Genomic DNA, 72,089 nt, shown 5'->3' with positions numbered 1-72,089 from the left:
ATTAATAAGAGACAAAAAATTATTCAATTAAAATATATTAAATAATACAGCTGTTCATAATTAAATATTAACTTACACTATATATATATATATATATATATATATATGATATCTAACACCAGATGGTTTATAGAATCAAAACATCAATAGAGCATGTTAACTAATAACAATATAAACATATTCATTTCATTACTTAACTCAAATATAATTCATTGAACATAATTAGTCATAATTGTTTATTTGAATGTCATTATGTAATCATGTTTTAATCAAATTGTTTACAGAATAACTAGTTCCCTTTGTTACATAATTTCTATTCTAACTTATTATTGTTTTCTTAATGGATGAATAAAAATAATCATAATTTGTAATGAAATATCTTATGACTAGATGAATAATAGATAATGAATATATATTTTATAAGATTCATATACATTCATATGAAATATTGAAATGTAACAAATAACAAATGAAATTAGTCTCAAACCCATTGAGTTTATATAGTTCTAATCCATTTAAACAATTAAATGAATTTTTACTTGAGATCTATCTATTATTATGTAACAGAGTTTTTATTATCAATATGAGGTTGTGAAGATTATTATGATTTTAATTGAGATTATGAACCGATTAATGTTAGATTATCGTTGAAAACCTAGAAGCACTGGATGGGATTATGGATGCGCATTGCTGAGGAGGAGTCTCACAATAGGATGAAATAGCCATCCAATGTTTCCAGGTTTTTATTGGTGGTCTAACATTACTCGGTTTATGAACTCAATCAAAAGATTTTTATTATTCTATTGTTAACATTCAAGATTATGAAGTATGTTAACATATTGAACAAATACCTTGACACTGCCTACAGTAACATGTCGATTATTTATCTTGGATAATAACTAATAATAGAACCGGTAAGTTAACATTCCTTTTAACTGTAATTCATCATATGAGTATACTTGGATTTCAATGAACAATAAATGAAACAAACTTTGAATATATTTCATGTTATCACTAATGTAAACTATCCATATATCAATAGATCTAACAATCTTTCATTTTGTATTGAAATCTATTTCTACTATTTAATTGATAAGTTTTTGGCATTCATTTTATATGAAAATTGAATGAGAATACTGTTGTAATGTTGTATATGAAATTTTATTTAATTACTAAGCGGTGAAAATCAAAGTATTTCATGTTTATTTAGTAGTCATGATGTCTTGATTCTAGTTCCAGGATAAAATCATAGGAAATGATTATTATTTTTAAAAGAAAATCTACAATCGACATTGTTCAGAAGACTCAATAACTGTTTTGCTAAAACATTAATATTTTTAATAGAAAAGAAAAATTAAAACACAATTGTATGAACGAACAATATTCTTTTCAATAATTTCTCATTAGGTTCTACAATTATAACAGATTGGCCAGATTTAAGGCAGAGTACATCATTTGGAAATTGTAATATATGAATTGAAAATTGTTGTTTGTTAGATAAAATCAGTTCAGATCGTTAATGTTGGGGCTGTTTTATATAAAATGTTAACGTTAATCAGTCTATAAGCGAAAAGAAATTGTGCGATAAATGATCAGAATAAATATGGTCAACATGGGGTAAGAGAGAGAGACAGAGAATATTGTGATTACAAATCGGAAATTACGTAATATGTAAAATAATATGAATTAGGTCAAACATAGTAAATTCAGGGGTGGATATTGAATAAATCCCTCAAAAAAGGTTATCAAGTGTAAAGATAATGATAATAATAATAATAAGTTTGGAACATAAAATGAACATTAATCAGATCACGTCACCATATTATAAAATTAATTATTAACTGAGGAGTCCCATACTAGGACGAAACGGCCGTCCAGTGCTTCCAGGTTTTCAATGGTGGTCTAGCTTCAACTGACTCATGATTTCGATCTGTGTAATTATTAACTAGTTGGCCCCAAAGTTGGCCAGATTAAAAGAAGTGGCTGAACATAATTCTTTTGGATGCAAAGCTCTAGCTTTTCGATCCGAATAGCAATTGCTTTAACCGTCTGTAGGATTCGCAATCTGACAGAATTAGGTAGACTGCTGTTAACACAATAGATTATTGCAAAAGATTGCTCTATGTTGGCTGTATGTCCTGTTTGAATTAAATGGTCTAAGATGGAGCTGTTAACAGTTTTGACTACACATTTGCTTAACTACACGGGGAGGTGCTCACGAGCTCGAATGTACAGATTCCTAGAACATCTGCCAATATAACTTGCTCCACAGGAGCAGTTGAATAGATAGATACAGAAGGAATATATATTTTTTTGAAATATTTCAACTCATTTATTTCTAGTGACCTTAATAGATAATAAAAATCTTTAGTGATTTTATTTTCTAATTAACAGTAATAAAAGATAGAAAGAATTAATTCCTATGTCAACTCAATCATACTGAATAGATAAATGAAGCATATAAACTTGCATTAAACATGAATAATCCTTGAACTTTGTCAACAAATGATTATTTTTATTCAGTTGAATAGTTTGTTTTTTTCTCGAATAAATTATGTTATTAAAACCTGTTAAAAGAATTATTAATTAGTTATCTCTATCCTTTGCTCTTGTTTCTTCTTTATATAAATATTCTATTATTTTCTGGCTTTATTGATATGATATCCAACAATGTTCTCTTTCAACTAAATAACATGATTTAACCTAAAAGATGAGTTCATTTAATAAAAAAGACTTTCATCATTAACAATCTAAGCAAAAGAATATTGTGAAAAGGCTTTTTAAAAGTCAATATATATTAATTGAATATTATCTCACTTTCTATTACACCCGTGATTTTAACCATTATTTTAATATGAGTGTTTTCTAAGTGAGACTTTAGTAATTACCAAACATATTGAAACCTTATTTAGTTAATAAAGTGTTGACATGGACTAGATAATTGAGCAACTTATTTAATTTTTTTTTAAAAATAGTTCAACTGCGCGATCAAAAACAAATTGCTTTAATAATCAAAACTAACAAGGTTTTATTGTCTATCAATTGAGAAGCTGAAATTACTTTAAAAAGATACAGTTCATTGTCAAAGACTTCTCGTATATGATGTACTAAAGTCTCTTGTTAGGTGAGATATCTAGTCAAATAATGGGCTACTGTGAGTAAACGAATTATTCATTGAGCTACCACCACTCACTACATATTCTACCTAGATCAGCTTGGTAAATTATATACAGACAAAAGCTGAGTCTCTCATTGTTCGCCTTTGGATAAAAGGCATATAAAATACCCTTCATCTTTTATTTCTTCGGTTAGAAGCTTGGATCAGTAGATGAATCAAACTATGGAATACAATTGATATCACATATGTGTTGTCCAGGATCTTATGGATTGATCTTAATATTAAGCTTAAAAACTTCTAATAATAGAACATAAACGTTACTTAAATGACTCTGAACAGTTATTTGTCAACCTCAAAATATGTCATACCACAGTGAAGTTAGACAATAACTTTAAGATTTTAAGTCTAGTTTTTACCATTCTCAACTGCAGACATGTGTTCAATCCCTAGTGTACATACCATTGAGGATATATTATAGACAAACTAGTTAATCGCTTTTACATTTTTCTAATCATATGGGAATTTATACTTTAAAAGAAAAACACAATTTCATATCTAACTAATTTCCATTTATAAATTCACATCTATCTCTAAAGAGTTTTCAAATATTTCGAAAAGTATTTCTATTATTTACTTATTGAAACAAAATATTCTGTAAGCAAAAAAAAGAGAAAAAAGAAAAAGAAAAAAAGAAAAAAATGAAGAAAATGAATTATGACTAGATTTTAAAAAAAAGATAAAGTAAAATAAAAATTGTTTATTTATATCGACTGTTTTGTCTATGCATGATTTACATAAATCTCTTGTTTGTTTGTTTGTTTCTATCTATGTCACAGTTAGTAATCAGTTAACGATGTAATCATTAGAATATCTGGGTTTTTCTTTTCTCTTTGGTCTATAATTATTTACTCTTGTCAAGTAATAAATAATAAAATGCTTATAAATCATTGATAAAGAATTTCTTTAACTCATTTTGTAATAACTTCATAAATGTAATTTATGATGATGAAATAAGATAATAAATCTCTGTTTAAAATTAATAATTCAGATAATTGTCCATTATTATTATTATTATTAATAATAATAATACCATAATTCGATACTTGAGTGTTAAGTAAACTTTTAAATGTTATAAACAGATAGCTTATAGATCAATGTAAGTAGTACATTATATTGGGAACATTTAACGACACAGATATAGTTTGTTCTTTTTTAATATAAAAAAATAATAACACGCATGGATGTATGCATAGTTGTCTGGTTTGTAAATGTCATTATCTCTTGGGTAATTGAGTCTTAGTAAAGATATAAAATGATCAAACCAAAAACAGTAAATCAGTAAGAGTAAATATTACAAGTTGTATGTCATACAAATTAACATAAATGGTAAACTTGACGTTTATAAAATTACTACTTCTAATCTCTTCGTTTACTATAGTGAAGGTAAACATGACGATCATGTTTACCTTAGAAGCATAAATTATATTTACAATGATAAACTGTACATTCAAAATGATTTAAGTAATTAATGGTTCATGTAACTTGGTGTAAAAATATTCAACTACTGTTTATAATATCTAGATATATGATGTCATTTAGTTTCTCTGTTTGTTCAGGGTTTAAAAAATTCACAAACAGATAAATTATTTCAATAGTTAAGATCATGAGTCAGTTGAAGCTAGACCACCATGGAAAACCTGGAAGCACTGGAAGGCCGTTTCGTCCTATTGTCGGACTCCTCAGCAGTGCGCATCCACGACCTCGCCCCCCTGCGAGATTCGAACACAGGACCTACTGGTTTCGCGCGCGAGCACTTAACCACTAGACCACTGAGCCGGCATCCAATGGTGTTGATGTCTAACTTCAACTAATCCACGAAATTGAGCGACACATACAAAATTGTCTTCAGTGAGTTACTATCTCACAACAGACCCGAGTGAACTCCAATGGTCACTACTTCTCATTAGAACTTCAGGATATACCTCGTGAAGCCAGTCAATAATGAGCATATGTTGATTAATATCAGATGGGTTTTTGTCGATATTATAGTAATTTCAATGGTTAAGATCATGAGTCAGTTGAAGCGGGCGTCCAGTGCTTCCAGGTTTTCCATGGTGGTCTGGCTTCAACTGACTAATGATCTTAACCATTGAAATTACTATAATATCCACAAAACCCATCTGATATTAACCAAATTTCTAAATAGTTGAAGCAATTATCTCTTCGTTGACTATGCTAAAATTGAAGAAAGAATCTTTCTTTTTTAATAGAGTTAAACTTTGTTTAGAGTTAGACTGATATCTAAATGTTTAAAAAACTACTAAATTATTCAGTAATAAATCTTATTTACTTACGAAATTTAGTTTTATCAACTTTAGAAAAGATCAAATGAACTTTTAAATGCAATTGAGCACTTACATACAATACTTAACAACAAATGAACTTGTACAAACAATGAAGGTCCTTTTACCTGATGATAATAATAATAATAATGATAGTAATAATAATGATCATAATAATAGTAATAAGAATAATAAGTTAGTGATAATAATAATAATTTAGTAATCGTGGCAATTCACTAAATGTATAGAAAAAAAGGGCTTTATTACTAGCTTAATTTATCAAATTCTTTTGTAGATGAAGATTAATTTCAACTTTTCGTGAGAACAGGTGGGGACAACCGATTTACTTGGTAAAATAGAAAAACCATACTATAATATCCAATTTGCAAAATGTTCAATAATTGTCTCGGACTTCATTGTTCTTGCATTTCTATACTAATTGCTTTCTATTCCCATTCTTCCTTTCTTGATCTTCCCAATCTTCTGCTGCCAGACATTACATTTCTGACTCGCGTTATATACTGTTTACGTCAATATAAGTAGCACGCACCACAATTCTAAGTACTTAAGAACTAACAAAGAAAAATTTTATAGATGATTAGTTTTACTTTAAATTCTCACTAAAACACTAAAAGGTTTTCTAATAATAACAAAAGGAGAACATACTTTTATGAATAATCTGAATAAACAAAAATAACACTCATTTAGATATGATTATTATTATTATGTCAACTAATTCTATTTTCAATATAATCAGATTAGTTCTTATCACTAATGTATCCTATGAAGATCACTATTGAACTAGATAAATCTAATCATGTTTAATTTAAAAAAATAATTTTTAAAATGAAGTTAATAATAAATATTTACTTTTTCTGTTATATCTCAATGAATAGAAAAATTTATATTTCTAAAGTTTCGTGACTTAATTAAAACCACTTCTTCAGAGTAAATAAAACTGAAACTATTAAGTTCAACCTTAGCATTGATATTTATAAACTTAATAAAAATTTGTTATTCTGAATTCATTTTATTACTATTATTTTTTTAATCATCATTTCAACCTAATCATCTGTAAAGTGTTTTCTTCATTCTCGAACTTTAACAAGGAAATCGTTAATAAGGGAAATGAAGAAAAGCTATTATGTTTTTTCTCCTGATAACAATCATTTATTAACTAGATATTCTCGTTCTGTTGTAATGAAAAAATAATGATAATATTAAAATCATTGAATAATCAACACTATATGAAATTCACTTAATTTTTAATTTATGCTTATAAATACTTGATTGATAACAAGAAATTATTTGAAGTACACTTCAGATTTAATACTACGTATTACAAGAATTGTTCCAAAAAAACAGTAGTGCTAACATGTTAGTTAAATGACTAAAAACAAATTGAGAGGATGGTAGCTAGCAGTGGAATCCAGAACACATGTTCCTTCCCACTTGAAAGTCGTCAGCTGAATGTATCTGTATCCCACATTTGATGTTCATTCTGGGAATCGAACATAGTATCGTTCGCTCCAAACGCCATCGCGTTATCCATTTAAAGCTACTCAGTCCACATAGTTACTAGTTTGTCAGATTATAATGCTTGTGACTGAATGCAATATCGAGGCAATCCGTACATGATGCATATATGCCGCTAAGAGCACTCGTAAGTTGTAGTCCTAAACATCCATAGGAAGATTCAACCAACCAATACAAAAATGGATTAAAAATAACGTTTAGATTTAAATTTTCTGGTGAACAATAACATTTTTACTCGTACAATGGACATTTTACGTAAATTTAAGATTTTATTTACCATTAGTTTTATGTGAATATATATGCACTGAATGTACGACATTTAATTTCCTGTATCCTCTAAAAATAATTATTTATATGTTTATGTACTTATGCTAACGTTTTCGACTTATCATCAACCAATCCGGATGAGTGACTACCAAAACTTGGAATAATAAAACCCCGAATATATGAAATAAGCATCGAAATTTAAATGATTTGTATTTTTCGTCGTTGACATTGTAACTAAATTTCGATCTATCTTAGTTGGTATATGTGTATCTTACGCGGATCGCCTAGACATAACCATTATGATACAAGTTTGCATAGAATGGATTGAATGTGGCTAGAATCGGGTGTATGTTTCATCTCGTTTGAGATTCGTTAGCCGGGTGTACTTGCATCATAGAGTTGACATCCATATACTTTACAAAAGCTTTCATCATAATAACTATATCAAGACAATCTACATACAACACACAACCCAAACAAATTCATTGAACTTTATGTTTTTTCGCTTCATTTATCAAATAAAAACTATGTACATTAAGATGAAATGATGACATTTCAGTAAAATAGTTTTTATCTGAATCATATATGAAATGATGAATGCTGTCATACTTTAACATTCATTTATGACCAACATTAGCAGCTAAGAGCCTAATTTCCAAATATATCAATAGTTTCCATGATGTAATAGTATACTGTATTTTACTATGGACAGACAAGCTAAGTTCACCAAGTGTTCGTTTTGTGACAAACTTTTAGACAGAATATTATCACTACGTCATGCTTTCTTATACGTTTATTTGTACTTACATGTAACATTCTTACTGTCAATCAAATCACTTGGATTAATTGTAATATTACCACTAAACTAAATAACTTGACGGTCGAATATACTTTTCTTGTCGATTGGCGCTTATGACTAAAACATCTTAACATTAGCTACTAATTGGCTACCGGTTAACGTTAGCACTTAAAGTATATGGGAACTGAACCTCATAGAAAATTATCTCTATGGTAACATTTTTAGCTGCAAACCTGGGGGACTATTCGAATCTCCACTGGTACATAAATTTCGTCAAGATTACAGTTGTAGATTGTTTGTAATCACAAATTTATACCACTGATGTGGGGGTTCTGTGGATACTGTTTAATTTTTAGACTGTATTCGTCATAGACTGACTTCTCTGAAAAGATAAAACATGGGATATTTGCTTCATTTTAATATGGTACTTCTCAGAAGTAAGCACTTGCCAACAACTAGAGATTGAACCAAGTAGTGCCAGGTTTCATGACGAATCCTTAACCAGTAGGTTATTGCTGAAGAGTACCTTGCTAAGACCACGGAGCTGTACAATGAAATTTGGCTTTCAGTCGTACCCGAACTGTGACAAACACCATCTATAGACTAAACCAATCATGACAGTACCTTTCATCAGTACTGTAATTCGACTCTCACTAGTAACCTAGATATAAGTGTGAGATCATTACCGGGGGAGTACGGTCATATCGACATTTAGAATGCAGTCATCATTGATATTTAATGATCATCATGTTATATAGTAAAGTCACTGAGGTTGGAAACGTACATCAACGAATTGCAACCGAAGTGTTCTGATAGTTATGTTATTACCATATAGCCTGAAGGTTCCAGGTTCAATCCCCGATGATGTCCTGAATGTCCTGAAAAATCTCATACTACATTAAAACAGCTGTTCATTCTTTACTATTTTCAATAGTACCCGAAAATGAGGTCAGCCAGCCAGACGACAGTTACCTACAAATTATTAACATCACTAGTTCACTGAATAGATCTCGTTTCTTTTGACGGTATTGAACAGAGTAAAGATAACCAGATCTGCAGAATAAAATGAATTGATTTATTTCCAGTGCTTCTTATCAGATTTACATTTAAATCTACATCAAACAATAAAATCAAAAATAAAAGGCTGGTATTCTGTAATTGCGGTAGTTACAACTGTAGTTCCGAAGATTAAAATATAAAAGTTAACCGCACGCGCTGTAGTTGAAAATAATGTTTTTCATTGTAGAAAATTTTATAGCAATATTGATGAGAAAATAGGTTAATATACCATAAAATAACATAATAGTGTGAGAATTAATTTACCTAATGGAACTTAAAAGGTAGTTGTGCAACGACAGAAAGATAAAGGTTCACCATGTTTTCTTTTCGCTAATCATAGGTCATACGGGGAAATCTTGATAACTATATCCTATGATAAACGAAAAAGATTTAATGTTACTAGTTTTTAATTGGTTTGAGGTTCTTAAATCCATTCAATTCATGTACACTATTCTTCATGTGTACTCTGAACATTATCCTAAAGTCTTTAAACCGTTTCAACTGTAAGTCTCGGAAATACACCTAAAATATTCTCTTCTAGAGTTTTGTGGCAACTTCATCAGTTAAAATAATATGAAACTTTAATTTTTAATCCTGTTATTCAGTGTAAACTTAGGCTGTTTACAAGTAGTGAGAAGTGGAATGCAATAAATTTATTTATTTCTATAAGCTCCTTTCTTTGTTGCTATGTTTAATGAAAGCTCTTCCTATCAAATCTTACTATTTGTAACACGTTTTCTAACTTCTGTTTGTTACAATAGTTCGGATTTTTCGGATGCTATTAAAAATAGCAACCAGACTCTTTCATTTAAACCTTCAGATTGAACAGGGTACTGGCCTATTTTACTAATACTAGTTGGATAATTTATAATTCTTTACATGTATCAATAAAAGACCATATTCCTGATATAAGACATCAGTATATGCCATTGAGCAAACGTAAGTTAACTTAATATTTCTTCAGAAGTTAAGTCATTATATACGATCAAATCGTCTATTAAAAATAAACCATAGATTCACGGTGTGCTCTATCCCATGGGTTTAAGTGAATCGTGAATGGTTGGAGTAAGTATTCCTTTATCTTTTTAAATTCCTTAAGTGAATTAGTCAGCAGTTTGTCTGCTTTCATATTTATATTCTTAAAGTCGTTAAGTTTATGAAATTTAGTCGGATCATTCAAAATTGAGTTCATTTTATCGATGTAATCGGCTTTTTCCATTAAAACTAGCCCTCGTCCTTTGTTCGGCTTGCCTATGATTAAAACGTTATCTTTTCTAAACATATGTAAAGCATCTAGATGCTGTTTGTTAAGTGGAGTTTTCTCAGTATTTTCACTATTTTTGTATTGTTGGCAGTTGTCCACATTTTAATCAGTATTCATGATTGGTTAGTTTGTAAATCTCTATTCTCTCTTACTCAATACATTCTAAGTAGTTGAAAGAGTTAAAATCAATATAAGTAGTAATATACTTCCAAAATTTACTCAATTAATCACTTTAATTCAATTTCAGCCCGTTTTTTAAAATAAGCAGGCATTCATAAGGATTATGAACTGAAGGTAGAGATTCTTCTACCCCCTTTCTAATAAAATTAAATTTAATGGTTTATAAAGTTTTGTTTACATTTGGAAATACAATATTTCGGGAGAAAAAACAGTATTTTGATGGATTTTGTTATCTGATCCAGGTGGTTTGGTTATGAAGCTTTCATCGTTATTTTCAACTACATCATCAGCACAAACTTTGAGTAAAAGTGAATTGTGAAGAAATTCGAACGCTTCATTTCTACCCGAAGTTTGTGCTGATGATGTCGTTCAGAATAACGATGAAAGCTCCATGACCAAATCATCCAACTCAAAGAACAAAATTCCATCATAATTATTCGCCAGAGCTACAAATCTTCTCCACCATCTCAAAAGACAATATCTTTTGATTGAGTTTAAGAAGCAATTAATTGAAAGATGCAATTTTAACAGAAAATACCATAAAGCTATAAATTAAAATGGTTCTTTTTCGAATCGATATATTTCAGCAACTAATAATCTAACTTTAAGATATCAATTTCCTGTCAAGAAAAAGCTCAATTTAGTCTGGTCATGAATTATTAGTAACAAAGTTAAACAAATTTCTTTTTTATAATAATAACGATGGAAACATTTCTTTATTAGGCCGTTTCAGATATCATTCGAACGTCTTTTTATAATGTCACTTAGACAGTGAATTTCTTATTTCAAGTGGAAAACATCTAAATGAAATATTGATAACAAAGTCATACCCTTCACTGATGAATGTATAAAGTTTATTGAAGCGTAATAGAATTTCATCTGTCCGCTTATTGATTAAGTCTAAAAACAATTCTCATCTAGACATATGAATGAAGAATAATCTTTTCAGTACCTTTACATTGAGTTGTACAATTATGAACTTAAATAATTGTTATGAAGGGGAATAGTCAAGTTTAAAGCAACTATACATTTTAAAACTTATGGTATATGATTTCAAGATTATAGACAAAATAAAATTGTCGCTGTTGAAAATGATGAGTATGTGACGTTAATTGAAGTAAGTTTTATGTCGATCGACAATGGAAAAATTATTAGTACTCAATTTTCAAAATGATGCTTTAGAGTATAAAACTTTTATGATTAGCTACCATTGTAAGAATCATCTAATAAATTTACTAACACAATTCCGTATCTTTCTTCATCTGTTGATGAATATTGAAAATACTTGAAAAATAAAGTGGAAAGTTCTTTGTAGTTGTCCAATGTAACTATTTTGTTGGAATATAGTTTTCCAAATGATAGCGGAAACATAACTTTCTACATAACTTTCTACTAGTAAACAAGTTATTTAGGATCAGTAAATAAACCATTTCTTGATAAATAAACTGTTTGGTATCATTTTTATGATCTGTGGCACATTAATAATTTTGAAACTGATGTGAATAAATTTCATTTTCTTTCGATTCTTTTGTATTACGTTCTCATATATTTGTGAACATGTACCTCAAAATGTTTGTTTCAGCTCATTAAGTAAACATCTTTTCTTCCTTCTTGAGAAAATTGTGGTTTCCAGTTGATTGGATGGACACAGATGCAACTTTCATTATCCTCTAATTAAATGCTAATGTTAGTTACTTTGTGATATTTGTATTTTTAAGAAAGAAATATTGAAAACGTTAGTCAAAGGATAATTAATTTTGTTCTTGTTTGGACTCATTAACAACGTTCGCAACAAATCCCGGATAAGGGATTTTATTGTTTCACAAGTTGACTGAGGTCAAGAAAGCAGACCTTCACACATAAATTTACGTTTATATATGTGAAGTGCTCATCACGAGACCGAAAATTAATGAAGCAAAACCCATGTCGTCAATCTTGCCTCCAAATGTTCACGAACTAACAAACCAATATTTATGGATAAACATACATTTCAATTTAATATCTTGTAGAAACATAATAACATGTGAGAGTTTAAGTCAATATTATGCCTAGCAATCTACAAATAAGTATGTGATATAAAGTATTTCATCTGTTTGTTAGCCGATGTTTGTGAACCACAGATAATTGTTCTTTCATTTACCTTTGTTTCCCGAATGATCTAGGAACTTCAACAAAAACAAACATTTTTTGTTAAGTATTTCTATGATAATGCAGCTTGCATGCAAATTTCTTCAACTTTTTTTTAGCGCATAGTAAACAGTGATCTTTTTTCAATGTTATCGAACTTCATCCCTCTAAATGTCAACCTGTTAACTTGATCCTAAGAAACATAATAAAAAAAACTTAAACACGTTGCTAAAATCGATTAATTTTAGTACTACCAGATATGATATCGTAAAACTTATGTCGAATACCAATTATCCTGATATAAATTTTACGTCTAATTTCTTTTAGTCTTTTTCTTAATATCGAAGAACGTTTCAGCTCATCTTATTCTGTAGAAAGGCTACCTGTGAATTTCGTATACTTCTTATTATCCTATATTATTCCATATTATCTCTTGCTGAATTCTAAATAAAAGATTTCAATATTTTGTGTAGAGTATTAAAAGTCATTCAAACAGTGATCGGTGAATTTTCTAATGTTATTATGACTGTGATTATGAATAGATATATCTAGGTTTGCAAATAACTGACAAATACTGTTTTATTACATAGAAACATCTGCTTTATTTACAACTTTTGTATTTATATATCTTTTAAGAAAATGAGTGACATAAGTACATTAGATTTTATACATGCGAACAAATATACAAACGTTTCATAGAACCTTATTTAACAAACAGCATATACAATAAAAATGCTTTAAGAGTTGAATTAACTAAAAACTTATCCTCCTAATTATCCAGATTATTTATCATTATAACAATTCTTCTCTTAGAAAAATTTCAACTAATTTCAGATATTGACTATGAAAAATTAGAAGACCTTGTCGAAATAATGCATGTTGATCATCCCTTATTGTACTAAACATATAATATAGAGTAAACCCATTAACTGTAAAGTAGAATGAGTTTCTTATATTGTCACTGATTCGGATGAAATTTTCTCAACTAGATTAAATCATATATAAGATAAAATTGGTATCTAAATTCAATTTAGATTTTGGTCTATGATCTACCTCAAGCTGAAATCTAGTATTTCGTAGTTGTTACTGTTAAAGTGTTGTACAGAATATACTCAACTTAAACTTAAATACTTTTTTTTCTTTTAGTCGAATTAACAGACAACCCATCTTAACACGTTCGTTACCAATAACTTAGATACACATCGTTTTTTTATTCAGCCTAATTGAGGTGGAATCGTATAAAACAGTTACATGAAAGTTTTAGACATAGTTATATAAAAATAGATTAAATGATAATCAATTAGTAGTAAGAGATAGAGCAGATGCATCCACTGTTTTTCCTACTTAAAATCTTTAGTTTTTAAATTACTTCACAAATTTTTTTGTTCCACTAATCCATATTCTTTTTTACGTTCGTATCTCCGATGCGTAGTTTTTTTTTTAACATCACTAATACTGTTACTAATCATACTTTTTTCAATTTGCCTAGAAAATTTTATCTCTCAGTGCTAATAGTGTGTGACAACTTGAAACGATCTACACGTGTATTAGATTTCAATTTATGTATGATACCAAAAAATAGTAATAAAATATATTTCTTGTAGTTAATGAAAATATAATTAACATTTGTGATTCCATCCACAACAGTCTACTACGTACAAATGTAAACATGGTTATTTACAACTAATTAATAAGTTTATACATTAAAGGAAACATTACATTAATACAATAGCAGTTTAATACTCGAATTACATACTGTGCATATGTATTCGGTATAAAAAGAATTTCATTTCATGTGTGTTTAACAGTCAAGATTAACAATAGAAATCATATTGATTTATATAATATCATAAACTTGGCTTGATATATTACGTTTCCATAAGTGGATAATGCTGTTGTTGTTTTTCTCTTTTACGGACTAAATCATTTAAGCTACATTTATATGTTATCAATTTGAAATAAAAAATTTATATCTCAAACAGATATTGGTTTGTTCGTTTTTTTTTCTTCTTGCAACATAATTGATGAAAATATTTCCTATTTTGTTTAATCAATTTAATGATAAACGGATTAGAAAATAGCTTTAGGGTAACATGTTTTTGTACCAAAGGAAATATCTGTTCCTTTTGTATTATAGTAATGAATAACTAGAATTATTCAATTTTATTTTGTTTATTTTAGGAAACTTTCAAATTACCCAAATTTCATTATATTAGTAATTGTATTTTAAAAATTCAATAACAGTATATCATTAAATGTTATAGTTATTCTAAATGACAACTTATTTGAACACCCATACACGAGTTAGCCATAAACAAATAAAAATTTATTAGTTATTTTAACACATAGATATTGGTACAAAGAGGCACCAAATACATATGCACTACACAAATCTCATTTGATATGTGTGAGGGCTGTGATACTGCCCGGGTGACAAAGCCGAAGCAGGTGGTTTTCTTAGTGGGCCACACCCGGAGCCTTCGACCTGAAGATCTGATCCACAAGGCAGTGGAGCATCGTAAAGAGATGCGGTCCCATGGTAGCCGGTGACCAATAATTGGTTCATACGTTATTTGTTCCCTCAGGATCCTCGAGCCCATGTACACCATTGGTTTGGAATCAGGGTTTTCCAACTTCCCTAGGTGGACTCTCCATGTCCATCAAACTGGGTAAAGCTCCGGACATTCGCTTTTCGTCCTCTCAATTCCGTAAACAACACTCCCGTCCCGAGAAGGCAGTGAGTAGGACTTCCCTGGAAGAGGCTATATACGCGTAGCCATGTGAGAGCATTTCGAGAGGGAGAGCGGACTCTCCCAGTCTCGGCCGTACCAGGGCATTTGGGGGCAAATAAAAATTGGAAAACCTAATTTATTCATGTTTTATAAATTTTTATTCATAATAAGATAAATCTACTCATTTAAAATTTATTAGATATATGTAATATAATAAAGGGAAAGGTATATAAAATGTGAGATATTTATAATCGATTTGTCGACTTGATCTTAATCAGTTGAAAGCTACTCACTAATTAACATATGTACACTATAAACAGGTATTACACAACAGAATAAGGGATTAACAAAATATTAATAATCTTGCATAACGAAATAAACACATATCCAAAATTATCAGTATGGGGTTGTGAAAACTGCTAAGGTTTTTGATTGAGATCATAAATCGATGAATGTCCTAGTATGAAACTCTTCACCAGTTCACATCTACGATTCCAGACGTGAGATCGCTACAATTCTATACTGATAATTATCATATGCTCACTGGTTACTGGCATCAAGAAGGATTTTATGGAGTTCTAGTAGTGAGAAATCGTTACCAGTGCAGTTCAACCGTGTCTGGTGTGAGGCAGTGACTCACTGAAGACAACAGATGACAGTCGTGCAATATCATGGATTGTTTGAAGTTAGACATTAACACCGGCGAACCCCAGTTCAGTGGTCTAGAGGTAAGCGTTTGCGCGAGAGACTGAAGGTCCTGGATTCGACTCCTACGTATGGAATTGTGGATGTGCGCTTGTGAGGAGTTTCATACTAGGACAAATCGGTCGTCCAGTGCTTCCAAGTTTTCAATGGTGGTCTAACATTCATCGATTTACGATCTCAATCAAAAACATATACAAAATATTTTGATTAATATAAGCATGATGAAAATTTATTTAGAACACTATAAATTGTTGGATATTGATATTGTATATCATCCATGAAGCTATGAAGTTACGATGCGATTTTCAGGCTTTTTTATTGCTCGTCATATAATTAATGTAGCAAAACTTTACAACATTGTGAAGTTGGATTTTTATTCTTTTTCACTGGTTGATTTTAATGGATTATATAACTGTATTTTAACTAATTAATTAACGTGGTGATTTTAATTTTGCTGAAAACATTAACCAATACAAAACAGCAACGTAACCAGCATTTTCAATAGGTTACTGAAGAAATTATCATCATGTTGAATAGCGTTTACTGATTACCAAATTATTTGCTGAATTGAAAAACTGGAAAAATGAATAGAGAAAAATAAATCAATTTCCCTTTTTATTCTTGTGAATTTCTGTTTTGAAATACAGGATAACTGCAACTATTCGTTGCTTTTTCAAGAAGTTCTCTCGAAATTTCTTTTTCATTTTCGTTCGGTTTTTACTTGATTGTTAAATAAAGATCATTTTTATGAAATTTTAAACGGTTGAGATTCAATAGTCTTAACGTTCCATTTGACAGGTTGAGTAGAATTTTTTCGGAAAAGTAATCATAATTAAAGTTATAGAAATAATATTACCATTAAGAGTGGGAAGATGATTTTATAGGTCATATCGTTTTTTTCTTAAACATTATAGTTCGGGAAGTAATGAAGTATGAGTTTGTAAATTATAAATCATTCGTAGTTGTAATATTTTCCGAATCAAAACTGTTGAAAAGTCTCATACTTGGTCGAACCAGCTATCTAGTGTTCCCTGATTTTCAGCGGTACCACAACTGAGAAAAATCTAAAATGAAAACTTTTATTCATTATCTTACTGACAATCATTTTAAATAAAATCGACAGGATCTATTGTATCTAGTTCTGTATTGTATTCTGAATAACCAGAGGAAAATCATTTGTCTATACAATTCGTTATTAAGTAACAGTTGTCAGTCTACAAAATAAAATATTTCATTTTTCTTTATCAACAAAAGTTAGTCGTATAAACTAGTTCAAGTTCACTTAGTTTCCCAATTAACGATCTATTCACTAAGAAGCACATTGTCAATTAGTTCAGAAATAGGCTTCTTACTGTATAATCATACTAAAGCAAAAAATATCATCTTAACATGATTGGACATTATCACATAATACGAAAACGTTTTAATCTTCGATGATTTCAAATGTTTTTAAATTACAGAATAAATAGTTAAAAGCTATTTCAATCCTATATCTAATGTTATCTGTCAATTCGGCTCCTTGTTTGTTATTTCTATAAGATTGTTCAATCATATCTTGACAGAGAAGTATATAGAATTTAAAATAAGTTTTTTTCTTTATCTTGATAACATTTATGCCATTTGTCATTTTTTAAAGTAACTTTTTGTCTAGATCAAATCTTGCATGATAATGTTTATTATATTCAGTAAAATTTTGACATCTATCAGTTTTTAGGTTTTATTGAAAAAACATCAATGCGTTATATATTAAAACGATCTTAATTGAATTATATTCTTTCGTTCTACATACTTATTACTGATTTTATATCTATTTCATATGTTTCTATGACAAGGTTGCGTAACTATTGTATGGTGGTTATTAAAATGAAATATGTTTGTCGGAAGGATCCCAGATAGGTAACTGATAGACTGTTATTCGTTGTTAATTGCTTCAGCTAAAAATCTGTATTTTATGCTTTAATTACACTTGAGTTGTCTATGATATGGACAACTGCTTTTTTAAATATTTCCCTTCAAAGTCTTGCATTTATTGTTGAAACGTATTTTTCATTTAATCTTAACTCGAGATTTATTTAATCTTAAGATAAACTTTAAAAAATTATTCTAACCATTTAATTGTTGTAAACGTGGATTCTGTTTTAAATGAAGTTTTGTTTGTAACAAGGAAAAAGGAGAAACTAGGTGACCATAGGTTGAGTAAACAATTTATAACTTCAACATCAGAACTAATTCCTTTAAATCTATATAAATAAATATATGCAACACATAAGATGGTGGGTAAGATTTGTAGCTCAGGTGGATGATTTTGGTGAAGCTTTGTTCCCTGAACTGGATGATTCGGTCGTAAAGCTTTCATCATCCTTCTGAACGGCAGCATCAGCACAAACTTCGGGTAGAAGTGAAGTGTTCGAATTTCTCCATATGTGTTTCACAGATTGTTTTGTGCACTGGAAACTTAAGTATATAGGAAACCAACCCATACAGATCAAATCCTTAACTACAATAGCAACAACCCAAGAGCTCACAAAATCAACTGCGTGCACACTTTGTTCAAGAGGGCGAGGACACACTGCAGCACACTGACAGCACGAAAAAATGAAGAGAAATACCTGAAAGACGTATTTCAAAAGAACGGCTACCCAATCAACTTCATCAAAAAATACCAACCGCACGCAGCATCCAAACCCAAGTCAAGCAGAGAAATCAACAAAAGGATCACCCTATCATACATACAAGGAACATCAGAAACTGCAACGAGACTGCTGAAAACCTTCGGGATAGGTGTGGCACACAAACCAACAAAATCACTACAATCAATCCTATGCAAACCAAAGGATGATATAACAAAGGAAAACAAATCGGACATCATCTACAAAATAAATTGTGCCAGCTGCGAAAAACACTACATCGGACAAAGCGGACGCCCCCTTGACCTTCGTCTACACGAATATCAATTAGCAGTCAAACGCCATGATATCTCCTCACTTATATCAATACACGTGGACAACTGCGGACACTCATTCGATTGGAAAAATGTGGAAATCTTAGACAGAGGAAATTCCAAAAACACCAGAGAATTTTTAGAAGCCTGGCACTCAGGTCAATCAGCAATCAACAAGCTCATTGAAATCAATCCAATTTACCAACCAATCAGGAAAATCATGCACAAATATGGGAACAAAAATCAAACCAATGGGAGACACAACCAAAACAAAGAAGTAAACAGTGGCAAATTTAAGGTCAATAAGAACCAACCAACATCGAGGTGCACAGAACAAGCTGTGAAACACATATGGAGAAATTCGAACATTTCAGTTCTATCTAAAGTTCAGAAGAACGATTAGAGCTCCACGACCAAACCACCCAGCTCAGAGAACAAAACTCCACCAAAATATGCAACACATACTTTACCCTTTATACCATCTGTTCTATTTTTATTCAATATGTTCCTACCCATTATCTATTACTAAATGATATAGAATTGGTTTGTATGAAATGTTAAATATTTTAGAGAAGTATAATAAATGAACTATATTCCATACACCTGTAATTTCAAAAGCACATTAATTTTAAGTATACTTGTCAAAACCTGTAATTTTATCAAATTCTCTATCTCTAATCACGATCGACGATGTAGTTTGATCATAAGAAAATAAAATTAATATTTTAATAAAAACTAAAACCGTCTAGTGCTTCCAGGTTTTCCATGGTGGTCTAGCTTCAATTGACTCATGATCTCAACCAGTGAAATTACTATGATATCCACAAAACCCCTCTGATATAAAACCAATATGACTAGATTCATATTTTTACATTGATAAATGTCAGACAAAAATCTTATATCTTTTAAATTAAACATCAAACACCACCTAAAATGTGTTACTCAAACAGTTGAGATTATGTTCATTTAGCTCAGTTAGATAAATGGTTAAAAGAATAAATATTACCATCTATTAATGTCTAAAACTTTAATTAATTAGTCTAGAAACTTGATTTTCAAGAACCACATCTGACTTCAAACTTCACTTAAACAATACTTCTTATAATTAATTGAATAAATGTTATGTCTTATGGCCCTACCAAATATCACGTGACAAAACTGCCAATCAGAACATCGATTTATATGATCTTGTCCCTGTGCTAAGCTAATGATGCGTTGACCAACATGAACAGCTTTCAGTCAACTCCGAGTCCTTTTTGGTCCTCTGTATAGTAGTTCCTCATCTAATCTAGCCCGTTCAGTCCACAACACAAATATTAGCCTCCGCTGTATGAATAGTATATTTCAGACATACTTAGTTTATAAACAATAATTATACAAGATCAATCCAAAAGTGGCTGTGAGTGTGAGATACTGTAACTAATTAATTGAGAATAACTTAAGAATAATAGATCATGTAATAATAGTCGATAGATCAAAAGGAAGCTTATAATAAAAGGAGTATGAATATACATATAATACAGTTACTTAACAGTTATCCAATAAGAATATTTGTAGTAATATGATAATTTCGAATAAATTGAGCATTGGGTAGATTGTTATAGATTAATAGTATATTTGTAGTAATAGTTCATAAATAATTCCTAGCAGTTACCATACATTTATGTTTCGTTAGGATATGGCAATAACACTTTCAGTCTTCGTCTAAATGATTTGTTTGATATTGGAATATAAAAAATTTTTGGCGATCCGACAGATTGTGTTATTTAAGAATCCTAATAGTCATCGGTCTGATAAATGTAACACTCTAACTTTGGAATCTGAAGACCTTGGGTTTGACCTTTGATGAATGCACATTGTTGAGAAATCTCAGACTAAGATGAAAAGCTTGCCGACTGATTTTTGGTTTTCAGCGATGCTCTAGCTGAAATCAGACTACGTTGAGATACTAAAGCTCGGATGAACAAAAGCTAGATGAACAAAACTGCTGTCTTATTTTACTTTCAGTTTTATACTTCCTTGATAAGATTCTCTTAAAATTTGTATCATGTAACAATATTTGAACACTGTCTCAAACTTGGAAGTTAATCATATTTTTCATCATGTCCGTACGAGATATTTAATATATTTTACTTGGTAGGTAAAACGATATAGACAGACATTAAAAAATAAGATTAACGTCACAATGTATCAGAATTTATTGTTCCGATTAGTTTTTAGACTCGATTATGGTTGTTGATAGTAATATAAATAATATGAAGAAAATTAAGAATAATAATTGTGGTAAGTTATTGGTAGAACCTCTAGGCATCATGAACTAATATCTTTGAAGTAATATCTCTTTCCGACAATGAAGGAGATCAAATATGAAACAGAATATCTATTAGTGTAAAAAAGTACATGAATACTTTATTCTTAGATAATATCTGAATGAAATTAAACATTAGTTAGTCTTTTAGCAGAAGAATAATATAATCTTACTCAATATACGTGAAGTTCTGACCTTGATTTGCTTGTATATATTACAAACATTGGGCTACATGTTACTATCCTGAGCCTGAAAATTCACCTAGTTGATAAATATTATAAAATAATCAAAAAAACATCGGAACACGGAGATACTGTATACTGTTTTATACTATCTGATACCAAAATGTCTCCCATATCAAACGAATTGTACCAAGATATTTATCTGCATTCTAAAAATATCCTATGATTCTATGTCTATGTTTGATAGCGATTGCTTCAGAAATGTAAAGTACTAGTGTCTATGTATTAAAGACTACAAATTTATAAATATTATTCTGCACTTATATATATATGTATATATTGAAAATTCTTCTGATTTCAAAATTTTGTATTTAAGTTTGGATAATTTTTTCTGGTTAGAGTTTTTTAACCAGTTGGTGTTCTGCGGGATGGAGTCGCTAAGCCCATACCCAACTCTTCTCTGGGCTTGGGACTGGCAGTAGCCCCAGAGGGGCTCCAGGCTGAGTTTTTGTATCTACGTAGTCGTGTGTTATCTGAACTGAATTTCTTGACTGCTAAGCTCTGTCTGTTGTTCTGAATTTCGTTATCATTGAATTTGAAGCTTCACAATTAAAAACATCAAATCATAATACATTGCAAAATATGTTGGTTCTCGATTTAAGTTGTCCAGTTAACTTTTCAGGTTCGCAAAATCTGTAGAAAACATTCAGATTTTCTAAGTGCATTTCCATTGTTGAATCGATAGTTACTACATGTATACTGATTAAATATCTTAATGATATTTCCAGATATACCATGTAAAACGTTCCAGTAAAGAAATTTACTCAATAAAAGAAATCGTATAAAAAAGTATTCTGTATCAAAAATGGAATTTTGAATATGGCCCCAAAGATGGTGTACCCTCTCTTGACTTCTTATAAGACCCAGAACTAAAGAACTTTTATGTGAGTTAATTCACTGCTAACTGCAAACAAACAACTAAAATCTGTAAAAATGAGGAAATTATGTCTCTTTAATTAAACAGGTATTCTTATAAGATAGAACAGTAATCAATAAGTAAGTATATATATAATGTCTAAAATGAAACTATTATTCTCTGCGAGGAGTAAATTACTGTCAACACCTTATTTATTAAAATTAATAATTTTTGAACTGTTGATATGATGAAGTATTGTAATTGATCAAATTCTATCGATATACATTTGACGAGTCTCAAAAACAATGAAATGTTGTTTTAAAGTTCTGCTCCTTGATATAATCTACCTTTATCAACATAAAAATTATTGTCATCAACAGCAATAATAAAATTGAATATAAGTAGGTTAATAAATTTTCTAGTTACAAAAAAATACAATCACATTCAAATGTGATCTGTTTACATTTACCATAATGAAATAAGATTTCTAATTTTAATAAACTTCTATTGGAGAAAACTGGGTGATAAAATTCAATCTATTCTTTAAATATAAATATAAACATATATAAATATATACTATATGTGGATAAAGAAAAATGACGTTCCATTAGATTTATATTGAATTTTCAACTTAAATAAAACTATAAGTATCAATCAATGACAAGGTTGGACTTGATAGTTTCAAATAAATTGATCATTGAATAGAAAGTTAATAATGAAAATATATAATTGGATTCACGAATTAATTGATGCTAGACCACCATGGAAAACTAGGAAGCATTGGGCAACCACCTCATCCTAGTATGGTGAGATAGTGACTTACTTAAGATAATGGTGGAAGGTAGTGCAATTTCGTGGATTGATTTGAAGTTTACACCGTTGGATGCTGGCTCAGTGGTCTAAAGGTTAAGAGTTCGCACGTGCGACTGATAAATCCTGGGTTCGAATCTCATGGAGCGGGATCGTAGATACGCATTACTGAGAAGTCCCATACTAGGATGACACCACCGTTCAGTGCTTCCAGGTTTTCCATGATGATCTAGCTTCAACTGAATCATGAATTCAATTATTAAATTACTACAATCTCCACAAAACCACTCTCTGAATATATATATATTTCTTGTTATATCCCATTAGAAAAATTGTATCTCCGACATTTCGTAACTTAATGCCAGTCATTTCTAAAATTAATAAAATATATTTATTATTAAATAAAATTCATTTTGCAATTTGAAAAATCAGAAGGGGTTTGCGGAGATTTTAGAAATTTCACAGATTGGAATCATTAGTCAATTGAAGCTAGACCACCATGGTAAACCTGGAAGCACTGGACGGTCGTTACGTTCTAGTATGGGACTCATCATCAGTGCGCATCCACGATCCCGCATCCCGCGAGATTCGAACCCGGGACCTATCAGTCTCGTGCCAGGCGCTTAACCAACTAGACCACTGAGCCAGCATCCGATGGCGTTAATGTCTGACTTCAACCAATCCACGAAGTTGTGCCACCGTACACCATTGTCTTCAGTGAGCTGATATCTCACAACAGACCTGGTTGAACTCCACTGGTAACGGCTTCTCACTAGAACTCCAGGATCGTAGATGTGCACTGCTGAGGAGTCCCATACCAGGACGAAACGGCCGTCCAGTGCTTCCAGGTTTTCCATGGTGGTCTAGCTTCAATTGACTAATGATTTCAATCTGTGAAATTCGAAAAATGTAAATTTTTCATTATTTCCGTTATAATTGAAAAGTATTACTTGACTACCTATTTACTTTTACTACTTAAATTCTATACATTTAAAATAGATATTTATACAGTTCAAAATAAATTTTAAAAAACAAAAGTAAATACCTTAAGTCAATCACATTTAAATCGTTTGGCTATTGTTTTAAAACAAGTTACCCATGAATAATCATAAATAATAACAATATCATATTTTATACAAGTATATTTAAGGTTATAATTGAACCAATAAGAATAAATCATTTATATTATTTTCTTTTTATAGATCATACCTAAACTGTTGACCGATTTCAATAAATGTTTTAATAATAAATATCACTAAAACAGAAATGTGATAGAAGATATTAAAATAATTAGTAGGTGAATAGCTTTTAACAAATTATAATGGGTTTTTACGATTTAAAATAGAAATCTTTAAAAAATATTTTTTCACAAAAAGTTAAAGACTAGAAAGTGTTTACCTTTATTACTATAGACAAAATGCACGTTCACTATTCAACTGTACCCTAAAGTTATCTTGTGATATTTCAATATTAATATGAAGTTGTCATCCACCAAGAGTATTTCAAAGGTCTCTATAGTAAAGTTCATATTAATAACGTAGAGAGTATGTGAGGACAGTTAAAAAACTAATTGCGTCGATATAATCGTTCTATTTGGAAAATAATCTTTTATCATATAGATGAATTTCTCCAACAAATCTTTTTGGTTTTAACATATAAAAACCTATTTTAAATAATTCATTAAGTAAATGAAAGTTCAATAGTTGAAATCATGAGTCATTTTAAACTAGACCACCATGGGAAAACTGGAAGCACTAGATGACTGTTTCGTGGATAACCTGAAGTTAGACATTAACACCTTTGTACACCGGCTCAGTGGTCTAATATTTAAGCGCTCCCGCACGAGACTGATAGATCCTGGGTCCGAATCTCGCGGGGGGCGGGATCGTGTACGCGCACAACCGAAGAGTCTTACACTAGGACGAAACAACCGTTCAGTGCTTCCAGGTTTTCCATGGTTGTCTAGCTTCAGTTGACTCATGATTCCAACTATTGAAATTACTAAAATCTCCACAAAACCCCTTCTGAAATGAAAGTTGTTTATATTTCCCAACTTTTTTTTAGTTTTCTGTCACAAATCATTCTCTCATAACACTTGTTTATAAATAAATAAAAATTACTTTTAATATCTCAGGTTAATTTAAAATTCGCTTAAGTTCGGTAGAACAATCTAACTAAACTTTCATGTTTGCTTACTTGTAAATAATTTCGATAGTTGAGATCATGAGTCAATTGATGCCAGAACATCATGGAAAACCTGGAAGCACTGGTTGAACCAATAAGAATAAATCATTTATATTATTTTTTTTATAGATCATACCTAAACTGTTGACCGATTTCAATAAATGTGTTAATAGTAAGTATCACTCAAACGGAAATGTAATGGATAAGTATTAGGTGGTCTAGCTTCAATTTACTCATGATCTCAACTATTGAAAATTACTACAATCTCCACAAACCCCCTTCTAATTGTAAATAATTGTCTGATCTTTCATTGTATTCTTGATAGCATGTAACATGTGATCAATCATAGATGTAACATAAGGTTGTAAAGTGCTATAACTTTCCTGGTAATAAAATTGTCATAATATGCATTACAAAATATCAAGAATTTAATTGTTTTTCAATCTATGGATTATGTACATTGATTAATGTAGAATTCACAAATGATATTACTCTCGAAACTAGAACACAAGATTTATTTAGCTTTCAAACAGTGACTTTATACTAATTGGTATATTGATTACATGGCAATGTATATTTCAAGTAAATGATAGATTTATCAAAAAGTGATGTTTATATACACAAAAATCTTTTGAAATTAAACTGCAAATCATAGAATACTAAATAAGTAATTCTGTATATTGACTTATTTGATATGACACCCTAATGAACTGACCTACATGGACTTAGTATAATTTATGATGAACAAATAATTCTTTTTGCGTGATCTGATGGATATATCATGAAATCCTACTAGTGATTGTGAATAAATTTTCAGTAGTCCATCAGTGAGTTATGACAAGTGTTATGTCGTATAGATTATATTGCTAGATGAATTCTATCTATCGAATATGTTATATAAACATAAGACTTAATGATTCATTAATATTGTGGAATTATTTTATGTTAGAGTCGAGATAATCAATAAGGAATTATGAACCTATGCACCTTGATGGTATTAAAAAAGCACATTTGAAGACTTGAAAGAACTGATTATCTTCTTTGAGATTCATTATTACTTTACCCAGTTTCATAGCCAAATATATCATCAATGGAGTTTTTATTCATTGACTAATATTCCGTAGTACAATGTTTATTTTAATCTAGAAGCACTAGTTAACTTAACAATCAACAAATACTTGGTTTGTCAACCTCAACTAGCGTATAATTAGGTTTGAAAGCACTATTGAATTCCCTCAACCAAACACATAGATATGTTAGAACAACACATGTAAGCTAACAATTGTTTTCAATTAGATCGTCATCAGGCTTTACTTTCATATACATGAATATTTATACGAAAATGTTAAACCAATCAAGGCAATATGGGTCAATAATCTCAATGAAATAGAATAAGTCACCACACATAATAGGTAAAATACATGTTGGTAGTAGGAAGACAGGTGTACTGATAGTAGTAAGAATAATAAAATACGATAACAAAAGTCTTATCAATAGTTAAGCGTTGGAAATAGAAGGTCAAACGTGGGTAAATAGACTTGGAATAGTCATCACATTGATAGATTTGTACTCAGTCACTGGTGGAAGACTAATTACACAATTTTAAGAAGTTCAGTCGGAAATGTGTAAGATAAAAAGATATGATAATTGAACATGTTGTGATAAGAAAGCATAAATGCGTAACAGATCTACTACCGCTTGCTTTTCTTGATGGAATTTGAACCCAGAACCTTCAGTCTGGGTTATGGTCCCACGTGCGTGATTGCGGATGCGCATTGCTAAGTCCCATACTAGGACGAAATGACCATCTAGTGCTTCCGGGTTTTCAATGCTGGTTTAGCTTTGATCGATTCGCGATTTCAACTGTGAAAATACTGCAACCTCCGCAAATCCCTATATTGCAAATTCTAATAGTTTATCGTATAAAGTAAATTTAGGTCAAGTTCTTGCGTCCTATTTTACTAGTACAGAAATATATATGTTTAAAGACATGATATTTTGGAGGTGTCACTGAAATATTTTGAATTTATTTGATTATGTTATTAAAGAACCTTATTAATATGAAACATTTATTAGAAAATGGTGTCTAACATTTCAGTCATCGTAGATCTCCTCTGGACTAACATGGTTTTAATTCCTTGTGTCACATACATACCGGCAGATAAAATTTTGATCTATACGAACAAAAACAACACTTATTAATATGTCTGGTCTTGAATTAATGCACTGTATCAAATTATGCGTTGTGCCCCCAAATGCCCTGGTAGGACCGAGGGTGGGGGAAGTCCGCTTTCCCTCTCTAAATGCTCTCACATAGCCACGTGCATACAATCACTGCCAGGGAAGTCCTACTCACTGCCTCCTCGCACCATGGGTGTTGTTTACGAAACTGAGAGGAAGAAAAGCGAATGTTCGGCTCTTTGACCGGGTTGGTGGACATAGTGTCCACCTAGGGAAGTTGGAAAACCCTGGTTCCAAACCAATGGTGTACATGGGCTCCAGGATCCCAAGGAAACAAATGATGTATGAACCAATTGCTGGTCACCGGCTACGATTGGATTGCATCTCCTTACGTCGCTCCACTGCCTCCTGGATTAAACCTTCAGGGTGTAGCCCCCTAAGAAAACCACCTGCTTCGGCTTTGGCACCCGGGCACTATCACAGCACTCACACAAATTTGATGTGGTGACAAATATTTCGCAAAATACTATGCCTGCTCTGATCAGAACTCAGACATTTCACTTTCTCTTGATAACATTCTTCTTTATTATTATTACTACTACTTTTTCATGTACAACATCACTTATCACTTTTTATTGTCACTTCATATATCCTCATTTTTCAAATTACACAGCAGCTAACCCATGGTGGAAACTCGGTTCTATCAAGACGATCTCGAGTCACTGCCTGGTCGAAAGTTGAATGCTTCCACCGAATAAGAATACTGAAGCAGTTTTTCTGAAATCACGTGGACCTTTCAAACTGGCTGCCTTCAACGTTTACACACTAATGCAGATCGGACAACAGATAGAGCTGGCTATGTCTTTAGAAAGTCTTCATATCGACGTTTGTTGTCTATCCGAGACCCGTATTCAAGACTCTAGTGAAGTACTACAAATTCGCTCTCCATCTGTCGCTTCGAAAAGCTTGTTTTACGTGCGCTTATCCGGGGACCCTGTGGCATCTTCGTCTAGTCTTGCTGGCGTTGGTGTCGCACTAAGCACTAGAGCTGAAGCAGCTCTAATCGACTGGATCCCCATTAACAGTCCGTTATGTGCTGTTAGATTAAAAAGTTCCATCAAAGTGAGAAGAAATCGGCGTGAGAAACGATGTCTTTTCGTCATCTCCGCCTATGCTCCGACAGATTGCAGCCCGGATGAATTTTACCACCACTTAACTGTTTTTCTCCAGAAAGTGCGTTCGACAGATATTGTAGTACTAGCCGGAGACTTGAATGCTCAGGTAGGGCGTCTAAGCACAAAAGAGAGTCGTTTAGGTGGCCGATGGGGACTTGTTGGTCGCACGACAGATAACGAGGACCGTCTACTGCAACTGTGCACAGACCACAACCTGTTTCTGACTAGCACTAACTTCCGGCACAGTCATCACTGATGTGCCACCTGGCGTCCTCCATCTGCATCTCAAGCCTGGACTCAGATTGATCACATCGCGATCAGCTACCGCTGGCGTGGCTGTGTACAAGACTGCCACTTCTTTTGGAGTACCTATCTGGACTCTGAGCATGCCCTGCTCTGCGCCAATCTTACCCTACTTTTCGGTGGCCAACGAATTCATCGTCCTAAACTCATTGATGTCAGTAAACTGATTGCAGCTTCTGTTGCAACAAAGTATCAAACCGAGCTAAGTTCTAGGCTAGCTACCGTCCCACCGAAAAATACAGATGAGCATTGGTTGCAATTGCATGACGCCATGAAAATGGCGATTAAAGTCGCTTGCAGCTCCGCGAAACGTCCGGGTTTCTTCAGGCTCCCTACAACTCATTGGAGCCCGTTGGTGTACTCCAGGTGGCCGTGAGTGTGGTCAAAAGCGAAGAAGTGCAAAGTAATTTCACAAGACTGGCAGGACCCTGCACTCACCCTGGATAGTGAGCAGATAGAAGTAGTCGAGAAGTTCGTGTATCTAGGTGGCTGCATAAGTGCTGGTGGGGGTGTGAGTGATGAAATCAATGCACGAATAGTGAAAGCCAGAGAGGCTTATGCCAATCTGGGCCACCTTTGGCGACTTCGTGATGTTAGTCTGGCTGTAAAAGGTGGGATCTACAACGCGTCGGTGAGAGCAGTTTTGCTCTGTTTGTGAAACCTGGCCCCTCCGAGTTGAGGACGTTAGACGACTCTCTGTTTGATCATCGCTGTCTCCGAAGGATTGCTGACATCCGATGCCAACACCATGTTAGTAATGCAGAGGTTCGGCATCGTGTGTTCGGATGCAGAGACGATAATCCAATTGGTGTCACTATCTTGAAACATCGACTTCGGTGGCTTAGATGTGTTCTACGAATGTGGTCCCAGAGAATTCCTCGTCGTGCATTATTTGCCGACCCTGTGACTGGTTGGAAAAAGCGGAGAAGTGTTCAGTGTATGACATGGTGTCGGGGTATGAAAGAAAGCTGTACAGGACTGGCTTCTATTGGTCCTTCATGACTTTCTGGTTAGGGTCCTATAGATGGCACAACACAATGGCTAGAGACATTATCAAACATGATTCGGAAGACAAGTCAGAGGCGGTCTGCTGTAACCTTCTTTTACTTTCTTCATAAAAAGTGACCGTACCTTCTTTAACTGAAAGGATTCTTCCTGTTTCCCCCATTATTATTCCACTACCATACACTAATTTGTCGTCGTTATTGTTCTCTTTACACGCACCTTACAAATTTTATCTCTTCTCATTATTATTCTGTGGCGCATATGTAACTGGTGCCCCCTTGTACCAATATTTATATGTTCAAATAAATAAATGCGTTGTTATCACAAACTAACAACTGTTGTTCATTTCATCTTCACTTATTCCATCACTGGAAAAGTTATGCGAAATAAAACCTTAGGCTGTCCAGTCATATGGTATTGAATTTCTTAATTTCACATAATTTACAATATTATTTTATTCTATCGAACGAAATTTATCGTGCCAGTGACTTGGAAGATTAAGGTTATGTTTGTTTATATTAATTTTTACAGTCTATCCCGAGGCACACTACTTATTATTATTGCTTAATGAAATCGATCACAGATACCTACCTAAATTAGTTTTGCGACTGTTTCAAATGTGAAATGGTCTCGTAGTAAACGATATTTTCAAATTTCATTTTCTCAAATAGAAAATAAATATTATTTTAGACACTAAAACTTCGAAAAACAATAAGTTATTCATTTTTATATTAATGTCCCAACAGCATTTTAACTTTTATTCTATGATCCACGACTTTGTTGACCTGATTAGCAAGCTTTTTTAGTAAGGCTATTTACTTACCGGATGAAGTTGCTGACCTTATGCCCTACACACTTCTCCTATATCCGGGCTTGAGGCTGTCTGTAGTCTTAGGATGGTTCCAGGTTGAGTTTACTTATTTAATATTGATAACTTTTCAGACGAGGAATTGTTGCATAGTTGGATGAATTTTATTTATTAATTATCTGACTTAATCTTTTGTATATCTTATAGCAGAGCATGCCCATGACCCTTCAGATCTATGCTTAACCACCAAACCACTGAGTCAATACCAGATAGTTTAAAAGTACGGAGCTAACACGAAAACTACTCACAAAAAGGTCATGTGTGAGCGACTTCAAGCAGTTGTCTCTTGGGCACTGTTGTCACGCTCTCAGGTCATTAAGACCACCCCTAACCCAATTTCTTTTCCAAGTGCCTCTAGAAGATCCCTTCAACGGTGTGGGCAACCGGGAAGTGGTGACCGCCCTCAGACCTCTAACAGCACTCAAGATCACTGTATTAACTGAGTTTTCAGATTTGGTCAGCCATCTGCCAATATCGGTGGGTTGGTAACAGCCTCACATCTAACATAGCCGAGCTCTATTTACCAAGGAATTCTCATAATTAATCATTATTTGAGGATACAATCACTATTAATATAAAGGGGTTTGGGGAGATCGTTGAACTTTATAGTTTAAGTCACAGAGTAACCTTAGACAACTAATGGAAACTAAGAAGCAATGTACAATTATTCCTTCCTAGTGTTTTCTGCTAAGCAATAATTCTGAAACAATTTTCACTTATCTAGACAAGCATCAAAATAGCAATTTATAAATGCAGAAACCAATCAAGCTTTTCAAATCGATAGACTACGGGTGATTTAACATAATATTAGTGAAATTGAAGAGATTTCGCCAAACAAGATTCTGTGTATGATAAGTGAACCAGTAATCTTACTCATTTGAAAAGGTTAGATTATAAATTTTGGATTCATCTGTATATACCAAATAACCAGCTGAAATGAGACATCAGTTCGTCACACAAAAAACTGCATAACTTAGGCTACAATTTATTAATTAACAAGCACATTTCAGCAGACAATTATGATAGGACTAATTGATTTAAAACACATAAAAGCCTTCCGTTTTTCTCTTTTTCACTGTATCTGCTTGTAGGTGCGGCAAATACTTCGTTTATTGTCAGCATCCAGAGTTCAGAAGATTTCGTATTTATCTACTCTACTATAATGCATATATTCTCTTTCCAATCGGAAATATTTCAGAGACAGCAAGTGTATGGTTTACTCTAGTTCTATCTGTAGAACGTTACTTAACTATGAGCCAAATAGGTTCAGCATATCAAAATAAACTCAGGATGCAATCACCTAACACATTACCTTCAAAACAAAAAAGTGAAATATTGTATAACACAAACCATTCAACTTATACCACAGAATATCAAGAAACTTTTAATGAAGATAAAAAATTGCCAAAAAAGGATTCAATTGAAACAGTAGAAAATGTAGTGGAACAGCAGCAGCATCGTGAACAACAAACAACGGTGGGTAATTTCAAATGGTATGAAAAGCTCTCGAACTGTTGTAATTTATCAGTATTAAAACAACATATCAGAAACAGTTTGACCAATACTCCAACACCAAAGTCTTTATGTATCTTACATAAATTACACCATTCACATTTAGATAGATCAATAGGACGTTGTAGTTTAAATAAATGCATACAACTGTATGCTTGCCGAAATTGTAACTTCAAACATTCACTAGTTTTTATAACATTTTTCAGTATACTACTTAATTTGCCACTATTCTTTGTTCAAAAAGTTGTCAGGAAAAATAATCCTATAAAAAAATCAGCAATTAAACAAATGGAAAACAATAAAACAAGTGAGTGGCTACATACTATATCAAACCACTTCAATAATTTAACTTCAACTGATAATCAATACAATCAGGGTCAATTACAAGTTTTCACTGGGCTTACAGAATTCGGTAATTCAGACTTTTATAAAATTTTCTCATGGACACGTATTATGTTAATACAAGTTTTACCGTTATTATTCCTATGCTTCGTCAATTTTTGTTTATTACGTTTCATACATATAGCAAATAAACGTCGTCAAAGGTACTTATTACCAGATTTGTCTAATAAGAAAACCGGCCGTTTTAAATTACATAAAGCAAATTTGCGCAGTACAAAAGTTAATAAAGCTTCAAGCGCCAAATGGCAAGCGGCACAGCGTAAATTAACCATTTTATTAATTGTTATTATTTGTTTATTCATAGCCGGACAAATACCACAAGCATTTGCATATATTACTATATTTGAAGCATTTAATAGACATTTTGGTAATGTATGCAAACGATGGAGATGTTGTCCTCCATATTTGATTTATCGTTCAATAGCGCATATGTTGGGCTTATTTACTTACTCTACTAATTTTTTTGTTTATCTTACATTGAATAAACATTTCAAACAACAATTAAACATTTGGTTCCTATTAATATGCCCTATTAGTAAACAATTTCGGAAAAAGTGTTTATTAAAACAAAACAAATCAATAAATCATTCTTATGATCAGTCAAAATCTAAATTATCATTCACAAATCAACATAAATCAATATCTCTACCTCATAATAATCTTTATTATCGTATGTGTAAAAGAAGACGTTCATCTACGCTATTTTGTAATCCTACAAAACGACTAATATCAATTGATAATACAGATTTATCTTCTGAAGCTGTTTCAGCTCCAGTTGATTTATGCACTAGTTCAAAATGGAAAAATAAAGATTTTCTACAATTAAATGAAATGAAAAAAGATCTATTATCAACAACTATTTATCATTCCCCTCAATGTATAAATAAAATCAATTCAATTATTAAATCAGAAAATACTATTGATTATATCAAAATGAATTATTCCTCAGTACCTTCTATTAATGACGTATCAAACTATTTAGTCATATCAAATCCTGTCAATACAGATAATAATCTGCTTTATAAACCTATAGAAACTCAATTTCAACAATCCTCTTTAATCACTAAAAATAATGACCTATCAATTAATTCTATACAACCAACAAATTGTCAAACAGAAATAAAATATGATTTAAATAATCCATCATGTATTTACAAAACTTTTCGTGCTTATTATTCACATGATTCAGTGATAAAAAATTGGATATTTCAATTAACTAATAATAATAATAATAATCAGAATTCTCAAAATACTAAACAAATTACAACATCACAATCACATTCAATTTATTCAAATCAATTAATAACAAATAAAGATAATTTAAACAACGATTTACAACATGAGCAATATGTTCAGAATTATGATAAGCGTAAAGAAGATATGATTAATAATGCAAAACAAAATACTATACATTGTGTAAATCTTAATATGTTGCGCAATAGTAATAATAATAATAAAGATTATTATAATAAAAGTAATGATAATATTAGTAATAGTACTAATAGTAGTACTAGTAAGAACAGTAATAGTGCGATAACAAATTCAAAAACTTGTACTCATTCAATAATTGATTCTGATTCACATGGTGTTGGTTTGACATTTTCACATGTTTACTGTCCACTTATATATAGAGAGAGTGATTTTGATGTGATTTCAGTTGATGAAAGTAATGCACAAGATGAACCAGAGCCTAATTCATTTCTATAAAGTGTATGTTTTATGAATTAACATATGAACATTTGTTTATAATAAAAGAATTAATATTTTCGTTCTTAATGTTATATCTAGTATAAGAAGACTAGGATCTATGTATCGTTGAAACATATTAGCACATAAATAAACAACATAGTATATATCTAACATTATTCTGAGATATAAATACTTGCTATCGTTTCAATGTTGTTTCTTCATTTATAGTTTTACCATGGTCATCATCATCGTATGAGTAGATTTCTTCCTGATACATCGGCGTATTTTATAATAGATATAAATATTTATATACATAAACATTTCAATGTCAATGATATTTATGGTACAATATACGTGTTGCAGTATATAAAATTAATGTACAGTAAAATTATTTTTATTGAACAAGCTATAAGGTCATTCCTACTTACAAAAAGAAAAAAGAATTTATTGAAAAATATTTTTCCAAAAAAAAATATATATATATTTTTATGTTGCCCGTAGTCTGATCTTACTTTATAAACTTGCTGTACGAGGGCAACTTTTTTGTAGTACACTATTAGGTAGAGCCTTATTACATTTTCTAAACTATTCATAATGCTGTAAAGTATATACATAGATTTTAATAGTACCTGAATTATTCATTAGGTTACAAGATTCAAATAAAACTTATTGCAATAAAAGAATTTTCCATTTGTTAAAAGGCAGATTTTGTGGAGTTTAACCTTGAAATAAAGACTAACTACGCTATACAGTGCAGATCTAAACATTATTTACTTTATTTAATACTTAATCATTAGAGATGCTTCCATTCTATTATCTTGATTGAGTGACTTCATATATACATTAGAGCTATATAAAGAGGTCATCCAATCATCAGAAATATTGCTATGATCAATGCACCAAGCTTGTATTTTGCATCAAGAACAGCTATTCGAGGATAAATTTCGTTTCTATATATAACTTGATAGCTTATAAAAATACGATCGTACAAACCATTTTAAACGCTAAATGAAAATATGCTTTCACATATTTTATCTAAACACACAAGAAGCAGATGACTGATATGTAGATTTTTAACTGTAAATAAAAATTGAGTGTTTGTCAATAATGTTGCCATTTCCTAAATAATTCTTCAATGTCACTTACACTTCCACGTTAAAACTTAAAAATATTGCTTCTACCACTGAAAGCTTCGATAGTTTTAAACTAAATAACATCCATGGGTTATATTTTGGCACTATAAGACTGGCTGTGCGGCATTTCATATTAACAAATAGTTTGGTTATACATTCATGGGTCAAGTGATTACTAACCTACAGAAACAATCCTTTGTTCAAATAAGAATTCATCATAAAAACCCTGAATCCTTGTGCGATACAAAAAAAGTAACGCAGGAGAGAAACACAGCAAATTGAATATTAGGTAAAATGGCCTTCCGGAGGATAATTCAAATAGCAGATATTAAACGGAAAGAAGTAATCAAGATTCAGGTATCAATAAAACAAAAGAGCAATAGTAACCATTTTCGAAATAGTAACCAACAATACTTGAGTGTTCAATATTCCAAAAACCAGTAACTCATATGAAGATGAGTTCTGAGATTTTTCATAATACGTTCTAAAACGTGAGCAAAAAAATATCAACAGGCGCTTGTCAACAACAATCATGCCAACACATTTCCGCAAAAACTAGCAAATTTTCGGATACAAAGACGCATCACAAAAACAAAACAACAGCCATAATCCATGACAAAAAAAATAACAAATAAAGTTAAAGAAATCACACCTTCAATCTAACGTGCACGAATATAGTAACCGAGGTAAACTCCAACCACATTTCTAAATCTAACAAAACTGTTCGCAACCAGTACACGACTACACAATCCGGATACGTGAGTCAAGCTTACACTTACCAAACCAAAGATATCACATAGAACACAAACAATGGAAACCCTAGTAGCCGAGAAACAATTTTGCGCAGTCTACTATTTCATACTTAGGCGACTGGTGCTGCAACTGCGTAATAGAAACATTAACGACAAATAAAAGATGAACAAAAGTAAACCTTCTAGACACCATCTATCTTTCCAATCGACACCTAATACCGATGTGCATCGTCGAAACAACCAATTTATCCCAACACAATAGACCCTACCCAATCCACCATTGTGATCACTGACTTGTCACGACATTTATACATGCAATCTCTATATATCTATGATACTTCGTTACGTTCAGTGCTGGAAACCCATTTGACAATTTATCCTGAAGAGATCACCTCACAGTCAACACCCGAACATGAAACCGACACATCAGTCAAGAAACACTGTGCTAAGCACCTGTTCTTTGTTGGTGACATACAACAAACTGTCCTCGTAGACAAACTCCAGTCTGATCTTTATTCGATGGATTAAAGCATTTACACACTTCCAAAATAGATATATCCCACCATCTTTATCGATGCTCAAGCCAGTTCGCATAAAATTCCGTTAAATTTAGACTAAGAAACTAATGAGCATCAACATTTAAATACATAAAGCATACTATCAGGCTGCTGGATAAGCCATCAGACACACGAAGACCTCCTTAAACTAAGCATATGAAGTATGTAGTGTAAACCATTTATTAAGCACAGGCTTATAAACTCGACTTTGAGTCGCACTGTTTATGTGAAAGCTAATGATACTAACCGAATTCCCCAAACCGAGGTAGGTGAGGTGGGGTTAGAGCCCGCAACTTATCGGTTGATATATACTTACAACACTGAAACAACCATGTCCAGCGCATTGTCAAAACATTGCATTGGAATCACGACGACTAATACGATACAATACAATACGTTACATACCCAACGCACAATAGAAGGCAGACGTGAAATGCCTTACCGAAGGCGCAAATTCTTCGGACACTTCATAATACGGTTATCTGTTATATATTTTGGAAAATGTTTTATCAATTACTCCAGTGGCTTACCGTACGCATCAGGATAACCAGAATCTAGGCCCGAAGAACGGGGTTAGAACCACCACTTTTCGGCAATCCTGCTGCAGTCATGTAACCACCCCCACAGCTCACACACCCACCAGCATGAACAACCTTGGTTGTCAACGCCAAATGTCCGCAAGCAAATTCTGTTCACGCTTTGAGAATTGGCTATCTTGGTTACTCTGTAGAGCAACCTTTAGACCTACACCGACTAATCCCCATAACACAATGTGTGAACAGCTACAGCACCACAGCAAAACCTGCTAGTCTCACCATCAGACAGCCGCTTTGCCGGAAAGATTTAACTGCACACCAGCACAACTATGTTTCCAGATTAACAGCTAAACTCCGAGTTAAAAATCTGCAAACAGCTAACTGATCAAAACTGTCTCGCCTGACACTGCGAACAACAGCAATCTCCCATGTATCAGCATAGCATACAGGCAATCCATATCGGCAGGATATTAGCTGATAAGAAAAGCAAAAGGCTTAGTTAGATGATAGATTCATGATATATATGTATAAACCAATAAAAACAATGAACAAGTTAAATAAGCGTCAGCAGTCAACGTCGTTCTCTTGATAACGACCGACTATAATGTCGGGGAGAAGAAGGAAGACGATATCGATCGTTCATTCTACGTGGTGACCGCCTGTCACGACCAGACGAGAAAGAACGAGAACGCCGTCCATTACGTCGTGGAGTAACCGATCGTCTGAAAAGTTAAAAGTGAACTCATTTGCGAGAATACAGTTACACAAAAATAGTGATAAATGATGCATGCAAGCGGACACCAATAATTAAAGAGAGAAGTAGAACAAATATAACAAGATAAATTGAAATACAGAGAGAATAATTAACTAGCTATACCTACACTTATTACCAAGTAAAACACAATAATCAATGCACACAGTACACTAAACATATAAAAACTTCACCGTCGGGAAATTCTTCATACAGACTAACAAGCATCCCCATAAAATTGGTTTGCATATAATACGCAAATACTACATAATCGCCACTCATGGTAGGCTAAATCCTAATAGTATACTTCTCATCCACAACGCTTTCTATTTGTCATCTCATCTATACGGGCTGTCCAAATGTCAGGCAATCACCTGGTCAAACCCAAACGAACAATCACTAATTAATCAAATCAATTTGTATGGAAAATAATTGTAGAAACGGTACTAGAGGCATGTGAATACCATTAGCGACCGTCTACTTCAATATAGCATTTTTGGGAGACCAGAACGATATCCTGGTACTATGAAAATGCACAAAAATCTAACATCTGAATCTGCAACTTTGTAGGAGAGATTCACAGTAGACAGTAGTTTTGCCAACAAATCAATCCTTTCAATATAGCATTCCTAAAACACCCGACTACAGTCAGGCTCTAGCGGAATGCACAAAAGAATCATGTTTCAATATGTAGAAGCAATTTTAACGGGATGCGATGCACACCGCCAGTGATTGCTACGTTCATTTTGGCATCACTGAAGCACTAGGCTTGTTAACCAGCCTTCGTCAGATGCCATTCACTAAACATCTTTATTATTTGGTTCTACTACATAGACGTGTATACTCCAGTTCCTGTTACAGCACTACACACTGGCCATTCTTCATAGTTCCACATCAATTCGCCTCCTCACAGGCGTGCAACGGCAACTCTTACGAGATATAACGCGCTCCCTCAAGAGCCACCAGAAGATTCCTGCAAAATCCAATATCACTTCCGTGACGCTTCGTTAAGCAGGCATAAATCCAACAGACCAAAGCCCATAAATGATTTCATGCCACATCCATTCACGCCACTGAATAAAAACTTCTCCTGCATTTTCCCACTTTCCCGTCAACGCCCGCTTACCATCCTTCTTCTATTACTACTTATGTGGTATCCGCCCACAAATTCATTGCTCAATCAAACTGTCTTGACGTAAAAAAATAGCAACCTCATTAATCGAAGTCTAACATTTAGCAATTGTACCCTTAAAAAGAATAACACGTTGCACAAATCCGAAAGGCATGATACCCACTTGAAACACAAAATGGATGACAACCAGTTATCAATTCATCAGCTGAGCACAAACAACATGTCACCACCAATACTGTGGGGCACCAACTGTTAACTCTGTTTACTACACAAACACAACAATACATTATTTCATTATCTCACCAATTGTAAAAACACCGGCGCAGCTTCTCTATACATCATCAAAACCTAACTAAGTCCCAACCGCGGCCACAACGCAATTCAATAATCACTCCTCAACAACGGTCCTCCTCCTACCAATCGTACAACTCAGTGCAGTGAGACGTCACTGAACATGACTCAGAATAAAAGCCAGTGGTGATTATTCGGTAGTCCTATTTGACGTTCCTCCGAAACTTGAACTGTATCTCTTAAAGTCCTCATTCTCGTCGTGACTACAGGACTTCCCCAGTCATTTTGTCTTTTTGAACACCTATCTTCACTTCGTATCATCTGGTGCGTTTCCTAGCACTCAATTGTACCAAACACGTTACGTGTCACAAATAAATAATACGAGCAACATACACATAATCAAATCTGCACAGACACCCACTTGGATGAAAGAAGGTTAATTCCCAACAAATGAACGACTATATGACTCAGTAGAAACTTACAACCAACTAACATCACTCTACTACATTGAACCCGAGTGAAAACTGCACGATACTTACAAGTGGTTGACACCATCACTCAAACTAACAGTCGGTAGGACAAACACATAATTTTCCCCACTCCCTTCTTCGATTCACGATCTCGCGTGTCGAATTCGCCGACTTATACACCAACAAAACAATTCCTGATCAACATGAAACACATGAACGCACAATGCAAATTCTTGCGAAAATCTAACACTTCTCTTGCAGCACAATCCAAAACAAAATTTTAAACACATACATACCTGCCTTCATTAACCTAACAGCACTTCGGTTCATATACACAAACCGTCTGACATATTCATTATTCACCTAACCCTATCGGTGACTACACTAATGACCACACCTAACTACAACCGACCTGAACACATCCCCATATAATAACACCGGGTTAAATAGAACCACTCAATGCTAAACTAAACAATATTAGACATCGTCCACATCACTTGCGGCTATCAAACACTAGTTTGTTCAGCAACATTTGACAGGCAAACGCTCAATCAGATCACATATAACACCATAGACACCTCATTACACTTTAGGCGCAATACACTTAACATTGGAGCAGTCAGTCACACCCCACTTACATGTCATTGTAACAACTGGCACTCATATGCAAGCAACATTATCGAATCACACTCTGCACAATTTAGGGTGAGTAAATCCCATAAACTGATTGAACTCAGAAGAACAATCCCCAATCAATCAAATCAATTTGTATGGAAAACAATTGTAGAAACGGTACTAGAGGCACGTGAATACCATTAGCGACCGTCTACTTCAATATAGCATTTTGGGAGACCAGAACAATGTCCTGGTACTATGAAAATGCAATACCAATCTCCAACCAGGTTTACAGAGACTCGTAATAAACATAATAACATGCTACTGCAAAAACTCTAGGATGGGAAACGTCAATGACTATTGTTTATTTTAATCTAGCACTGACCGAAACTAGAACCATACACACACTCCACACAACACCCTATAGGGAACAAACAATGTAGGAGCTATTCGGGAAGCAAAATTGCCTCCACAAATACCCTCCTTTTAATGTAGCATCCTTCTGACACCCGACCAGAGTCAGGCTCTAATAGAATGCGAGGTGAATTCCAACCACATTTCTAAATCTAACAAAACTGTTCGCAACCAGTACACGACTACACAATCCGGATACGTGAGTCAAGCTTACACTTACCAAACCAAAGATATCACATAGAACACAAACAATGGAAACCCTAGTAGCCGAGAAACAATTTTGCGCAGTCTACTATTTCATACTTAGGCGACTGGTGCTGCAACTGCGTAATAGAAACATTAACGACAAATAAAAGATGAACAAAAGTAAACCTTCTAGACACCATCTATCTTTCCAATCGACACCTAATACCGATGTGCATCGTCGAAACAACCAATTTATCCCAACACAATAGACCCTACCCAATCCACCATTGTGATCACTGACTTGTCACGACATTTATACATGCAATCTCTATATATCTATGATACTTCGTTACGTTCAGTGCTGGAAACCCATTTGACAATTTATCCTGAAGAGATCACCTCACAGTCAACACCCGAACATGAAACCGACACATCAGTCAAGAAACACTGTGCTAAGCACCTGTTCTTTGTTGGTGACATACAACAAACTGTCCTCGTAGACAAACTCCAGTCTGATCTTTATTCGATGGATTAAAGCATTTACACACTTCCAAAATAGATATATCCCACCATCTTTATCGATGCTCAAGCCAGTTCGCATAAAATTCCGTTAAATTTAGACTAAGAAACTAATGAGCATCAACATTTAAATACATAAAGCATACTATCAGGCTGCTGGATAAGCCATCAGACACACGAAGACCTCCTTAAACTAAGCATATGAAGTATGTAGTGTAAACCATTTATTAAACACAGGCTTATAAACTCGACTTTGAGTCGCACTGTTTATGTGAAAGCTAATGATACTAACCGAATTCCCCAAACCGAGGTAGGTGAGGTGGGGTTAGAGCCCGCAACTTATCGGTTGATATATACTTACAACACTGAAACAACCATGTCCAGCGCATTGTCAAAACATTGCATTGGAATCACGACGACTAATACGATACAATACAATACGTTACATACCCAACGCACAATAGAAGGCAGACGTGAAATGCCTTACCGAAGGCGCAAATTCTTCGGACACTTCATAATACGGTTATCTGTTATATATTTTGGAAAATGTTTTATCAATTACTCCAGTGGCTTACCGTACGCATCAGGATAACCAGAATCTAGGCCCGAAGAACGGGGTTAGAACCACCACTTTTCGGCAATCCTGCTGCAGTCATGTAACCACCCCCACAGCTCACACACCCACCAGCATGAACAACCTTGGTTGTCAACGCCAAATGTCCGCAAGCAAATTCTGTTCACGCTTTGAGAATTGGCTATCTTGGTTACTCTGTAGAGCAACCTTTAGACCTACACCGACTAATCCCCATAACACAATGTGTGAACAGCTACAGCACCACAGCAAAACCTGCTAGTCTCACCATCAGACAGCCGCTTTGCCGGAAAGATTTAACTGCACACCAGCACAACTATGTTTCCAGATTAACAGCTAAACTCCGAGTTAAAAATCTGCAAACAGCTAACTGATCAAAACTGTCTCGCCTGACACTGCGAACAACAGCAATCTCCCATGTATCAGCATAGCATACAGGCAATCCATATCGGCAGGATATTAGCTGATAAGAAAAGCAAAAGGCTTAGTTAGATGATAGATTCATGATATATATGTATAAACCAATAAAAACAATGAACAAGTTAAATAAGCGTCAGCAGTCAACGTCGTTCTCTTGATAACGACCGACTATAATGTCGGGGAGAAGAAGGAAGACGATATCGATCGTTCATTCTACGTGGTGACCGCCTGTCACGACCAGACGAGAAAGAACGAGAACGCCGTCCATTACGTCGTGGAGTAACCGATCGTCTGAAAAGTTAAAAGTGAACTCATTTGCGAGAATACAGTTACACAAAAATAGTGATAAATGATGCATGCAAGCGGACACCAATAATTAAAGAGAGAAGTAGAACAAATATAACAAGATAAATTGAAATACAGAGAGAATAATTAACTAGCTATACCTACACTTATTACCAAGTAAAACACAATAATCAATGCACACAGTACACTAAACATATAAAAACTTCACCGTCGGGAAATTCTTCATACAGACTAACAAGCATCCCCATAAAATTGGTTTGCATATAATACGCAAATACTACATAATCGCCACTCATGGTAGGCTAAATCCTAATAGTATACTTCTCATCCACAACGCTTTCTATTTGTCATCTCATCTATACGGGCTGTCCAAATGTCAGGCAATCACCTGGTCAAACCCAAACGAACAATCACTAATTAATCAAATCAATTTGTATGGAAAATAATTGTAGAAACGGTACTAGAGGCATGTGAATACCATTAGCGACCGTCTACTTCAATATAGCATTTTTGGGAGACCAGAACGATATCCTGGTACTATGAAAATGCACAAAAATCTAACATCTGAATCTGCAACTTTGTAGGAGAGATTCACAGTAGACAGTAGTTTTGCCAACAAATCAATCCTTTCAATATAGCATTCCTAAAACACCCGACTACAGTCAGGCTCTAGCGGAATGCACAAAAAGAATCATGTTTCAATATGTAGAAGCAATTTTAACGGGATGCGATGCACACCGCCAGTGATTGCTACGTTCATTTTGGCATCACTGAAGCACTAGGCTTGTTAACCAGCCTTCGTCAGATGCCATTCACTAAACATCTTTATTATTTGGTTCTACTACATAGACGTGTATACTCCAGTTCCTGTTACAGCACTACACACTGGCCATTCTTCATAGTTCCACATCAATTCGCCTCCTCACAGGCGTGCAACGGCAACTCTTACGAGATATAACGCGCTCCCTCAAGAGCCACCAGAAGATTCCTGCAAAATCCAATATCACTTCCGTGACGCTTCGTTAAGCAGGCATAAATCCAACAGACCAAAGCCCATAAATGATTTCATGCCACATCCATTCACGCCACTGAATAAAAACTTCTCCTGCATTTTCCCACTTTCCCGTCAACGCCCGCTTACCATCCTTCTTCTATTACTACTTATGTGGTATCCGCCCACAAATTCATTGCTCAATCAAACTGTCTTGACGTAAAAAATAGCAACCTCATTAATCGAAGTCTAACATTTAGCAATTGTACCCTTAAAAAGAATAACACGTTGCACAAATCCGAAAGGCATGATACCCACTTGAAACACAAAATGGATGACAACCAGTTATCAATTCATCAGCTGAGCACAAACAACATGTCACCACCAATACTGTGGGGCACCAACTGTTAACTCTGTTTACTACACAAACACAACAATACATTATTTCATTATCTCACCAATTGCAAAAACACCGGCGCAGCTTCTCTATACATCATCAAAACCTAACTAAGTCCCAACCGCGGCCACAACGCAATTCAATAATCACTCCTCAACAACGGTCCTCCTCCTACCAATCGTACAACTCAGTGCAGTGAGACGTCACTGAACATGACTCAGAATAAAAGCCAGTGGTGATTATTCGGTAGTCCTATTTGACGTTCCTCCGAAACTTGAACTGTATCTCTTAAAGTCCTCATTCTCGTCGTGACTACAGGACTTCCCCAGTCATTTTGTCTTTTTGAACACCTATCTTCACTTCGTATCATCTGGTGCGTTTCCTAGCACTCAATTGTACCAAACACGTTACGTGTCACAAATAAATAATACGAGCAACATACACATAATCAAATCTGCACAGACACCCACTTGGATGAAAGAAGGTTAATTCCCAACAAATGAACGACTATATGACTCAGTAGAAACTTACAACCAACTAACATCACTCTACTACATTGAACCCGAGTGAAAACTGCACGATACTTACAAGTGGTTGACACCATCACTCAAACTAACAGTCGGTAGGACAAACACATAATTTTCCCCACTCCCTTCTTCGATTCACGATCTCGCGTGTCGAATTCGCCGACTTATACACCAACAAAACAATTCCTGATCAACATGAAACACATGAACGCACAATGCAAATTCTTGCGAAAATCTAACACTTCTCTTGCAGCACAATCCAAAACAAAATTTTAAACACATACATACCTGCCTTCATTAACCTAACAGCACTTCGGTTCATATACACAAACCGTCTGACATATTCATTATTCACCTAACCCTATCGGTGACTACACTAATGACCACACCTAACTACAACCGACCTGAACACATCCCCATATAATAACACCGGGTTAAATAGAACCACTCAATGCTAAACTAAACAATATTAGACATCGTCCACATCACTTGCGGCTATCAAACACTAGTTTGTTCAGCAACATTTGACAGGCAAACGCTCAATCAGATCACATATAACACCATAGACACCTCATTACACTTTAGGCGCAATACACTTAACATTGGAGCAGTCAGTCACACCCCACTTACATGTCATTGTAACAACTGGCACTCATATGCAAGCAACATTATCGAATCACACTCTGCACAATTTAGGGTGAGTAAATCCCATAAACTGATTGAACTCAGAAGAACAATCCCCAATCAATCAAATCAATTTGTATGGAAAACAATTGTAGAAACGGTACTAGAGGCACGTGAATACCATTAGCGACCGTCTACTTCAATATAGCATTTTGGGAGACCAGAACAATGTCCTGGTACTATGAAAATGCAATACCAATCTCCAACCAGGTTTACAGAGACTCGTAATAAACATAATAACATGCTACTGCAAAAACTCTAGGATGGGAAACGTCAATGACTATTGTTTATTTTAATCTAGCACTGACCGAAACTAGAACCATACACACACTCCACACAACACCCTATAGGGAACAAACAATGTAGGAGCTATTCGGGAAGCAAAATTGCCTCCACAAATACCCTCCTTTTAATGTAGCATCCTTCTGACACCCGACCAGAGTCAGGCTCTAATAGAATGCGAGGTGAATTCCAACCACATTTCTAAATCTAACAAAACTGTTCGCAACCAGTACACGACTACACAATCCGGATACGTGAGTCAAGCTTACACTTACCAAACCAAAGATATCACATAGAACACAAACAATGGAAACCCTAGTAGCCGAGAAACAATTTTGCGCAGTCTACTATTTCATACTTAGGCGACTGGTGCTGCAACTGCGTAATAGAAACATTAACGACAAATAAAAGATGAACAAAAGTAAACCTTCTAGACACCATCTATCTTTCCAATCGACACCTAATACCGATGTGCATCGTCGAAACAACCAATTTATCCCAACACAATAGACCCTACCCAATCCACCATTGTGATCACTGACTTGTCACGACATTTATACATGCAATCTCTATATATCTATGATACTTCGTTACGTTCAGTGCTGGAAACCCATTTGACAATTTATCCTGAAGAGATCACCTCACAGTCAACACCCGAACATGAAACCGACACATCAGTCAAGAAACACTGTGCTAAGCACCTGTTCTTTGTTGGTGACATACAACAAACTGTCCTCGTAGACAAACTCCAGTCTGATCTTTATTCGATGGATTAAAGCATTTACACACTTCCAAAATAGATATATCCCACCATCTTTATCGATGCTCAAGCCAGTTCGCATAAAATTCCGTTAAATTTAGACTAAGAAACTAATGAGCATCAACATTTAAATACATAAAGCATACTATCAGGCTGCTGGATAAGCCATCAGACACACGAAGACCTCCTTAAACTAAGCATATGAAGTATGTAGTGTAAACCATTTATTAAACACAGGCTTATAAACTCGACTTTGAGTCGCACTGTTTATGTGAAAGCTAATGATACTAACCGAATTCCCCAAACCGAGGTAGGTGAGGTGGGGTTAGAGCCCGCAACTTATCGGTTGATATATACTTACAACACTGAAACAACCATGTCCAGCGCATTGTCAAAACATTGCATTGGAATCACGACGACTAATACGATACAATACAATACGTTACATACCCAACGCACAATAGAAGGCAGACGTGAAATGCCTTACCGAAGGCGCAAATTCTTCGGACACTTCATAATACGGTTATCTGTTATATATTTTGGAAAATGTTTTATCAATTACTCCAGTGGCTTACCGTACGCATCAGGATAACCAGAATCTAGGCCCGAAGAACGGGGTTAGAACCACCACTTTTCGGCAATCCTGCTGCAGTCATGTAACCACCCCACAGCTCACACACCCACCAGCATGAACAACCTTGGTTGTCAACGCCAAATGTCCGCAAGCAAATTCTGTTCACGCTTTGAGAATTGGCTATCTTGGTTACTCTGTAGAGCAACCTTTAGACCTACACCGACTAATCCCCATAACACAATGTGTGAACAGCTACAGCACCACAGCAAAACCTGCTAGTCTCACCATCAGACAGCCGCTTTGCCGGAAAGATTTAACTGCACACCAGCACAACTATGTTTCCAGATTAACAGCTAAACTCCGAGTTAAAAATCTGCAAACAGCTAACTGATCAAAACTGTCTCGCCTGACACTGCGAACAACAGCAATCTCCCATGTATCAGCATAGCATACAGGCAATCCATATCGGCAGGATATTAGCTGATAAGAAAAGCAAAAGGCTTAGTTAGATGATAGATTCATGATATATATGTATAAACCAATAAAAACAATGAACAAGTTAAATAAGCGTCAGCAGTCAACGTCGTTCTCTTGATAACGACCGACTATAATGTCGGGGAGAAGAAGGAAGACGATATCGATCGTTCATTCTACGTGGTGACCGCCTGTCACGACCAGACGAGAAAGAACGAGAACGCCGTCCATTACGTCGTGGAGTAACCGATCGTCTGAAAAGTTAAAAGTGAACTCATTTGCGAGAATACAGTTACACAAAAATAGTGATAAATGATGCATGCAAGCGGACACCAATAATTAAAGAGAGAAGTAGAACAAATATAACAAGATAAATTGAAATACAGAGAGAATAATTAACTAGCTATACCTACACTTATTACCAAGTAAAACACAATAATCAATGCACACAGTACACTAAACATATAAAAACTTCACCGTCGGGAAATTCTTCATACAGACTAACAAGCATCCCCATAAAATTGGTTTGCATATAATACGCAAATACTACATAATCGCCACTCATGGTAGGCTAAATCCTAATAGTATACTTCTCATCCACAACGCTTTCTATTTGTCATCTCATCTATACGGGCTGTCCAAATGTCAGGCAATCACCTGGTCAAACCCAAACGAACAATCACTAATTAATCAAATCAATTTGTATGGAAAATAATTGTAGAAACGGTACTAGAGGCATGTGAATACCATTAGCGACCGTCTACTTCAATATAGCATTTTTGGGAGACCAGAACGATATCCTGGTACTATGAAAATGCACAAAAATCTAACATCTGAATCTGCAACTTTGTAGGAGAGATTCACAGTAGACAGTAGTTTTGCCAACAAATCAATCCTTTCAATATAGCATTCCTAAAACACCCGACTACAGTCAGGCTCTAGCGGAATGCACAAAAAGAATCATGTTTCAATATGTAGAAGCAATTTTAACGGGATGCGATGCACACCGCCAGTGATTGCTACGTTCATTTTGGCATCACTGAAGCACTAGGCTTGTTAACCAGCCTTCGTCAGATGCCATTCACTAAACATCTTTATTATTTGGTTCTACTACATAGACGTGTATACTCCAGTTCCTGTTACAGCACTACACACTGGCCATTCTTCATAGTTCCACATCAATTCGCCTCCTCACAGGCGTGCAACGGCAACTCTTACGAGATATAACGCGCTCCCTCAAGAGCCACCAGAAGATTCCTGCAAAATCCAATATCACTTCCGTGACGCTTCGTTAAGCAGGCATAAATCCAACAGACCAAAGCCCATAAATGATTTCATGCCACATCCATTCACGCCACTGAATAAAAACTTCTCCTGCATTTTCCCACTTTCCCGTCAACGCCCGCTTACCATCCTTCTTCTACTACTACTTATGTGGTATCCGCCCACAAATTCATTGCTCAATCAAACTGTCTTGACGTAAAAAAATAGCAACCTCATTAATCGAAGTCTAACATTTAGCAATTGTACCCTTAAAAAGAATAACACGTTGCACAAATCCGAAAGGCATGATACCCACTTGAAACACAAAATGGATGACAACCAGTTATCAATTCATCAGCTGAGCACAAACAACATGTCACCACCAATACTGTGGGGCACCAACTGTTAACTCTGTTTACTACACAAACACAACAATACATTATTTCATTATCTCACCAATTGTAAAAACACCGGCGCAGCTTCTCTATACATCATCAAAACCTAACTAAGTCCCAACCGCGGCCACAACGCAATTCAATAATCACTCCTCAACAACGGTCCTCCTCCTACCAATCGTACAACTCAGTGCAGTGAGACGTCACTGAACATGACTCAGAATAAAAGCCAGTGGTGATTATTCGGTAGTCCTATTTGACGTTCCTCCGAAACTTGAACTGTATCTCTTAAAGTCCTCATTCTCGTCGTGACTACAGGACTTCCCCAGTCATTTTGTCTTTTTGAACACCTATCTTCACTTCGTATCATCTGGTGCGTTTCCTAGCACTCAATTGTACCAAACACGTTACGTGTCACAAATAAATAATACGAGCAACATACACATAATCAAATCTGCACAGACACCCACTTGGATGAAAGAAGGTTAATTCCCAACAAATGAACGACTATATGACTCAGTAGAAACTTACAACCAACTAACATCACTCTACTACATTGAACCCGAGTGAAAACTGCACGATACTTACAAGTGGTTGACACCATCACTCAAACTAACAGTCGGTAGGACAAACACATAATTTTCCCCACTCCCTTCTTCGATTCACGATCTCGCGTGTCGAATTCGCCGACTTATACACCAACAAAACAATTCCTGATCAACATGAAACACATGAACGCACAATGCAAATTCTTGCGAAAATCTAACACTTCTCTTGCAGCACAATCCAAAACAAAATTTTAAACACATACATACCTGCCTTCATTAACCTAACAGCACTTCGGTTCATATACACAAACCGTCTGACATATTCATTATTCACCTAACCCTATCGGTGACTACACTAATGACCACACCTAACTACAACCGACCTGAACACATCCCCATATAATAACACCGGGTTAAATAGAACCACTCAATGCTAAACTAAACAATATTAGACATCGTCCACATCACTTGCGGCTATCAAACACTAGTTTGTTCAGCAACATTTGACAGGCAAACGCTCAATCAGATCACATATAACACCATAGACACCTCATTACACTTTAGGCGCAATACACTTAACATTGGAGCAGTCAGTCACACCCCACTTACATGTCATTGTAACAACTGGCACTCATATGCAAGCAACATTATCGAATCACACTCTGCACAATTTAGGGTGAGTAAATCCCATAAACTGATTGAACTCAGAAGAACAATCCCCAATCAATCAAATCAATTTGTATGGAAAACAATTGTAGAAACGGTACTAGAGGCACGTGAATACCATTAGCGACCGTCTACTTCAATATAGCATTTTGGGAGACCAGAACAATGTCCTGGTACTATGAAAATGCAATACCAATCTCCAACCAGGTTTACAGAGACTCGTAATAAACATAATAACATGCTACTGCAAAAACTCTAGGATGGGAAACGTCAATGACTATTGTTTATTTTAATCTAGCACTGACCGAAACTAGAACCATACACACACTCCACACAACACCCTATAGGGAACAAACAATGTAGGAGCTATTCGGGAAGCAAAATTGCCTCCACAAATACCCTCCTTTTAATGTAGCATCCTTCTGACACCCGACCAGAGTCAGGCTCTAATAGAATGCGAGGTGAATTCCAACCACATTTCTAAATCTAACAAAACTGTTCGCAACCAGTACACGACTACACAATCCGGATACGTGAGTCAAGCTTACACTTACCAAACCAAAGATATCACATAGAACACAAACAATGGAAACCCTAGTAGCCGAGAAACAATTTTGCGCAGTCTACTATTTCATACTTAGGCGACTGGTGCTGCAACTGCGTAATAGAAACATTAACGACAAATAAAAGATGAACAAAAGTAAACCTTCTAGACACCATCTATCTTTCCAATCGACACCTAATACCGATGTGCATCGTCGAAACAACCAATTTATCCCAACACAATAGACCCTACCCAATCCACCATTGTGATCACTGACTTGTCACGACATTTATACATGCAATCTCTATATATCTATGATACTTCGTTACGTTCAGTGCTGGAAACCCATTTGACAATTTATCCTGAAGAGATCACCTCACAGTCAACACCCGAACATGAAACCGACACATCAGTCAAGAAACACTGTGCTAAGCACCTGTTCTTTGATGGTGACATACAACAAACTGTCCTCGTAGACAAACTCCAGTCTGATCTTTATTCGATGGATTAAAGCATTTACACACTTCTGTTTTCTCAATCGACACTGAATACAGACGTGCAGAGATATTCTTAACTTTGGCTATTATACAGTGGAATACAGGAGTTATATGCTTCCAAAATTTATCTATGCCAGTATGTTCATCGATTACCATTTCACTGCTTTAAAATCGCGTCGGATTTTTAGCAGGGAAGTTGTGATATCGACATTTAAGTACATAAAATAGCATCTCGTGTGGGAATATATACTACTTTTTATCAATATTACCGAGATTTCATGGATGATTTCTAGAATAATTTCGAATCCAATTCTTTTCGTTAGGTCGCTATAAACGCGAAACGAAATGTAACTTGTGACTTGGGGTAATGTACGCAAAAGCAGTTTTAACAAATTGATTCTTACCTTCGACGGTTTGGAGTTGGTCGACCATATTTTGCTCTTTGGACTCGGACTTCTCTCCCATCAACCTTATGGCCATCCATACCGCGTATGGCACAGTCAGCCTCGCGGTCAGTGCAGTATCGAACGAAAGCAAATCCTCGACTCTCGAAAGTGTAGGGATCTCTAGGTATGTAGATATCACCTGTGACGAAAGGTGCATAAATGAAGTTTCACAAGAGGGCGTGTTTTAGGACACGCGTTACTTACCAACTTCGCCAAATCGGCTGAAAACTCTTCGCAAGTCATCAATAGTTGTTCTGTATGCCAAGTTATCAACTTTCAACGATACCATTCCATCGATTCTCGGTGGAGATCGACCGTACCTGTTCATAACTCAGAGTTCTGAAACCGGATATCAGTGACTAGTGACCTAGCTAACCATTGATAAAAACAAGGTCATGCTATAAAGCATATTGAAACATATTTCGGTACTTTCTTGTAATATGGTCTAAAGAATCCTGTAATTCGAAACAGATCGCTATATCGGATGGTTATGGATGGAATACTGAAAACTGTCGTTTGACGAGCCTTCATGTCCATATACCTATATCCCCAGATTGAGATCTAGGTACATAGTACAATTCCTAAGAGTGCATGAAGTTCACTCCTAAAAGACTCCCTTGGACGGATAGTAGAGAATCCCAAGACTCGACAACTTGTAATGAGTAGAAGCTGTCTGTACTGTTTGGTACAAACATTAAGTTCACGCATCAGTATACTTATTCATAATAAGACGCCTGACAGAACATACGAATGTCAAATGCAATAATTCAGTCCCATCGACCAAATTGACCTCAGTGGGGCGATTAATTCGAAGGCCTTATATGGGTATCTTTATGGTGTTCCTTTGTTTGTTTATTTGTCTATCCATAAGTTATATTCTACCATTATATTGATCTACAAACATTTCAGACGCGTTGAATAAGTAACAGACTGAGCTGTTTGTACTCTTTGTTGCAGTACAGACCAAACCACTCTAATGAAATCCTGGGTTTCATTTTATTACAATATCCTATTTCCGGTGTTTCCCGAATGTTAGTGACTATAGAACCATGAATGTAATACTGTCCTGACTTCTTTAGAATGGATCAAGTTTCCTCCCCCTGAACTAACTTAGCTAATGGCAAGTTCCAAGGCCTAACTACTCATGAGGAGTAGAAGGTGGGCTATCTCCTTAGCTTTCTGTGTTCCGCCTCCGATTTATGGGTGGCCCCCCTAAGATATTGTCCTAACACAGAACATTTGTAAGCATTTTTTAAAAAATGCATCAGTGTTTAGGACGCTTCATGGTACTAAAAGGTCGCCTATGAGTCACGTATAATTAAATAAAAAAGTATCCAGCGTTTTAACGCATCCTACATAAAGCGTGGGCTTGAGTTTCCAATTTGGTTGCGTGATCAGTTTGTGTATATGATCTACTGTATTCTTAACCACTCTAGAGTGGTGGTGAAAACGCTATATTTTCATACTCTTAGTTAGGCTGAATGTAACTTGAAAATCACACAGAAAGTTGTACTTTCGAGTCAACCACAATGTACTTCAAAATTACCGGTATAAGGTTTACTCTAAGGGCTTTTCATCACAATTAGCACACGATCTTAGATCATAGGAAGTCAAGACGCCTAAATACGTCCGCTCAACAACACTTCTATAAATACATTGCCTATGTTGCATGTGCAGCTTGTTCCAGATGCCAAATGAACTACTTTACACTTTGAAGTTAAAGTTGGTCCATTAAATTTGAGTCACCTCCTACTGAGGCGCTATCTTATTATTCTGGTAGCAAACTTATCTGCAAAACTCCGAGTCATCAGTAAAGCAATCATCCAGAAGATACCCACCGGAAAAGATCATTTCTATGAATTAGAAAGGTCCTAGTGCGGAGTTCTTGAGGACCCTAATAAAGCATCCTATAGCCCGAAACAGTTAATAATTAACCCTGAACTTAATGAGCCAATTATTTAGGTACTACTTTACCCACCTTATAATTGGTGACTGAATACCTGCATGTTTGAACTTATTGACGAGATATGCATGATTGTCTCCAAGTACTCATAATGCATTAGCTTCACCCTGTCCTTACGACCGAGTATGTTACTCCATCCACCAACCATTACCAGAAAATTTATGATTGTATCGCGATCTTTCCGTAAACCTCGCTGTTTCATTTCCAGTTTCCACCTGGGAGGGGTTTTGGGACGCATGGCTTGTAATAGTCCTGACTATAAAGGTGTCGCAGTTGGCTCGACTTTCTTTTTAACGCGCTCAAAAATGGAACTTCAACCACGTCTTCAGATAGATAGTTCTGCCTGTTGATGATCACGCGGGAAAATTGTTAATCACCTAACAAGTAAATTTTTCTGTTTGAGAACTTCTTTGAGCATCTTTACAAACCCTCGATTTTTGTAGATAAAACGGGACGGCACGTCACACACACTGGGAATGTTTGGTCTAGTCAGCCTATACGCAGCAATAAATGTGGGTTGAGACAACCGGTGCAGCAGCAGCCTCCTAAACAGTAGTGTTATAATGCAGAGTTGGAGAACACCAACAAGTCCGTGGGCAAGAGTACATGTAGATTTCGCCGGTCCCATAAACGCGAAACAGTACTTGGTGATTGTTGATGCCTTCTCAAAACGGCCAGAGGTCCACTACATGAAGTCTCTCTCGACAAAAGCTACTATCAAAAAACTGAGACAAGTATTCAGCTGCTTTGGGTGTCCAGATGTATTGGTGGCTGATAATGGACCATGGTTTACCTCCACTGAATTTTCGAAGTTCTGAGTCGCCAACGCCGTCAGGCATATAAAGACACCCACATACCACCCGCAGTCAAACGGTCTAGTCGAGATGTTCGTTGATACGTTTAAAAAAGCACTGCTTAAAGCTTAGGGAGAAGGGGAAATAGAAGAGATGGTTCGAAGATTTCTACAAACCTACCGAGCAACACACAATCCAGCAACAAATAATCAAGAAAGTCCAGGAGAAGCAATTTTTGGAAGAAAGAATAGAATACCTATAGAGCAAATGAAACTAAAACCTAGAACCAACCTCCGCAAGAACAAACGAATGGAACAGCAATTCAACAGGCGGCATGGTGCACTACCCAGAAGGCTTAAGGTGGGACAAGCGGTTATAACAAGAGATTTCACGGCAGTAAAGCCAACCTGTAAGTTTGGCATAATAATACGGAAAAAGGGAAAGTTATCTACGAAGTAAAAGTTGGACAAAAGATATGGGTGCGACATGCAAGCCAGATACAGCCAACCAGACAAGAGCGGGAGACAGGAAATGCTATAAAGTCGAATATACCAATAAATATACTGAGTCGGATAATGAAATTAAAAATGACCCGAATAATAACAAGACGTATACAACAGTCCCAAGGAGGTCGCAGCGCATCAGGCGGAAACCTAATCGAATAAAAATAAATCCTAAGGATCATTATTGTCTCTAATGCTTCAAAAAAGGGAGGTCTTATAACCCAGTGAAGATTAAGTTACAGGTAACTTCCGAGGACTGTTAACAGACTAATATTCTATAAATATCTTGTTGTATAATTATTCAATAATTACATTATGTGTATTTATATTCCCCTTATTATAAGCTTTATTTTGACCTATAATTTATTACTATATGATTTACGGTTCTTAATCTATGTTCAGTCTATTAATTACCATCTCCCACGTTCACAGCCACTTTCTGGCTTGTTTGTGTACACATGTTATTTTCTATTTTGTGGTACGTTGTGGTCTGTCTGATTGGTATATGAACAGAGTATGTTTGAAATACATAACTCATATTGCGGAAGCTGGTATTGTGTTTTTTGGACTCAAGCAGACGGGCTAGAAGGACCTCGGACCAACAAGGCGCTAGACTGCCCACACCGGTTGAACGTCATTGGTTGACATAGAGTAAAGATTTGTATAAGTCGTATTCTGATTGGTTGATAATTAGCGTGGTAGAAAGGCCAGACATCAGGATCATAACAATTAGGACACATAATGCACAAGGAAAAGAGAAAGATCATAAAATACAACACAAAGGGATAGCAAACGAATCGCACTTGATGGACGGTCTCTGGAAGAGGTGAAAACTGTGATAGTTTTAAGTATCCGAATCTAAGTAAAAACTAAGAATCCCAAAAATTAATCAATCTAACCAAGAAGTACTGGATCAGCACGGACGAACGTATTGTATTTATAATTCAAAATCAGACAGTCATCAAGTGCAAATGAATCATTAATCCATACAAATACCAAATCCGCCACAGCTTAAACGAGATTTCTAATCTGTGTGATCAGTCGTACATCTTCTCCTTAGTTTCATAATGTGACTGTCCGATTGTGTGCTGGATTTAGACTCCGTATGATCAGCATTCCTACAGTTGGAGAACATATTGAATTCTAAACAACTGTCAACCAATATCAAAGTGATAATCTTCAATACGAACGTCAAGGCAGTTCTACTGTACGGAGCTGAAACTTGGAGGACTACACCAACCATCATCAAGAAGGTGCAAGCATTTATAAATAGTTGTCTACGCAAGATATTCAACATCCATTAGCCGGATACCATCAGCAACAGCCTTCCGTGGGAGAGAACAAACCAGCTTCCTGCTGAAGGGGAAATTAGAAAAAGACGATGGGGGTGGATAGGACATGCATCATGGAAACCATCAAACTACATCACGAGGCAAGCCCAAACGTGGAATCCTGAAGGGAAGTGGAAAAGCGGAAGTTCGAAGAACACATTACGTCGGGAAATAAAAGCATATATGAAAAGGATGAATAACAACTGGAAGGAGCTAGAAATGATTGCCCAGGACAGAGTTGGATGGAGAATGTTGGTAAGCGGCCTATGCTACTTCACGAGGAGTAACAGGAGTAATTAAATAAGTAAGTCATACCCATTAGCATAATCTTGGATTCCGTTTGAATCTGTAACAGCTTAGGTTGGTTGGTTTAGAGTTGACCACAAACAACCAAGCATATGCCAAGACAGTATTGTTCAAGTATTCATTCACTTCCTTATTTTGTATAAGCGTTATATTCCCTATTATCTTATATTGAGTGTTGAGAGCCTTTGTTTGTCTGAACAGATAATCCCACGCTCCACTGTGACTGCGCGAAGATCGAAATAAAGACCTATTCACTACTTCTCTGGTTTCTTCTATCAATAGCACGAGGGTTACCTTAAGGCACGAAACTGGCGAGCCCTTTTTGAACACAAATTTAACCTCATTTCTGTTATTAACATTTTTTTACTTAATCGTAAAAGTAGACCTGATTATCCGTAAACTTAGTTGAGTATATAACTAGTTTATTCCGTATTATCTTAAGTTATTCGTGTTATAGTAACCATTTTTCGTGCTAACTTTATTGCTATATTTGTCACATACCTCATGTCAGACTCAATAGAAACCCATAATCTGGAGGATTTGTCACCAGTGGAGATAGACACTGTTATGACTACGAAATCCCGACTTCCAGAATTTGATCGTAGTGATCCTGAGTTGTGGTTTGCTCAACTAGAGCATTATTTCACGAGACGCAATATCAAATCTGAAGGGATTCGCTATAGAGACTTGTGTTCTATCCTTCCTCCTTCAGTCGCCAAAGAAGTCCGTGACTTGATTTTAGATCCACCATCACCACAACCATACACCATCTTAAGACGAGAGATAATGAACCGTTTATCATTATCAGATAGTCAAAGAATCCAAAGACTTTTTCAAGGTGAAACACTAGGTGATCGGTCGCCGTCACAGTTTTTATGTCACCTCCAAGTCTTAGTGGGTGATAACACAGTGGGTGAAGCAGTCCTAAAACAAGGATGGATACAAGCTCTCCTATGCTACGTCCAACACTGTTTGGATGCACAGGATCCTGAAACCTCATTATCTCATTTAGCGCGTATAGCCGACAGAATAATGGAAAGAGGTCCTCCAACTGGATCAGGCACAATAAATCACACACAAAAGTAGAATCACCAAAAGACCCCGTCATATAAGGACTCATTGCGAATGTTAAGAGTCTCACTGAGGCTGTCATCAGAATGCAAATGGGTCATAGAAACAGGAGCAGGTCACCACAACGACCACGATCCAAGTCACAAAACAGGTCACAAATGTCCGGACAATCTGGGCAGTTTTGTTGGTACCACTGGAAGTTTGGTGTCAACTCAACCAAGTGCATGCAACCATGCGCCTGGCCTAAGCATAATTCTAAGACAGCGGGAAACGAGTAACCCCTCCCCAGGTCGCGACGACTGAGGAGGGGCGCCTAAACAGTCTCTTGTTTTATGTTAGAGACAGAAACTCTGGCTTGAATTTCTTGGTGGATACTGGCGCTGCTCTTAGCATCATCCCTCAAAATAAAACTGAGATTAGTCGAGAAACATCATCAATTACACTTCAAGCTGCAAATAAAACTAAAATCGCGACATTTGGGCAGAAAACTTTAACCCTAGATTTGGGGTTCAGGAGGCAATTCCCTTGGGTTTTCACGGTAGCCGACTTAGATCTGGCAATACTGGGGATGGACTTTCTAGAGAGATACGAATTTCTAGTTGACACCAAGAAACGGCGATTAACACTAAAAGAAACTTCGTATTACACAAATGGCAAAGAAAGTCACATCAGCTCTCTTAACTTGATTCAAACTCCTCCAGTAACAACAGCGAAATTCCAAGATATACTCGTGGAATTTCCAAACTTAACTAAACCAAACCCACAGCCTTCCAAAGACAAACTAAAAGTCACACTATCAAAACCGAAGGTGCACCGGTTTTTGCAAAACCCAGGAGACTAGCACCAGATAAGCTCAAAATCGCTAGGGCCGAGTTTGATTATATGCTACAACTGGGTATTATCCGTCCCTCTGATAGTCAATGGGCATCCCCCTTGCATATGGTCCCAAAGAAGAATGAAGGTGACTGGCGACCGTGCGGGGATTACAGAGCCCTCAACCGTCAAACCGTACCAGATAGGTACCCAATACCGCATATCCAAGATTTCACAAACGGTTTACAGGGTATGAACATATTCACTAAAATTGATTTAGTCAGGGCATATCACAATATCCCAGTGGCTGATGAAGATATTCCCAAGACAGCTTTTACAACACCCTTTGGCTTATTCGAGTTTGTACGCATGCCATTCGGCCTGAGAAATGCGGCACAGACATTTCAAAGATTCATAGACAACCTACTTCGAGATATGCCATTTGCGCAGGTGTATATAGACGACTTGTTAATTGCCAGCCCCGATTTGCAATCACACGAACAGCATGTACAAACTGTGTTGAAAAGACCGGATGAACATGGAATGAACATACATCAAAGTAAGTGTGTTTTCGGCGTTCAAAATTTAGAATTTCTCGGTCACACAATAAGCACAGAAGGGATTAAACCGATCAAAAAAGAAGTAGACACCATCAAACAATACCCCATACCTAGTTCTCTAACACAACTGAGAAGTTTTCTAGGTCTAATTAACTTTTATCACAGATTCATACCAGGTTGTGCACAATTAATGCAACCTTTGACAGATTCACTCAAAGGAAAACCAAAAGAATTCAAACTGTCTTCTGACGCCGTCGAAGCTATTAAACAGCTTAAAGATAAATTAGCTCAAGCAACTACGTTGATGTATCCGAATTCTCTTTCCCCACTTGCTTTCATGGTGGATGCTTCAGATAAAGCAGTAGGCGGTACCCTTAACCAACTGGTTAAAAACGCCTGGAAACCAATTGCTTTCTTCTCAAAAAGACTCGCTCCAGCAGAGACAAGGTATTCTACCTTCGGGCGAGAACTTCTTGCAATCCACCTAACCACTAAACACTTCCGACACATGTTAGAAGACAGGGAATTTATAGTCTTTACGGATCACAAACCACTAACGAATGCACTAAAAGCGAGAGCCGATAAATACTCACCTCGAGAAGTCCGACACCTTGACTATATATCACAGTTCACAAGCGATATCCGACATGTCAAAGGTCAGGACAATCAGGCGGCAGATGCTTTATCTAGGCTAGAAATGAACGTACTACAGCAGTCCACAGTAAACTTCGAGACGTTGAGAAACGAACAAGAGCAGGATCTAGAATTACAAAACCTGCTTAAAACAAACAATTCAAGTCTTAATTTAAAACACTTCCCATCACCTGTCGATGGTATTCTAATCTACTGTGACACGACCAAGGCAATTCAGCGACCTTTCGTTCCCAAAAGTATGCGAAAGTTGATATATAATAATTTTCATTATTTGTCTCATCCTGGCGCGAAAGCTTCAACAAAACTAATCAATGCCAGATATATATGGCCGAATTTACAGAAGGATGTACACAAATGGGTTAGAGAGTGTTCAGCATGCCAACAATCAAAGATTAATCGTCACATAAATTCACCCATAGGTGTTTTCTCGCAACCAGATGCACGTTTTGCCCATGTGCATATCGACTTGGTAGGTCCTTTACCACGTTCAAACGGTTTTAATTATCTTTTTACATGCATAGATCGATTTACCAGATTCCCTGTAGCCATCCCGATAGCGGATATCACAGCGGAAAGAGTAGTCAAGGTTTTCATGCAGAACTGGGTAACCATTTTCGGCACACCCATAACAATAACGACTGATAGAGGAGTGCAATTCGAATCCGGACTATTTAATAACTTGGCTAAACTTCTAGGCTCCAATAGGATACGCTGCACTGCATATCATCCTCAGGCTAATGGGATGGTAGAACGTTTTCACCGTCAGCTAAAAACCGCCCTTATATCTCACTCGAACCCCAATCACTGGACAGAATTCCTACCATTAGTTATGTTGGGAATACGAACATCTGTCAAAACTGACGCACAGTATTCAGCTGCGGAACTGGTTTTCAGAACAACTCTGAGACTACCCGGTGAATTTGTTAACCCTAATACTAACAGTCAAAAACTTAATTTAGAAAATTACGTAGATCAACTACGGGACCACATGTCTAAACTTAAGCCGATTAATACTCGTGAACAATCGCGGGCCGTATATATACATAAAGACCTAAGCAATTGCACGCACGTCTGGATAAGATGTGACAAAATAAAAGCACCACTCAGTCCTCCATTTGAAGGTCCTTTCAAAGTCGTATCAAGAAAATCTAAATATTTCGTGATAGAAAAACATGGAAACATCGACACAGTAAGTATTGATAGGCTAAAGCCGGCTTATCTAGATCATGAACCACCATACGTGTTGTTAGATCGTTTAACTGACAAATCCATTACGGAATCGAAATGTAAAGATGATAAATCTTTACAAATGACTAAAACGGTTCGCTGGGCACATCCAATTAGTCAGTCAAGGATGTTGACAGTTTCGGCTGCAGGATAAAATCTAACCACGTAGCTAATCACACCCTGCATCTACTTAAAAATATTTTTTTTCCTCATTCCGCCTCACCTACAACTCCCCAGACCTTTTACCTTTGATATATAAGTGTTATGTTAAATATTTTCTTTGAAATACTGGACACATAAGCTAGGTATTCCGAAACGATGGCTGAGGATTTTAATCAAACTCATACAACTAACACTGGCAAATACAACGAATTCAAAAAGCAACCCGGAATACCAGTCCGTTCCGGAGGCCAAGCACATACATGGAACCGAACAATTATCAATTACATTTATGTATTTCCATTTTGTATCTTATTATTTTATGCAGGCAGTGGAGCAGTTCTTCAGGTTTGCTTGATTTTCACCATTACCTTTGAAGTAGATTCTTCTTTACCTTTTACTTGAGGGCGACTCAAGAGGCAGGTGAGTAAACACCTGATAGCCGGTCTGAGCATGGAAAAATCGTACCTCACCAACATGGTGTTGGGTAGCCCGCTCGCGGCACTTCCTCAGATATTCTTGCTCCACATTCTCACACTTTCTCTTGAAAGCATGCAGCAAACCGTCAGCGATAGTTGTAGAAAAAATCACATGCTACAAAATAAGATGACAAGCTAGTAAATGAAGAGACACCCATGGACTATCGTTGACAGCGTCAGTTGTCACTGATTGTAAGTCAAACAGTGAGCGAGTTGATAATTTTCCCTTGGGATGAGAAATAGAACTAAGGTGTTTCCGATAGATAAGTTAATCGAACCGACGTTCCTACGGAAGTCGATTCTAGGGGGAAGCTAATGTAACAGCTTAGGTTGGTTGGTTTAGAGTTGACCACAAACAACCAAGCATATGCCAAGACAGTATTGTTCAAGTATTCATTCACTTCCTTATTTTGTATAAGCGTTATATTCCCTATTATCTTATATTGAGTGTTGAGAGCCTTTGTTTGTCTGAACAGATAATCCCACGCTCCACTGTGACTGCGCGAAGATCGAAATAAAGACCTATTCACTACTTCTCTGGTTTCTTCTATCAATAGCACGAGGGTTACCTTAAGGCACGAAAAATCTTCTGTCTGTGCAAACTTCATATCTGGAACAACTGGTCCTCTAATTCCTTCGGGAAAAGTTTCTATTCCCTCTGATTCATCATACCGCTGACTAGGGATCCTACTCAACATACATTGGTTGTGAGAATATCCAACATCTGACACAATAAAATCAGGAATGTGACTTGAATTAGACTCATTCGGAACATATTTGTCACATTCATTAGGGCTATCTTTGAAGCTGAACATATGATTTAATTTCACTTGGTATTTTTTTTACTTGAATCTTCCCATTGATGCTTAGGACTGCAACTGATCAATCTCTTATTGGCATATGTGCATACTGTGTGTATTTCTTCGACATTACCTTAATTAACAGGCATTACAAGCAAAGATGGATAGTGGCTAGCAGTGGAATCCAGGACGCGCGTTTCGTCCTATTTGGGACTCAGTAGCCAAGTGGATAACAAGAAGCGTTTGAAGCGAATGGTACTGCGTTCGAGTCCCAGAGTGAACATCAACTCTGAGATGCAGGTACGTCCAGCTGACGAGTCTCAAATAGGGCGAAACGCGCGTCCTGGATTCCACTGCTAGCCACCATCTATCTTTGCTTATGAACACATATTACCGGGAAGATTCATAGTCAACGTGTAACAGTAAAAGAAAGTAAAAAATGGTGAACCTTAAAATAATTGTTCATCATGGCATTGATTGGCTATGCAGGTGTGGTGATTTTGTGTAGGTCATATCTTCCCACATTACCTGTAATATTCAATCCGAAGCCTAAATGTATTTTTCAAAAAGTGCTAAACAGTGTGGATCACCAACTTAGATGATCTATGTCGGATGATTAGGAGCCCACTCCAGTAAAAGTTGCACCTGGCGGCCAGTATCTAACGTGAATCACCCTTTAGTCGTGTCCAAATACTATGGCTGATTTGATGACCTTACAGAAAGAACGACATTATTGCAGAAATATGTTAGTAAGAGTAGGTACAAAGAACAAAGCTCGACCAATATTTGTGTTCAAATGAATAAATGAATCATAAATAAACAATTATTGAATAAGACCTATTATCAAAGTAACAAAGATAAATATGATACTATCGAAATAAAATAAAATTTAACGGATTGGTTTAAAACTGTCCTGCAAACCAACCTATACTGAACTTAATGAAGATATATTCATCAAATATTTTTAGACATCAATGTTCTACGAGGCGTAACAGGCCACATTAATCGAAATCTAAGGCGTACAAGACAACTATTTCATCCTACCACATCGCAATTTAGATGTAGACATTATCCTGCAAGCCTGTCTAAAATGAACCCAATGAAGACATATTCATCGAGAGTTTTGAGACACCAGTGACCGGAAAACAGTATTTTTGATACGTTAGAATCTTCCCCTCCAAATACCATGTATTCTATCAGTTAGACAACATCTTAAACATACCCGGATCATTCTGAATCTTTCTCTACATTTCATTTAAAATACCTAATACAAATGAATAAATAGATAAGTTTTGCTGTTTTTGAATACTTACCAATTGAATTGTGGGTTGCGTTTGTTTCGAATTAGAAAAACGATTATCGTTATGGCCATGCGATCCATGAGACAGGCTACCTAATTGAGCAACTTTAGCAATAAATGGTGATACACGACCATCATGCTGACTATTTGTATGATGCAAAGAAACAGTAATGGATAAATTACTGTTGTTACTATTGCTATCATTACGTGCATCGAATGTAGTCGATGAACTTTTGTGTGTGTTCCATCTAGAAGTTGATGTCTATAAAGGTTGAAAAGAAGAGTTTATAAAGTATTATGATTTAGTGTTAGATGACACCTAACGTCAGTCAGCTATATGGGTTCCTATCATCTTTTAATATTCGACTAACTATTAGCGGACAATATCAAGGTCATGCAGCCCATCAATTAGTTGATCCGAATCAAAAGAGATCATCTCCAGGAGGCTGACTATGTATATGAACTCACTGTCAATAAGATAATTTTTCTATTGTTAGTAGTATGAGGGGACTGTGAAAACTGTAGGGTTCACATCACAGACCGGTTTTATTAATAGAACCAGTGTAGAGAAAGAAGTATTGGGTAGTTGCTTCGTCCTAGTATAGTGCTCCTCAAATGTCTGTATCTACGATTCTACTGTGGTTTGGACCAAAGTACGTTGAATTACGCAGCGGGTGCTTAATCCTCAAACCAATGCTTTACATTTTTGACTTCGGTCAATTCACGATATTGTTGATTTAGTGATCTAAATGTTGAGGTCTAGTCGCAAAAACTGGAGGTCCTCAGTTCGATCATCAGTTACTGATGGGCACTGTTGAGGTGTCCGGTACTAGGACGGGATAGCCATTCAGTGCTTTCTTGTTTCCAGCGACTGCCTAACTACAATCAGTCCGTAAAGTAAACCACAGAATATCTCTGCTTAATCATGATAGAACACTCAATCGTTGCATGAATTATCTGCTATTATGAAAATCTCAATTTTAATGCATAATATGTGAATCGTTAAAACTATGCTGTGATTGTACTACACTACTAAAATGCTTCTAATTTCGAAGAGATTTTAACTGTAACCTGTGATCAACAGGAGCGTATTACACAAAGTCTTTTAGAAATTGTAAAAGTAGATTATTTCCGGTAACTTCTTATGTCGACGGGATCTCTACAAAATTATGTTGTAACTATGCCGCTTATTCCTTAATGTAAAACATTTGTTCCTTCTAGTGGTTTATTTCCTCTTTAAAACCTAATTAGCTGTTGAATCATTATGGAGAATGGTAGAGAAAAAAGCACTGGTATAAGATACAACTCAGAAAGAAAGAAAGAAAGATTCGTTATGGCAAATTCTTATTTATTCTAAAAATCTACTTCATCGATAACTAAAACACTTATAAATATTACATATTGCGTAAATTATTCTTTCTGTGACGAGAACCATACCTGACATATTTGTATGCGAATAAACTTAATTAGAGCATATTAATTTCGAAAACGTTACGACCTCCCTACTGAAAGATGATCAGGATTTTTTCGGAATGCTTTGTGTCATGCAACGTACGTGTAGTACCGCAACGTTTAAATGAAGATTTTCAAAAATCTCCCAATCCGTTCCTTACATACGTAATTGCTTGACTGTGGTTAGTCCTGGTCAGTAAAGAGTGTTCGCAACTTTGCTTTGCGGAGGGTCGATACCTTGAGCAATAATGGTGTATCTGAGTAGGTCCAAGTAGTTGGTTTCTACCCGACACTGCTAAATGTTAACATAAGGCCGTATTTTCGCAGTCGCTCGAATACAAGGTCCAGGTAGTGAAGATGAGTTGTACTTTTTAGGGTGGCTGTTAAGTTCAGAATAAGTGGCGAGGGATAACAATGAAGCGTGGTTTTTGCGTTGAGCCTTCTATAATTACCAGTCTGACTCCAATCATTGCTGTCCTTTCTATGCACCATGCGTAAATGAAATGTCCATTGGCTATCTGATAGTTGTATAGGTCTGTTTTATGCTCAAATTCATTTTTGGCCTAGCGATTCTGTAGTCGTGATGTGGTGCGTAACATGTCTAGTCACATGCAGCAGTCCCGACCGTGTCTTGTAACGCTTAGGGTACTTGTCAAGTATCTGTTGGAATCACGGGTCGATAATATGTTCAAATGCGACTTCGCATAACCTACAGCTAGCAAATGAATTTCCACAAACTGATAATTTGATATTCCCGTCCACTAACGGCCTTCTTGAGTCGATTGATAGGTTATGGTTTTGTAGCGGATCTATACCAATAATTAACACGGAAACAGTGTAAGCACAGTGTACGTCGCTGACAGAGCAGGTTCCAATGACATGACATTTCAACAGCGGTTAGATAATATGTTTATTAAGCTTGCAGCATCACAAGCATCTTTATCGATTGTCCACGTGGGACGAAAAGTCCATTCTCAAGACAGCATTCTAAGTCTCATAATCCAACTCCGGAAGTCTGTTGGTACCACTGAATGTACGACACTAAAGCATGGCGATGCGCAAGACAGTGTAAATGTACGTCATACAGAGGTGTGTACTAGGGGTAAGGGTCAGTAACGTAGCAACAGCGGCGACCCTTTCGGGAAAACAGGCGGGCTGTATCTTGCATGACAAATATGATACTTCTGGCCTGGACTATATGGTCGACATAAGAACAGAGACCAGGACAATCCACCTATCATTATCACGACAGCGACACAATTCACGTAAAAAAGAGTTAATACAGGCTACTGACGAAGCAGTCAGCCAAACATACGGAGAAAATTCATTGACATTAGACCACGGACTTCGTCAACGTTTTTCATGGGTTTTCACTGTCGCGCAAGTAAAGCAACTGATTCTTGGAGCTGATTTTCTCAGTGCTTATAACTTACTGGTTGACGTGAATGAAAAAAAGGTAGATAGGCACACTTGCCTGCAGGTAAATGGCTCTGCTGTCGGTTGTAAAATTTACGGTGTTTACGTGTTAAAACCGATAAATAAGGTTTTCTTTGATGTTCTAGCGGAGTGTGACAGCATTAGTGAAGCTAATTACCGACATCAACGTATATCACACGATATAAGACACCAAATAACTTACACTGGTCCACTAATGCGTACCAAATCACGTAGTCTACCTCTGGATAATGTGAAGATTGCAAAGAGGGAATTTGAACGTATGATGCACTTGAGCATCGTTCGGCAAACTGGCAATCCGTGGGCTTCTCCTTTACATTTGGTGCCCATGGAGGATCAGGACTGAGTTCCATGTGGTGATTACAGTCGTTTAGATAATCAGAAGTTCCAGACAAGTACCTAGTTACCCATTGGCATGATTTCTCTTCGACCTGACATTGAAAAGAGGTTTTTCCAAAGCCGGACCTCAAAAGAGCATACCATCAAATCCCGATGGCACAAGAGCGTATTGAAAAATGACCGTGATTACATCCTTTGGTTTGTTTGAATTTCCGAGGATACCGTCGCGAGTAAAAAGTGCCTCAATGGTTTAAATGATTCATGGATGAGGCCATAAGACGGCCTGCTTGAGCATCTGGGCTACCTGTTCCTGCCATCTAAATATTTCAACAAGTTATCTATTTTTGTTTGTTTTAATATATCATTATGTCTATTAATCGCATAACCTATTCTGCCGCGTTTCTGAAAAGTGTACAACCTTTCGTTGTCAAAGTTAAAAAAAGCTCAATAACAGAGAATGTGGTTGCTGGCAATATACAACGAAAAAAATGTACATTATTCAGATGTTCATTTACTGGACTGTTAACATCTAACTGGCGATCACTCAACATTTATCGCCAGGACCGAACAGGAAGAAAGAAACGGAAACCTGTTGAAATACTTTACGCTGAGAATACTATATTGTACCAAAAATATAATATTGAATAAAGCTAATAATAATAATAGGTCTGCATTTTGTATTTGTTTGTCTCCAGCACTATCACAAAACAACATGTAAAGCATTTACGCATTTTTTGATTGCTTCAAAAGTTATGGGGTTGTAGATAGTCCTTCAAAGTGTATACAGCTTTGTAATTTCTGGGACACCAAATTGACTTGCATGGTATCCAGCCAATTCAGGTAAAGGTCAAAGCAATCATTAGCTATCCAAAACCCTATTCACTAAAATCTCTGCGACGATTTCTCGGAATATGTTATTTTTACAGCCGCTTCTTACCCAACTGTGCAACAACATTATAAACTCTAAACGATCCTCTGAAACTTGTTCCAAAAGAACCGAAGACGTAAAAGGACGATTTTACTTTTCCACTTGATGCAAAGGCGGCTTTTAGTAACGCAAAGTCCATGATGTCAAAAGTTACTATGTTGGCACTCCTAAACTTTGAACCTACAACCTACCTAAGTTTGTGTACCGGTGCTTCACAAAAACGGCACAGAGGCAGTACTACAACGAGTCAACGGCGACATCCCACCTTAGTTTTTTTACCGAATGTCTTCCACCAGCTCAAATACGCTAAAGCACCTTCGAGAGTGAATTACTAGCAATTTTTGGCGGTAAAATATCTCAGTTTTCCACTACAGGGACGTGAATTTACGATAATGATCGATTACAAAAACATCATTTTATTCCTTTAATACGTAATGTGATCGTTGTTCACCACGTGAAGTAAGAAAATAGGATTATATCTCACAATCTACAACCGACGTTCAATTAATCAGAGGATATTAAAATATTGTAACAGACACCTTATCACGAATAGACATCAAAAGGTTGATACAAAAACGATTTGTCAATCTCGAAACAATTGCCAAGTTACAAGTAGGCGACTCAGATTTAAAAACCTGCAACGAAAAGTCTAACTTGATTCTTAAACATGTACCAATTTGTCTCCCTGATTTGTCTACCATCTGTAGTGTTTCAACGCGTCACAACTGTCCTTTCGTCCCTAAAATTTGTCAACGAAGAGTATTTCAACAGCTCCAGAAGCTACCATACCCTAGGATCCGAGCTACGGCAAAACTGGTCACGGAGCCTTTTCTGGTTGAAAATTAACTCGGACGTAAAAAGGTGGGCAACACCGCTGAAAAGCCGTTAGAGCAACCATATGAAGGACCTTACTAAATCGTTAAACGTGAAAAGAGAGAGACTATCTCAATAGATAAAGTAAAACTTGCTTTATATGATGACCAATAAGAGCAAGAAAATACTATTTTAGATAAATAACCAAGACTGTTAGTTGCAACGAAACCAGAGAACGGCGAGTAACCAAGTAATGATCATGCATGCTCAACACATTCAGGTAGAGCAGTAAAAACGCCTGAACACTATGTTCATTCTACAGATTATAAAATAATATTAGATGGATAGCACATAATAGAGCTCTCAATCCATTCGGGACACTGACGAAAACGATCTTTTCCCCCCACAATATGTGCATGTAATTTGTAGTGGCTGGTGCTATATGAAGCCCAAACGGACTATTCTAAATTCTAGACAGACCGACGCATCCATTCTTCTCAAGCCACGTTTTGACCTTGCCACTTAGTTACTTATTAACCCTGACTTTTTATATGGTCGTATGTGCGTTAATCGCTTGACCCATCCATTCTGTCTGTGCTTTATTTTTGTCTAAATAAAGATATTGAGTCACGCCTTACCAAATTGAGTTGGCCTACTCACCTCCACTCTGCGTCATCTCGTCTCGCTTTGCTCTCTCACCTTCGCTTCGTTTCTCTGATCGTCTCTCTGGATTAGCGATGAGGTGGAATATACGTATTTGAAATCCCTTTTCGTCCTTGACGTATTTAGTTTATATGTTTATTTTTTTCATAATTATAAACAGGTGAATTTTCGGTTGATCATTCACAAAAAATTCACGACTGATATGCACTGAGATAGAGTCTATGTTGATTGTAAACAATAAATCAAGTACATTATCCCACCCAGTCGGTTTTCGGACTTTTGAACCTATCTACAAAGTTCTAGCGTTTCAACTAATATATTGTACCAACCTTGTACCGGAGTCGAACCCCATGTAATGTTTGTCCGATCAAAATCACCTCCGATGATTTTAAACGTACGTGGTTGGTGCGAAGTAATGGAAAAGATATTCGTTAGCAATCTGTCAAAATTAGTATCCACACGACGTGGTCTGTATATATATTCTTGCAGTGAAAAATTTTGGAATCCACAGTTTACAGTAACCCAAGTGGAATCATCTATAGCATCAAGAGAGTTATCCTCAAATTTGCACGCCTGAATGTCCGAGCCGACATAGACAATTCTACCGCTGTAGAACAATGGTCTACTATGATATTAGTACTGCTCTAATAATAGACCTAATCCTAAAATTGTAGATTCGTCATGATATAACTGCCTAATCTATAAGATCTTACGTGGAAGTCACATAATCGACTACACCAACTCACTGTATCGTATCAATTACCAATACATGATGTAGAACAAGGTTAGGCTAGAGAAAGAACAATATATTTAATATGAATAGAAGATATAAGGTAACATTTAGCAGAGACCACGCCTGCATGGCCGAGCCATGCCACTCGATCAACTCCAGTCCATTCAATTCATTGTTCGCGCCTTCTTTATTGTTAGGTATTTCTCCGCGTTAGATATTGAATACCTATTTTCTGAGTAGTCTCGTGTTCACAGCTTTGTGGACTGTGTGGCTATTGTCCAATGCCACTACACTACTCTCCCACCAGAATCAACGTGATGTTGGTTCGATACCAAATTGAATGGGATCGTCGCGCGCCGGGGGTTACCAAGGATAATAAGAGTCCTCCGGGTATTGGTAAGCTGAAAGATAAATCAAAAGAAAGCGGCAGCATCTGGTCGGGAAATACATGTAATAATTTTAAAATATCTGCCTTCATGCTTAAAACGCTTGAAATGAAAATTTGGGTGAAGATTATTTGAACTATAAAGAATGGCATAATAATAATAATAAAATGATGCGTGTTAATAGCCGTTGGTTAATAACTTAACGTATAGGTAGTAAGTATTTTGTGTTAAGAAATATTAAAGTAATGAATATTGTATAAATGTTAATATTGGTATTAGTTTTGGTTTAAAATTATGAAATCAAATAACGATTATGCCGGTAAGTTGTCCATATGAGTTGAATTCCAATTGCATCTGTATTAGTAGGCTAACTGAAGGAACAAAAGTATACCGTGGAGAAGAATTCCAACTAGTGTTCCAGTTAGTTTGATACGGTTTATTCAGTTACGGGGAGATTTTCTCAACCTCATTTTTACTTGACCGTGATAGGATTTAGTAATACTACTAATACACATGAATGGTTATCAAAATAAAATTTAAATACATGAGTGATAATTATATGAATTTTGGACAGATAGCTAGGAACAAATCGTTAAACATGAGTGTATTCGTAAGAGACATGCTATGGACTCAATGTTCTGATCTGCGGCAGACTACTTATTTACATTTATACTTGCTGGCTGATTGGGCATACAAGTTAGTTGCAAGTATGCAGTTTATCATAAGGCGGAATACGATTTAATTGAGATATAGTGGTTATAAGTTATTAAAATCAGTTAGGCCTGTGTCATATTACGGAGTGATGTGGTGCTGCAAGATGTATTTTTACAAGATGATTAATAGTAAGTGATGCTCATGTGATTAACAGGAGAACATAAGTTGTAACCAGGGGAGTACACTCCCAACTCATGTCTATGATAATGGCTTGAACCTTAGTCAGTGTTGGGGTAAATTCGACATTGATGTTTTCAGTTTGCAGGAGATTTGCTCGACTGCTTATACTGATTATTTACATGCATGATTGTGTCGCTAA

At 35.5% G+C, this 72,089-nt stretch overlaps 2 protein-coding genes across 2 annotated transcripts; one reads left to right on the top strand and one right to left on the bottom strand.

The window, feature by feature from the left end:
* Positions 1-24,530: 24,530 nt before the first annotated feature.
* On the top strand, positions 24,531-44,488 carry MS3_00006596 (uncharacterized protein). Its single transcript, XM_051214757.1, has 2 exons — positions 24,531-37,312; positions 42,272-44,488. The coding sequence occupies exon 1, from the start codon at positions 32,254-32,256 to the stop codon at positions 34,621-34,623; it is 2,370 nt and encodes a 789-aa protein (XP_051067944.1). The 5' UTR covers positions 24,531-32,253; the 3' UTR covers positions 34,624-37,312; positions 42,272-44,488.
* Positions 34,259-52,813, bottom strand: SRSF2 (Serine arginine-rich splicing factor 2). Its single transcript, XM_051214756.1, has 6 exons — positions 52,532-52,813; positions 52,286-52,466; positions 47,701-48,222; positions 42,537-42,742; positions 37,578-38,305; positions 34,259-35,025 (listed from the first exon to the last, which is right to left on the bottom strand). Exons 1-3 carry the CDS (start codon positions 52,653-52,655, stop codon positions 48,072-48,074), a joined length of 456 nt encoding a protein of 151 aa, XP_051067943.1. The 5' UTR covers positions 52,656-52,813; the 3' UTR covers positions 34,259-35,025; positions 37,578-38,305; positions 42,537-42,742; positions 47,701-48,071.
* Positions 52,814-72,089: the final 19,276 nt, after the last annotated feature.

This window comes from Schistosoma haematobium, chromosome 2 (assembly GCF_000699445.3).
Source record: "Schistosoma haematobium chromosome 2, whole genome shotgun sequence".
Classification (NCBI taxonomy): Eukaryota; Metazoa; Platyhelminthes; class Trematoda; order Strigeidida; family Schistosomatidae; genus Schistosoma; species Schistosoma haematobium.
This window is presented reverse-complemented; position numbering and strand designations above follow the sequence as displayed.

Bases quoted from the DNA above. Each gene is read 5' to 3' on its own strand.
- MS3_00006596 (XM_051214757.1), top strand. From the start codon at position 32,254: ATGAGCCAAATAGGTTCAGCATATCAAAATAAACTCAGGATGCAATCA.
- SRSF2 (XM_051214756.1), bottom strand. From the start codon at position 52,655: ATGAACAGGTACGGTCGATCTCCACCGAGAATCGATGGAATGGTATCG. The intron at 52,467-52,531 runs GTAAGTAACGCG...CTTTCGTCACAG, and splicing joins CAGCCGATTTGGCGAAGTTG to GTGATATCTACATACCTAGA. The intron at 48,223-52,285 runs GTAAGAATCAAT...TTAACTTTTCAG, and splicing joins CCAACTCCAAACCGTCGAAG to ACGATCGGTTACTCCACGAC.